The sequence below is a fragment of the Camellia sinensis genome, chromosome 8 (assembly GCF_055761805.1).
Source record: "Camellia sinensis isolate YWXY chromosome 8, ASM5576180v1, whole genome shotgun sequence".
Taxonomy (NCBI): domain Eukaryota; kingdom Viridiplantae; phylum Streptophyta; class Magnoliopsida; order Ericales; family Theaceae; genus Camellia; species Camellia sinensis.
The window spans coordinates 116,837,043-116,909,131 of NC_138968.1; the positions used below are offsets into that span (position 1 = coordinate 116,837,043).

At 37.2% G+C, this 72,089-nt stretch overlaps 1 long non-coding RNA gene across 1 annotated transcript; it reads right to left on the bottom strand.

Moving 5' to 3' along the window:
• Positions 1–9,858: 9,858 nt before the first annotated feature.
• LOC145797061 (uncharacterized) lies at positions 9,859–33,669 on the bottom strand. Its single transcript, XR_014338079.1, has 3 exons — positions 33,284–33,669; positions 10,636–10,951; positions 9,859–10,422 (listed from the first exon to the last, which is right to left on the bottom strand). It is a non-coding gene; the product is annotated as an uncharacterized LOC145797061 (long non-coding RNA).
• Between the last annotated feature and the right edge of the window lie 38,420 nt (positions 33,670–72,089).

Consider the following 72,089-nt stretch of genomic DNA (forward strand, 5'->3'; position numbering starts at 1 on the left):
GCAACCCGAGTATGCATCATTCATCATTTGGAACAAAGCTGAGGCGGTCCATGGATTTGCGTGCCCATTTACTACTTTCCTAGATTAAATTGTTAATTAATTAGGATTCTGTATTTATTCGGGACTGTATTATTTATTCATTTGGGACTGTATTATTTATTCGGACCCTCTGCGCGAGGGCAATGTTGTAAATAAGTGTGCGTGTGTGTGATGTATGTCTTCCAACCCCACGTCTTTCTCCCTTTTATTTGCCTGCTTATGATGGTTAGATTAGGGCATGTTTCAATTAGCATATAGTATGATAGCATGTTTGCATTCATTCATCTGTTTTGCATGCACCGGGCTCGGCGTATCATACTAACTGCATTTGTATCTCAATTCCAAGTTGAATACATGTTAGTTGTAGCATTTCACATGCCATCTTTAGAATAGCTGAGCCTATCTTAGTTGCATTTTGCATGTGTTGCATTAGGCATTTCTGTATAGTTAGGATCATGCATAGATTTCTAATCAGCTTCTGTTTTGGCTTGGAGTACTTGGTAAGTTTTATGCTTTAGCATCCTTGCATGAGTGTGAGTGACTGCCATGATAGCATACTTACCATGAGGCTATGTGCTTATGTGATATATCTGCCTGAATGCCTGTGGATGAAGGTTGGGTTATTTGAATTGGAACAATTCATCAATTGTGAGTTTTTAAGCCCACTAGATAGTGGCAAAATCATGTTTTCTAAGCCCACCCGAGGGTGGCAAATCCACGTCTTAGCCTACTTGCGGGTAGCACCATCAAACCACTTTCAAAAATAAACATGAAATGTTTCGTTCCAATTCAGACGATCCAGTCTATACTTGTATGTTGTGTGCATCACATAGTAAATCTAGGCGGCTAATAACTGGAATAAGAACGCATAAAGTTTTCAAAACTAGATATCATGGTTAGTAGAGGCCGATCTTTGATTGGGCGAGCGGGGGTGCTCATGAAGTGACCTTCCCCAATCGTACCCAAGTTCCCGAGCCGAGGCAACTTTGGTGATGACGGACACGTGGCCTTAGGCAACGAGTCAGGGTTTCCTAAATTTCCCAAAATAAAATATTTAGGTGGCGACTCTGTATCTGGCAAAGCAGTCCATATTTGGCACTTCTTTCAAAAAAATCAGTTTTCAAAAACGATTTGCCGGATTTGGACTCTTTGATGATTTCATCGGTCTTGCATTGCACTCTGCGAGATTAGATACAGGACCGTGACATTGAGTCCTAAGCTGTAGTGAGCCCAATGAACAAAACCGGGGGGGGGGGGATTTCCCTCATGGAACGTTCGGGGACGTCTACATCGGGATTTATTCTTCTTCTTCTCACAATTTCAGCATGGTTAGAGTGTTCTCTTCCTCACATAATTCTAGCGTGTTTGGGATATGTTCTTCCTTCTCTCACAATTCTAACGTGGTTGGAGTATGTCGGCGTATGTCACTCTATTCATCTACTACATTATCCATCGCATCTATTACATCATATCATTTTATCACCTGCATCCATTGCATTGTACTTTATTTTGTTGCATTCAGCATTATCTTTTCCCAGTGGATCATTCATCAATTATATCATACCACCCAATTACTTGTACTCTTTCTGCGAAAAACATAGTTTTGCATGTGCTTGCACCCCTTTCACACTGAAACATGGTTCTGTTATGTGTAAGAATCCATGTTGCACTGAGGCCAATATTGAAGATGTAGGCACTTAGCCTGTGTTAGGCGTTGTTTGGCTGTGCCCACTTCTTTTCTATATGAAACGTAGTTTGATTTTACATCTCCATCCCTTTATGGTATTTGTGTGGTTTTGCATTGCTTGTGGTTTGATTATTTTATTACATTGTATATTATTGCATTGTTGAGTTACATTGTGTGTCATTTTGCATTCTACCCCTGAACTACGCTAGTTTGATTCCTTGCAACGGGATACGTAGCCAACTCTCGGGTTCAACCAACTGCATCTGCATTTTGTTTGTTTGCCCAAGTCTTACGGCCTTGTCAAAATGGATTGTCTTTGGGCTTTGACATTCACGCACGTCATTTCATGACTTCGAGCTCTGTCAAAGAGGGGCAACTGTAGACACCCCATTTTTTTTACTGCCCTTAAGACTTGGGCGTCACCGCTTGCGCACCCAATGATGAATTTGTATATGCTTGTCAAGTGCTCGTAGTCCTCAGCAGAATGCCACAACTTTGAGCCTTCAAACCCTACACACCTTTTGCCTTGTTTTGGACCAAAGCCACAGTTTTTCAAGCCTAAAAACCCTGGGACCTGCAGGCCCACTAGTGTGGGCTGTCGGCCACTTGTGTGTTTTTGCAGAGATTTTGGCCAGTTGTGCCAACTGTTTTCACAAATGCATGCACCAGCCTACATATGTACGTATTGATATTTCTAAGGGAGTTTCATGTTTTTCTATATATAGGATACCTCTTTTTCCATTATTAAGGGTAGAACATTTTGGAGCAAAATTATCTCTCTCTTTCTACAATTCTCTCTCTCTCTTTCTCTTGCAAATTCTTAAGCTTTTGCAAGCTTTTGTCTATACACTCTAAACCAAACCTTGTGATATTTGAGTTGAGGTACTTTTGATCCTACTTTGAACTCTTGAGGGTGTGTAAGTGTTGGTTTAACACTTGGAAAATGTTCTCCTTTTTAAGAGGTATAAGTCTTGGCTTGTTGCTTTGATTTATTTGCTATTTTGCCTACTTTTTTTAGACTGTTTTTGGGCTATTTATACTTTGTATTTTTTGGCTGAAACTTGTAGTTTAAGGTCATTAATTGTGGAGGGGTGTATCACTCTTCTTTGCACGTCACTTCTCAAGCCTTTGCCCTTGTGTTTTCCACTTTTCTATTATCTTTTTTTTGAGCTTTTTACTACTAAATTTCAGAGCCTTTTCAGTAGCTAAAACCATGTTTTGAAGTCCCAAAAATAAAGGGGGCTAGCCTCCCCTCCTTGTGCTTGTTTACTAGCTTAACATGCACCATGTTTTAGCTTATTGTTCTAGCTATTTTTGTCTTTAATTCCAGCATGATTTAGGACTGTTTTAGGACTATTTTTGGTTGTTAATTGCATTTGAGCTTTGTATTGCATGCTCGTAGTGTAAATTATCCTCATAGGCTTGGTGGTTTAGGCCTTAGCCACCAACCTATTTTAGTTGATAGGATTTACTTCTTGCTTTCCATACTTGTTTGCACCTCTAATCACCTCTGCAATCTCTCTCATTTCTTGGCTTTTACTTTGCTTTGAAAGTTGCTTCAAACTAGTTGTTTGTTTAAAGCTTGAAATTGAGGTATTGTGTTTAATGGTTTAATCCCTTTGGGGATTCGCTCCCAACGGCATGACACTTCTTTCATGCCTAAAACAACACTTGGTTTGGTGCTCCTTTCCTTTGGAGGACTTAAAAGCTCACTTTTGGACTCAATTGGCTAAGAAATGGTTGGTAATTAAAATGAAGTAATAAAATGAGGATTAAAAATGATGCAAGATAATAATGAACTTTGGTTTAATTGGACGTTAATTGAACCCATTGAGTCTTGAGTCATTTCATACTTGTTAGTGATGTAAACGGTTCAAGAGTCAATGTCAGCCACTTCCTTTGATCAATCCATGATAGGGAGGAGGTTTGGGAGTCCTTTCTTGTGCATTTACTGAAATTGTATGCCTTGGTTTATAGGCCATCATGCAATGAAATTGCATCGATTGATAGTTTGTGAATTGAGTTTACCACTCTTTTGAGCTGTTTTGATGATAAGGAGGGGTAAGGTGTACAAATATACCTTGAGAATACCCTGTTTTGTGCTCTATATGCTCTCTGCTGCAGCAGGAGGAACCAGGATTCTATAACCGGCAGGCCACTATTTCTGGACGACAGACTACCATTTGTTGCCGGCCGACCACCACTTTTGGCTTGTCGGCCACTTTTGTAAAATTAAGCAGCAACCTTTTTGGAAGACAACAGAGCAGAGGATAAGGTAAAAGATGTTCTACTATGCAATAGAAGCATTCTGGCAGCAGAACAGTGAGCTTTTCGGGTAGAAATCCATGCATGCATGAACATTCCTCGCTTCCTGGGGCTGATTAGTCAGCTTAGTTACTTCTTTAATATTGTATTCATGTTGTAATTAATTAGTTAATTCTAATTTGTAATTAATTAATTAGTTAGTTCCGAAGAATAGTTACTTAGTTTATTTGAGTTGTAATAATTAGTTAATTCATTTTGTAATAGCTAGTTAGTTTATTCGGACCCTCTTGCGCGAGGGCACAATTGTAATAATGTGTATGTCTTCCAACCCCACGTCTTTCTCCCTTTTATTTAACTGCTTATGATGGTTAGTTTAGGGCATCATGCCTTGTTTAGCATCTCTCATGCCTTGCATCCATTGTCTTGCATGCATTGAGCTCAGCGCATCATTCTAACTTGCATTGTTAGTTAATACTTCTTTGAATACGTGCTTAGACAGCATACTATCAAATTGATTCATATGTCATATTAATAGTCGAGCCTAGTAATTGCATATTGTATGCGTTGCATTAGTCATATTGCATAGTTAGGATCATGCATTTTTCTAACTCTTTTATCTTTTTTAGCTTGCCTTGGAGTACTAGGTGAGCTTTTCTTTGTTTTAGCATATTGCATTGTATGTTAGTGTTGCCATATCAAAGCATGTTCATCATGAGGCTAAGTGTTTAAGTGATAAACTGTTTGAATGCCTGTGGATGAAGGCTAGTTGCTCGAATTGGGATATTTTGATTAATGTACATTTAAGCCCACTTTTTCAAATGGTGCATTCACAAACTCTTTTTAAAAAAAACAAACATGAAATCAAATGTTTCAATTCTTGCAAATTAGTCTATACCTTGTGTGCGCATCACATAGTAAGTTAGCCTAATAAATCGGAACAAGAGTATATAATGTAAATAAGAATTACATCATGATTAGTAGAGGTCGATCTTTGAACGGGCGAGCGGGGGTGCTCAATTTATGACCTTCCCCTCTCGTACCTACGTTCCCGAGCCGAAACAATCATGCTGATGATGGACACGTGGCCTTTGTCACGAGTCATGGGTTTCCTAGATTTTCCAAAAATATTTAGGTAGCGACTCTATATTTGGCAGAGTAGTCCATTTTGGCATTTTGATTCAAAATTGATTTTCCAAAAGATTTGCCAGATTTGGACTCTTTGGTGTTTATCTATTTAACATTGCACTTGTGAGATCAGATTCAAAACCGCGGGAGTCCGATATTATAGGGCTTATTCGTCTTCCGAAAGAAGCACCAAAAGTTAAGCTACAATATGCTACTAAATATGTATATCTCAAAGTATCAAGAAACCTTAAAATACACACTCCTTTTAGATTGATGGTTTAGAAGAGGAAGTGAAGAATTTGAATTTGAATGAATATCTCCCTCTCCTCAATCCAAGCACTTGAACCCCATCAATTTCAATTAATTCCAAAGCATATGAATCTTATCATAAAATATAAGAGAGTAATTGGAATGAAGAGAGAATTTATAATGAGAGGGCTATAAAAATTTAAGGGGTATTTATGTATCTTTAAAAGGGACAAAAATAAAAACTTAGTTAAAATTATAGACAAAATTTTAATTTTTCATAAACTTGATGAGGAGCAAGTGGTCCTTGGAATCGATGTGGCTCCACCACTAATGTCACTTTTTTATTGAAAAAGAAAAATGTTACGCAACAATTTTTTTGTGCAATTACGTACTAATATGTTATATAATAAAGGTGAGTAGCGGATATACCGATTCGTCCAAACCGACCGAACTGAACCAAACTAATCTGCTGCATTTTGGACGAATGTGTGATGACGAGCGAACAGTTACGGATTGATTTTTTCCAATACGCCTAGTTTTGCACGGATGGCGGATTTGATGTTCATTTGGCCGCAACCGAACTGCCAAACCGCGAGCACCTCTAGTAATTTGCAATACTTTGTGTCTTCAATTTGCTTAGCTATTCTGTTTGTGTTTTCAATCGAAAAAGAGTTAAAATATTCTATTGAAAATGAGTTTTCAACTTGAATATATTTTTTGAATTGAAAAAAATAAATGTATTATTTATCTACATTTTTTGGTTTTTAAATCTACTTCTAAAAATAATAAATAAATAAGATGCTATATGCTAATTGGTTTTTGTTTTAAAAAACAGATATAGATGTTACAATACAAAGGCATACAATCTCTACTACTACTCTGTTCATGGTTTTGGTGGTTTAAATTGTTTTCTATTTTAAGAACCACATATTGTAATACTTTACGTGGATAAGGTATACTGTGATTGTAATATGTGGATAAGGCATACAGTGATTGCAATATTTTAAAGTTTCAAACTTTCTTTTTTAGATGAGACATGTAGTGATTGTAATACTTTTTTAAGTCATTGACTGTAATGTTTTTTTTTTTTTTTTTTGAGAAAGTGCACAAGTTGAATTATGTTAAAAATTTATGAAATTTTAAACCACCAAACCGATTCACATCCATCCATCAATCTGTCAATCCGTTCAATCCACATCTGCCGGATTGACGAATGGATGCAGATTGATTTTCTCCAATCCACCAATCTGACAGACGGATGGCGAATTGGAAATTCCATGACCACAACCGACGCACGCCCACCCTTATATAATAACAAAGAATTAGAATTTAAAAGAAATACATTAAAATGCCCACCCTTATATAATAACAAAGAATTAGAATTTAAAAGAAATACATTAAAATTAAATGATAGAAACAATGCAAGCTCAATTTAGTTTTGGCTGAAATAAGCACTTCAACCAAAAAATTGCTCGTTTTGCAATAATTCATCTAGCTGACAAAGAAGAAAAAAAAATTCACTTATTTTATTTATTTATTTATTTTTAACCATTTAGAAAATACATCAACTTAAAAATAAAAAATAAAAAAAAAGAAAAAAAAAACTATTAAACAAGCATTTTTCAAATCCCATCTTAGAGCATCTCCAATGGTTGTTGCTATATTGGGGTTGCTATTGCTATAATTTGATAATGAATAGTGTTATTTTGTCAAATTATAGCAATGGTGCTCCAATGGTTGTTTGCTATTTTTGACAAATCCCAACCAACTTTCCCTCCAACTTTGTAGGTGTTGTTTGGATATAGGTTTTTTGTGATTTTATTTTTGTTTATTTTTTTGTCTTTTGTGACATTTTTTTATCTGTTTGTTAAAAAAATTATATATTTATATTATTCCCAACTAGACAAATATAAAAAATTAAAAAAAAAATAAAAATTGAAAAAAAAAATTTATTTGATTAATTCACCCCACCAAAAAACATATCACTACATATTTAATAATTTTTTTTAACTACACATAAAAATTAATTTTAAAACCAATTACCCACCAACAACCAACCACCAACCAACCATCAATTATTAACCCAGCATTCATTCACTCACATCCACCCACCCAACAACCACCCATTATTCATCCACTCACCCAACAACCATCCATCATTCATCTACCCACCCAACAACCATTCATTATTCATTCACCCACCCAACAACCACCCATCATTCATCCACTCACCCAACAACCATCCATCATTCATCTACCCACCCAACAACCATCCATCATTCATCTACCCACCCAACAACCACCCATTATTCATCCACTCACCCAACAACCATTCATTATTCATCCACCCACCCAACAACCATCCATCATTCACCCACCCACAATTTTCTCTATAAATATAACATAAGATTTTCTACAATTTTCATATTCACCTACCTATCATTTTCATATCTTCAAAACTCTTTGTATCCACCAAGAAAATTTTCTACAATTTTCATATTCACCTACTCACCCATCCATTTACAATGAACAATTTGAGTAAAGCCATATTAAATGGAGATTTTGATGAATCTTCATCATCTAATGATGATATCATCATGATGCAACTATTCACAGCGCAACAACAAAGATTACAGATGTTAAGCCTAAACCAACAAACTAGACGTGTTGGTTCCACAAGTGGTCGTCGATACATTAATCGTGAGAGGGTCAAAGGCGACGAACAAATTTATAGAGATTATTTTGCAGATAATCCTGTCTATCCAGAAGAATACTTCCGAAGACGTTTTCGAATGAGGCGGTCATTGTTTGTTAGTATCTTACACAATATTCAACAAGTGAATGAGTACTTCATCCAAACCCGTGATGCCACTGGTGCTCCTGGATTATCCGGTATACAGAAGATGACTGCAGCACTTCGGATCCTCCAATACGGCGTGCCTGCTGATGCTGTAGACGAGTACATTAGAATCGGCGAAAGTACTGCAATTGCCGCCTTAAATTTTTTTACCAGATCAATTGTTGCTACCTATGAAGCTGTTTACTTAAGATCTCCAAATGAAGCAGATGTCACCAGATTATTGCAAGAGGGAGAGCAACGCGGGTTTCCTGGAATGTTAGGGAGTTTGGATTGTATGCACTGGCGTTGGGATAAATGTCCAAGTGCCCAAGCCGGTGCTTACACTGGACACTATCACAAACCAACAGTTGTACTCGAGGCGGTTGCCTCCTATGACTTGTGGATTTGGCATGCTTTCTTTGGCATGCCTGGTTCTCTAAATGATATTACTGTTCTTGACAGGTCGCCTTTATTTGCTGAATTAACTAGAGGACGTGCCCCTGCTGCCAACTACACCATCAATAATCACGCATACACCATGGGGTATTATCTTGCTGATGGTATCTATCCTCGTTGGGCAACGATTGTGAAAACAATATCTCAACCTCAAGGCGCAAAGAGACAACTATTTGCGAGGATGCAGGAGGCATGTCGGAAAGATGTCGAAAGGGCATTTGGAGTGCTCCAAGCACGATTTAATATTGTCAGCGTGCCGGCTAGAGGTTGGAGTGATGAGGATCTGTATTACATCATGAAGACGTGTATTATTTTGCACAACATGATCATTGAAGACGAGCGTGATATTCCAGAAAATGAACGCAGTGCAGCACAACTTGAGACTGATACCAGTAATTTGGGCTGTCAAGTGTCACGCGATCCGAATGAGGAGTACGCTCAATTTATGTTGAATCGGCAAAGGATTAGATCTGTTGAAGCCCATAATGTAATTCGTAATGATCTAATTGAACACTTGTGGTCCCGAGCTGGAGAGTTAGATTAAGGCTAAGTTTGGGAAGTCCCAAATAAGCCAAAAAGCCAAAAAGTTACTCAAAAAGCTAAAAAGTTAACACTATTCACCAAAAGTCAACAATTACGGCTGCACAACTCCCAATTCAAATTTTTCTCTACAAATCAATTTTTACAATTTTTTATTACACATTTTTCAATAAAAAGTCAAAAACTTAACCCAAACATCCATATTTTCAACCTCAATTTTTTAGTCAAAAAAGACAAAAAGTGCACTTTTTTAGTCTTCCCAAACTTGGCCTAAGTTTGCATTTTATCTTTTTAATGACAGTTAATGTCATTTAATGTCAGTTAATGTCTTTTTATTCGAATAAAATGTTCTTCATTTAATGTCTTTTTATTTTACAATGTCTTTTAATGTCAGTTAATGTCTTTTCATAAAATGTCTTTTTTTACATTGTGAAGTACAAAATACTAAAAAATAAAATAAAAAAACAACAAGGAATTTCATTAGAAAATAAAAATTACATTGCAAATAAAGACTGACAATTACATCAAAATATCAAATAAAGACTGCAAATTTCAAAAATACATTATCCCGTAATTATTCATCAGGAGGTAGGGGGAAATAAAAATTTGGGCTGCTCACATTTGAGGACCACTTGGCGAAAATCTCATTTTTTCACATTGTGTAATACGCTTTCATTTGAGGGTCCAAATGAGAAATGTCCGTAGTCATTATTTGGTGTTCTTCCTTTCTCATCTCATGTTCTTGTCTTCTGATCTCGAAGTCATGTTTTTTCATCTCAAGTTCTTTCATCTCCTGCAGTGCTTGAATCCTTTTTTCTTCTCTTTCATCTTTTTTCTTTTCCTTCTCAGCAAGGTATTGGTTAAATGTGTCCAGTTGTGTGCTCATTTTTTGAACTTCAGCTTGAGCGACTTGATTTTTCCGAAATAATTCTTTTGCAGATTTCCTACCCATCGGCCTTTTACCCCTTGCAGAGACACTGCCTTCACCGACAGTTGGATTGTTACCAACACTTGGACTGGTGTCATCTTCAAGAGAAATGCAGTTTTCCATAGGGGAATCAGGGGCTGAATTAGGGGTAAACACTGTATGCATCCTTGACTTTACCGTATTCGTGGGAGCTACATCTTGCCACCTGATATTGTCTTGCAATATTGGCCAACAATGTTCAAAAGCGAAATGTTTGTTTTCATCTTGATGGTATAACAGTTTTGCTTGAAGCATCTGTTTAAAAAAAATTGAAGATAAAAATTAAATGTAATTGAAAATCAAAACATTATTTAAATAAAATAAATAATAATTGAATAATAAATAATAAACATTATTTAATATTCAAAAAAATTAAATGTTTTCATATTGAAACATTATTTAATTACGTAATTTTTATACGATACCAGAATAAGAAACTAAACATAATAATTGAAAATAAAAACTTACTATATCAACTTGAGAAATCCCACTTGGGTGAAGATTTTCGACTTGTGTTAAACATCCCCGAAATTTGTTAGAACATTTCATGATTATACCCCATCGAGATTGAATAGACACTTGTGTTCTGGACTGATCATTCTGAAGCAGGCAAAAATTTTCGTAAATTCTTCCCCAAAAATGAGCATACGGTTTGCGAATTGCCAACAATTGGGTCTTCCGAAATGTGACACTAAGATTTACAAATCGCCATATCTTCTTCAACGGTGAATGATTTTCCTCTCTTTGTTTTTGATGAACCTTCCATAGTGATTGGATGAAAAAACTAAAAAGAATATAATTTAAGAGGTTTGTTGTGAAATTAAATTCAAAGAAGAGAGGAGAAAAGAAAAATTAAATATAAATATTTGTGTGAAATAAAAGTGAAGGAAAGGTTTCAATTTATAGAAATGAAATTTATTACCGTTTGGCAAATAGCCATTTAAAGAGCCGTTGTAAAAAATAATTTCATTTTTTTTTTTGGTTGAACAAACAGAGCCCAACGGCTCTTTTATTTTGGTTGAACAAACCAAACAGAGCCCAACGGCTCTTTTATTTACACTGACCCATATTTTGCCATACATCTATCTCAATCTCTTCTCACTCTCATCTCCCTCTCATCATCTCCTCCACAGCTCTTCATCTCCCTCTCATTCTCACTGTGTCTTCTCCTCCATGGCCGAAATTAAACAGAGCACAAACCAAATAGAGCACAGGATCGGAACCCGATCTCCCCTTCTCCTCCAAGATCAAAACCCCCTCCTCCAAGATCGAAACCCCTTCTCCTCCATGATCGGAACCCGATCTCCCTCTTCTCCTCCAAGATCGGAACCCCCTCTCTCTAGTTTGACTCTGTCTCCCTCCGATCTGTGTACTCTCCATCTCTGGTACGATCTTCTTCTATATATATATGTTTTGATCTGTCTGTATATATATATATATATATATACGGTTTGCTGTCTGTTTGTTTTGATCTGTCTGTGTGTTTTGGGTTTGATTTTGATCATATATATATATATATATATACGGTTTGCTGTGTTTTGGTCTCCATAAAAAATATTCATATATACATATTACATATATATATATATATATATATACGGTTTGCTATGTGTGTTTTGGGGTTGATTTTGATCACATATTTATATATATATATATATATATATATACGGTCAGCAGAGGTTCATGGGTTTGATCATATATATATATATATATATATATATATTTTGGGTTTGATTTTGATCATATATATATACAAGCTGTCTTCATCTCCAATGATCATATATATATAAATACATGATCTGTCTTCATGTGAAATTTGCTTGATTGTAAAAATTGGGTCTGATTTTGGAAAATAGCTTCCCTACTGGATTAATTCTGTTGTTTTCTCAACTGAATTTGGTGCCAATTTCTGTTGGATTTTGCTGATCTGGCAATGTTGGCATCTGCTATTTCACTTGCCATATTTGAGAACACATATGGCATCTGCCATCTTTGGCAAGGGAAATAACAGACCATTGGAGACTGAATTTTGCCATTTCTGTCATTTTTTAGCTTTGACAACTGATATAGCAGCACCATTGGAGATGCTCTTAGTTGCCACATTAATTGGTAAATTAAATTTAGACTTGTTTGTATGGTACTCGGTTCATAAATTCACAACTCTGTTTGGTTCAAATTTACATGGTGATGCAAAATGTCTAAACTATCCCTACATATATATATATATATATATATATATTATAAACATAGTTAAAATTCCATAATTTTCCCACTCTCTCTCTCTTTATCTCTACAATTGCTATCAGAGGACGACGACCTACTGGACTTGGCCTCCACCGTCCGATGCTGCCCGATGCCGTTGTGATGGAAGACCTAAGGGTCTGCTTGGCCGATACGGAGGCTCCTAGACCGATCTCAGTCACCGTTTCAACGAGATGAACTGCTTGGTTTTCTAGGATTTTGATCACCGATGTATACAAAGAAAAAGGAATCCATTCGATCTATTTGCCGCATCTGTAACCTCTATCGAACTTCGCCCACTGCCGTGTCACCATCGTTGTCTCTTCCCTCTCTCTTTCTTTTCCCTATCTCCCAATCTCTCTCTCTATTCTCTATATCTCACTCTCTCTATTCCTTTCTATTTTTAAATATATATATTTTTTAAGATTTAAACTTAGATCTTAGATTTATTGTTGATGAAGATAAAGAAGATGATGATCTGGAAAGATTTATATATATATATAGATATATACATTTGAGCTCATATATGTTAGATCTGGTTTGTAGATGTGTTCGATTTGTGTTTTGTTTATGTTTTGAGAGTGATGATGGCCTACGGTTGATCTCTCTATGTGTATAGTGAAACATTTTATTTTTTCTTCTAAATAGATATGGAAAATATGTTTGTGTTTGTGAAATTAGAATAGTTTATAATGTTTTACTGAATAGATTTGAATAAATTTGTATGAATGTGTTTGTTTTTGGTCTCTGTAATAATATTTGTGTTTTGTTTGTGTTCGATCTGTTGAATCTTTCTCTTTCTCTCTTATAAGAATTTCACATAGACAATTATTTAACACGGATAGGGAATTAATTGTAATTTTGTTGTGTAGTGTGTTGCTTCATTGATCATATGCTAGATTTTCGACAGATAAAAAATTAACTAGGATTAGGTTATGCCAACGATTTGTTCATTGAAAAAATTGAATAGATACAAATAGATTTCAACATATAGGAAAAATTAAACAGAGAAACCCATAGAATTTGAACAGATAGAGAGAGAAATCCACAAAATGTAATGCCCCACTAAATAATATAAGAATACACCCCCAACAAGCATAACAGTACACTAAAAAGTCATTTTTCTCATTGAACTAAGATTCAAAGATTATAATTTCCAAATCTACATAACCACACGACTCCCAATTCAACGAATTAGATGACTTTACAAAAGAAAAGCCCCAAGGGCATACAACATTATAAGGCACTTGCCTGATACAACAAAGTATGTTTCTAAAGTCTTAATACAAAACTCTAAATCTTAATAACCAAAATGTTCTTGAGCTATCAGATCCAAACTGAACCACCGCTATCCAAGTCATTTCTATAGTAGTGCATCATCATTTCCTGTAAAGTAAATACGGGTGAGCTATATGCCCAGTAGGAATACATTTAAACAAGTATCTAATCATTTGAATAAGTCCACGACACCCTTGTAACTAAACACGTAATTTAATAAAAAGATAATCAATTAAATAAATAAATAAGGAAAATAAATCACATTGCCTTCTCATACCAAACCATTATCAACAGTGGAAAGTAAATTACACCATGAGCCTTTTAATAAGAGTCCCAAATCACAAATACAAATCATTTTCATTTAAAACCATTCTCACATTTACTGACTGTCATACGATAGGATGTAGGCTATCATCTATTTTTTCACTTTTACCAACTATAATGCGGCAGGACCAGTGGACACCCAAAAATATTTTCCCACATTCGTTCAGCGATAAGCTCAGACAGGGAAATTGGACACCTTGACTCCCCGCGCAGGTACCAACACAATTCAACAACATCCAAAACTGACTCTTAACCTAGACTCATGCTCAAAATACTAAACTTTCATTCAATCAACAAGTATTCAACATTTTTTAGATGAAGTCCAAACACAACATTCAATAAGAATCAATTCACAAGCCACAATTTCATTATGATAACAAGATCCACATCTTTTACCTTTTCATTGTTCAGAATATTCCTAGAATTTAAGGAAATTCCAATCTAAATACTATTTTCTACTAAATTTGAAATTAGGGTGTTGGTCAAATTTAGGACTTTCTCTCGATCTATACCTCAACATCAATGTTCCTCTTTTATGTAAAATTAGATGAAATTTTAATGAGAATTGAGTAAAATGTCCCATTTTGTTACATGCAAAGTTTAATCCAACTCAATCATTTAATCAAGCCTTAAAATCACAACAATACTATATAAACTTCTTCAAAACAAAGAAATACTAGGTTAAAAGTAACCTGACCTCAAGTTATGAACACAAGAACCAAGCTTCTAGATGAGCTCTTCACCAAACAAAAATCTAATCGGTAGGAAAGATGTTCTTCACATGTACTTCACCCCTTGTGAATGATTTAGGCTAGATCTTAGAGGAATGAGAGGTATTTTAGAGTGAGAAACCTAGGGTATTCGAACTTAGGGTGAGAGGGAGGAATAGAGAAAAGAAAAGTGAAAAGAATGATCTAGAAATTTACTTTTTAAAATGCTGAAATCGCGTAGACCACTCGAACACAACTTCCTTCGCTCAAGCGAACAACACAATTACGAAAGGATTGCTTGAGCGAATTCCACCACTTGAGCTAAAAATGAGAAGTCCCAGAAGTTTTATAGAGCTATAGTGAAACTACTGGGAGCTCACATTCTATGTTCGAGTGACGATTCCTTCGCTCGAGCAGTCTCTCTTGTAAACTTGCGAGATACTGGGAGCAGCAATTCTCTGCTCAAGCGACACTTTCTTCACTCGAGCAGTCACCTAGAACAAGATGTCACAATCTCTCCTCCTTAGGAAATTTCGCCCCCAAAATAACATTCACTCCCAATCCGACAATAAAGTATGGCAACAACAATATACTTTTTAATCCTTAACAACACCTAAATAAACAATATATCAATTTAAAACCAAAACCAAAGACAATGGAGAATTAGAACATTATGGTTCATTTCCAATTTATCATATACAAGGAAAGAGCAAGGAGACAATTGCATCATAAATTTGAAAATAAGTCCGGGTACTTCTCGCGGACCTCAGCTTCACGTTCCTATGTTGCTTTTTCAACACCGTGATGGAGGCACAATACTTTAACTAACGGAATTATCTTACCCCTTAACACTTGCTCCCGTGTATCTAAAATTTGGATTGGTCTTTCTTCATAAGACACATCTTCATCCACTTCAATCTCCATCCAATCTAATACGTGAGAGGGATCAGGTTCATACTTGCAAAGCATAGACACATGAAACACATTATGGACTCTAGAGAGTTGTGGCGGTAAGGCAAGATGATATGCAATTTCTCCAATTCATTCAATAATGTCAAAGGGGCCAATAAATCGAGGAGATAATTTTCCATTCTTGCCAAATCTCATTATCCCTTCTTCGGAGAGATCTTCAAGAACAATGATCTCCAACTTGGAAAGACAAAGGCCTTCGACGACAATCGGCATAGCTTTTTTGTCGGCTTTGAGCCGTGACTAATCTTCGTCGAATAACGGCTACATTTTCAGTTGTCACACGGACTAACTCGAGCCCAAGCATAGGCAAGTCTCTAACTTCTATCCAACACACCGGTGATCTACAGGGACATCCATAAAGAGCTTCAAAAGGTGTCATTTTGGTAGCTATTGTTATAAGAAAACTCAACTAAGGGTAGGTGTTTCTCTCAAGACCCTTTAAAATCTAGCACACATGCCCTCAACATATCTTCTAAAATTTGAATGGTACGTTCGGATTGTCTGTCGGTCTGTGGGTGATAAGCAGTACTAAAATTCAATTGGGTAGCCAAAGCACTTTGGAGACTCTGCCATAGTCTTGCTGTAAAGTAAGGGTCTCTATGGGACACTACACTCACTGGAACCCCATGGAGGCGAACAATCTCACGGATGTAAAGTTCAGTTAGGAATTCTATAGAATCCCCATGCTCATGGCGAGGAAGTGAGCTGATTTAGTGAGCCTGTCGACAATCACCCATATTGCTTCATTACTTCTTTGCGTTCTAGGAAGGCCCGTGACAAAGTCATGTTAGCATGCTCCCATTTCCATTCAGCAATTGGAAGAGGTTATAGCAATCATGTCAGTCATTGGTGTTCAACCTTAACTTGTTGACAGGTTAAACATTTGGACACAAATTAAGCTATATCCTTTTTCATACTCCTCCACAAAAATTGTCAGCTTAGGTCATGATACATTTTGGTGCTTCTCGGATGCACTGCAAGACGTATATGATGAAATTCCCATAAAACTTCATCTCTCATTGATTTAGGCACAAGCAACCGGCCAAGGTAACAAATACTAGAATCAATATAAATGGTCAGGCCCCTCTCTTCTTTCCCTTGGGAGATTCTCTCTTGAATTGCATCCACCACCGTATCACCCAATTGTGCTTCTGCTACTCGTATAACAAGGGTGGGTTGTGCAATAGTGGTGAATATGATGGCTTGTTCAAAAGACTCTTGGAGTTGCAAATCAAATTTATTGACATCCCTCATCATTTTCCATTCCCTCATTGCTAGACTGGCTATAGTACTTATAGACTTTCTACTTAAAGCATCCACTACAACATTGGCTTTACCGGAGTGGTAGTGTATTTCAAAGTCAGAATCTTCCAAAAACTCCATGCACCTCCGTTGGCGTCGATTAAAATCTTTCTGGGAGAATAGGTATTTAAGGCTTTTGTGGTTGGAGAAGATTTCAAATTTCTCACCATAGAAATAATGTCTCCAAAGTTTCAAGGCAAAGACAAGTTCTAAATCATGCGTTGGGTGGTATCTCTCATGAGTCTTCAATTGGCGCGATCCATACGCCACCACATTGTTCTTTTACATCAAAACACACCCTAACCCCTCTCTAAAGGCATCACAGTACACGGTATATCCCAGGTCGCTTTTTGGAATGATAATAATAGGAGTGGTAGTCAATCTAAGCTTTAGTTCTCGAAAAGAATTCTCACAAGCTTCATTCTAAACAAATTTCACTCCCTTGCGGGTTAATCTAGTCAATGATGATGCTATGGAAGAGAAGTTCTTTACAAACCAGTGGTAGTAACTGCTTAAACCCAAGAAACTATGAATTTTAGATGCATTTTTAGGCTGCTCCCAATTCTGCACGGGTTCTATCTTTGAAGAATTCACCATAACCCCCTCTTCCGAGACTATGTGACCCAAAAACTTCACTTTTGAAAGCCAAAACTCACATTTTTCGTATTTCACATACATAAAATGTTCTCTAAGAAGTTGTAAGATGGTACGAAGATGCCCTTCATACTCCCCTTCAGAAGACGAATAGATGAGGATGTCGTCTACAAAGACGACTACAAATTTGTCAAGAAACTCCTGGAAAATTCGGTTCACTAGATCCATAAATGTAGCAGGTGCGTTAGTTAAACCAAAGGGCATGACCAGAAACTCATAGTGACCATATCAGGAACGAAAAGTAGTCTTGGGAATATCCTCTTCCCTAACTCGAATTTGATAATAACCCGACCTTAATCTATCTTCGAAAAACAACGTGAACCTTTGAGTTGATCGAAAAGGTCATTTATTCTGGGCAAAGCATATTTGTTCTTAACCGTAACTTGATTCAATTTACGGTAATCTATACACAATTTTAATGACCCATCTTTCTTTTTTGCAAACAAGGCTGAAGCTCTCTAAGGTGAGGTGCTAGGGTGTATGAAGCCCTTACTTAGCAACTTCTGCAATTGTTCTTTTAGGACAACCAATTCAGCCGGAGTGAACCTATACAAGGACAAGGAGATAGGTGTTGTACCAGGTATTAAGTCTATAGAAAACTCAACTTCCCAGTATGGAGTTAATTCAATGAGATCTTCGGGAAAGACATCAAGATACTCACATAATACCCTTGGAAACCCATCCTAGACTATACCACCTCCGTTATCTATAATAGCTGCAAAAAGAGAAACAAATTCACCTTGGCCGCATGGATAGTATGATGAGAGTAAGGATTTATCGTTCTTATCTTCCAGAAATGTGAAACAATCACCGCCTGACGTACATACTGTAACTCTCCCACAATAACAATCTATAATAGCCCGGTAAGTAGACTACCAGTCCATGCCGAGAATAGCATCAAAACCCGACATTTCCAACAACACAAAATTAAACTGAAGCTGTCAACTCGCTACCTCAATTACACACCCCTGACATCCCTAGGTTAGAGTGACTTTACACCTGACGATGACTCTACAATGAGTGAAGATTTTAATTCTTTACTTTCTAAGCCCAATAACAATGTAAATGAAGTTGCTATAAAGGAATGAGATGTCCTAGTGTCAATCTACACACTAGCCTAGATATTGAAAATGAGAAATGTACCTCTCACAACTGACGATCCTGAAGTCTACTCTAAAGCAGTGACGGCATATACCCTTTCATGTGATCTCTGCTCTCCCACATCACTTCTGTGAGCATAAGTCTGTTGTGCAGTTTGTGCAGATATGGTCCCCTGAGATTTTTCTAGATGTTTGGCCTGACTGAGCTGGCTGGGAAGACTATCTCAGTCCCTGGCCCATCTGAAAACCTCTAGACTGTCGAAATCTTGCCACACTAGTAGTCCCTGCTCTCTGTGGACAAAACTTCTTCAAATGCCCTGATTGACGACACTAATAACAAGAAGGTGACTGACCCCTACTCTAAGATTGGCCCTGTGGACACGCAGGTTGGGATTGTGCTCAGCCCTTCTATCCATACTCTGAAGCTTTGTGACCCACTTGGCCACATCTATAGCAAGCACCACGGATTCGACCCACACTCCCTGAACTTCCACCTGTCACAGAATCAAAAGATTTAGCCTATTGTGGGGGTGATTGAAGTGATGATGATGATGAACCCCTAGACCTTTTTTAAGAGCCTGTGTCGCCCTTAGAGTCAGAATGTCCCATCCTCTTCAAGTTTTGCCTTGCCTCATCTGCCTTCACCATGATCTCTACATGGGCTGCAACCTCTACTAGGTGATCGTAATCACAAATCATATTTCCTATCACCTTTATTAAAATTTTTGGCCTTAACCTCTTTTCAAATTCTAAACATTGGCGTTCTTCGGTTGCTACTAGCTCCGATGCAAAACGAGATAAACTAGTGAATGTGGCTTCAAACTCAGCCACAGGTGTATCGAGTTATAATAGCTCTTCAAACTGTTTCCTTAACCGCTCCCTAGCTGTGGGAGAAAGGAACTTCTCTTGGAAGGCGTATGTAAATGCCTCCCATGTGTGCTCAACTCTATTCTTAACGTACTTCCACCATTGCCCAGCCTCTCCCTTCAACTGGTAAGCCGTTAATGCTACTCGTAATTTATTTTCTCGGATGTCCAAAATCACAAAAGAGTTGACAATTTGTTCCAACCATTCGTCTGCCTTTATCGGGTCGAGCCCACCACTAAACTCGGTGGGGTTTGAACGGAAGAACTCTTTTTTCAAAACGAAAGCTCTAGTTTCCCCTTCAACTATCCTAGCTGCTTGCTTGGCTCTAAGTATCTCCATGGACTCTCGAAGAGGCCCTGCCATCTCTCTGGACAGGACCCCCATTGCATCTTGGACCGGTGGGGCAGGTATATTATTTTGACCCACTCTTTTTTTGTAGAGGGATCTCGGGTTGGGCTGGAACATTCTGGCCTCCTCGACGAGGTCTGTCGCGACCTCTAAAACGCTCGGACATCCTATAAGAAAGAACGATGATATTAAGTTCAAGACCAACTTTCCGCACCTAAGTGCCCCACTCAAAATTTTCATACTTTACTCACAGTCTAAACAAGTGCTTACAAAAGTACCTACTTTCTTGTAGAACAATCCACATAGTCAAGCAATCACATGAAGCATATATAAGTCACCCTCCAAGGATACTAGCTACCTCCATGGCAATCAAGGACCTCCAAATGGAAAGAGCATTGATCAGGTGCCTTTCCAAAAGGATCTCGATGAATGCAATGAATAAAAGCCATATCATAGAAGTTTAACCTCGTACTCATATAACCACATAAACACACAAGGCACCCAAGCGTCCCATCCTAGCCTAGGAACCTACTGTGACAGTTGTCACTTCCTACGAGCCCAAGGTACTTAAACCTAGTGTTCTGATACCAATTTGTAACGCTCTGCTAAATGATGCAAGAATGCACCCCCAACATGCATAACAGTACACCAAAAAGTCATCTTTCTCATTGAACTAAGATTCAAAGATTACAATTTCCAAGTCTACATAACCATGACACCGCATACATGACTCCCAATTCAACAAATTAGATAACTTTACAAAAGAAAAGCCCTAAGGGCATATAACATTATAAGGCACTTGCCTGATACAACAAAGTAAGTTTTTAAAGTCTTAATACAAAACTCTAAGTCTTAGCAACCAATATGTTCTTGAGCTATCAGATCCAAACTAAACCACCGCTAAATCTAAGTCATTTCTGTAGCAGTGCGTCACCATTTCTTGTAAAGTAAATACGGGTGAGCTATATGCCCAGTAGAAATACATTTAAACTAGTATCGAATCGTTTGAATAAGTCCATGACACCCTTGTAACTAAACAACGTAATTTAATAAAAAGATAATCAGTTAAATAAATAAATAAGGAAAATAAATCACATTGCCTTCTCATACCAAACCATTATCAACAATGGAAAGTAAATTACACCATGAGCCCTTTAATAAGAGTCCAAAATCACAGATACAAATCATTTTCATTTAAAACCATCCCCACATTTATCGACTATCATATGGCAGGATGTGAGCATCCAAAATCATCTATTTTTCCACTTTTACTGACTACAATACGGCAGGACCAGTGGACACCCAAAAACATTTTTCGATATTCGTTCGACAATAAGCTCAGATAGGGAAATCGGGCACCTTGACTCCCAGCACGAGTACCAACACAATTCAACAACCTCCAAAACCAACTCTTAACCCAGACTCAAACTTTCATTCAATCAACAAGTATTCAACATTTTATGAGATGAAGTTCAAACACAACATTCAAGAAGAATCAATTCCCAAGCCACAATTTCATTATCATAACAAGATCCACATCTTTTACCTTTTTATTGTCCAGAATATTCCTAGAATTTAAGGAAATTCTAATATAAATACTATTTTCTACTGAATTTGAAATTAGGGTGTTGGTCAAATTTAGGGCTTTCTCCCGATCTATATATATATATAGATATATAGATCCTCAACATCAATGTTCCTCTTTTATGTAAAATTAGATGAAATTTTAATGAGAATTGAGTAAAATGTCCCATTTTGTTACATGCAAAGTTTAATCCAACTTAATCATTTAATCAAGCCTTAAAATCACAACAATACTATATAAACTTCTTCAAAACAAAGAAATACTAGGTTAAAAGTAACCTTACCTCAAGTTGTGAACACAAGAACCAAGCTTCTAGATGAGCTCTTTACCAAACAAAATCCAATCGGTAGGAAAGATGTTCTTCACATGTACTTCACCCCTTGCGAATGATTTAGGCTAGATCTTAAAGGAATTAGAGGTATTTTAAAGTGAGAAATCTAGGGTTTTCCAACATAGGGTAAGAGAGAGGAATGAGAAAAGAAAAGTGAAAAAAATGATCTAGAAATGTACTTTTTAAAGCGCTGAAAATCGCGTAGACCGCTCGAGTGAACAGCATAATTATGAAAGGATCACTTGAGCAATCATTCCACCGCTTGAGCTAAAAATAAAAAGTCGTAGAAGTTTTGCAGAGCTACAATGAAACTATTGGAAGCTTACATTCTGCTCTCGAGTGAAGATTCCTTCGCTTGAGTGGTTTGTAAGCTTGCGGGATACTAAGACTAGTAATTCTCTGTTCGAGCGACACTTTCTTCACTCGAGCAGTCACCTGAAACAAGATGTCATACAAAAATTGAATAGATAAGGAAAGAAATTGAATATAAAGATATAAATTTGAACATATATGTAAAAAAAAAAAAAATTGAACATATAAGCAAAATCTTGAACAAATAGGAAAAAATTTGAACAGATAGTCAACAAAAGTCAATAGATAAATTAAGGGATAAAATAGAAAATAAAATATCTTTCAAAACAAACAAAAAGACTTCTCACCAAATTATTTGACAAAAGGGTGGACTCATCACTAATAAAAACATCTACTAGACCTAATGCCTTACAATCTTCTTAGATTTGGTTTATGACCAATTTACTCTTGTTTGTATGATATTACTCATTTAAAAACTTAATGACTAATCATTTAATTAGTTTCACAATGTAGATGAACCTCGGATAAATGTGAGGCATCACTTTAATTAACTTGTGCATGACATATTTCGGTAGTATTACACGCACTAATTGATATACTAATTAGTATACCAATATATGGCATAACATTGCAACTTTAAAACTATGCCCTCACCCATTATATAAATTAAAAAGACCCAAAATCTCTAAAATTATGTCACATCATCTGTTAATACTAATTGGTATACCAATCGGTGCATATAGCATTATTCCACATATTTACCTTAAATTTAATGTTATTATATGATTTCTTGTAATCACTGGGTAATTTTTTGGAAAGCTTTTGTTAACATGTGTGGCCTACGAGCATATTTTAATAAATCATTTTTGGGGTGTAATGGATGGGAGGGATTAGGATGGAGGTGGGGTTAGTTAGTGTTGTGTTTGTTTGTAAAGTTGGGGAATGGATTAGGATGGAGGAGGGGATTGAGATGGAGGTTGAAAGGGGGATTGAGATGGAAGAGGTGGAGGTGGTATTAGAAAAATAGTGAGGAGATTAGAAATTTTTTATTATTTTATTATTTTTTACATATTGGGAATTTTTTTTAAACATTTATGTTTAATTTTTTATATTTTTTTATTTGTTTTATTATTTTATATAAAAATAATTTAACAATTCCTACGCTAACAACTATCATCAAAACAAACACAATTTTACTTAATTCCCTCACTATCAATTCCCTCACTAACAATCCCTTCACTATTAATCCCCTCACTATGAATCTCCTTCATTCTATATCTTAAAACAAACGGGGCCTAAATGAAATACAATTAATACTATTTGTATAGAAACAGTAAAAGTTTTTAAAATTATTATGATTAAAGTTTTTTTTTTTTTTTACATAGGGACTAAAATACCCCTTTTGTATTTTCTTCATTTTCATTCCTTAATTTCATTTATATTATTTTATGTTATTTTATTTATAATTTTTTTTTTCCAATTTGCAATACATACAATGATTTTATTTATTTATTTATTTTTTAACATTATAGCATCAATGGTTTGACTTTTTATTTTTATTTTTTTGGTGTTGTTTATGACATCTTAGTATTAATAAAAGAAACATAAGTGTAAGTGAGATTCATCAATGTATTTTAAGAAATTGTTTCGACTTAAATGAGCTTTCAAATAAAAAAAAATATATGTATATATATATATATTATTATATGTGATTTATAAATTTTTTTATTATGAAATATTAATATTTTTTGTTTTTATTTAGGAGGGTACTATTATTTCATTTTAGAAGAATTTTTTTAAAGATCTCTTATATTAAGATTTTAAAAGATAAATGGCATACAATATTTTATAATTGTTGGGGTCCCTCAACATTTTCACAAAGAAAATTCGACATAGAAAAATTTCGTCCTAACTCAAAGAAATTTTTTCTTTGACACAGAAAAATTTCAATTTTTACAGAGAAATTTCTCTGATATGATCACAGAGAAATATAATTGAGTAGCTAATATAAAAAACATATTGGACCTCTCCTACTACCCAAAACTGGAGAGGGATATTTTACTAATTTTTTCTTTATTTTATTATATTTTTATTATTTTTAATTTATAATGCAATAGGTGCATCTACATATTTTTTTAATTTTTATTAAATACATGGTAGTTTTATTTATTTGAACCGACATTGCACACAAATATTTGAATCTCCTAAATAGGTCAATTTCATTATTCTAAAAATGAGGGCAGTTTTGTCCATATAGAAAAGTGTCTAGTTTTTTAAAATCACAATATGTATCTCTACTTGTGTTTTATATTTTCCCCATACAAATGGAAGTTGTTACAATTACTAATTACGTTCTCAACATGTGTCCTTAGAGCACATGTTAATAAGACTCTTTTTGGAATAATAGTTGTTTGGTTTCAGTTTTCTAAATTTAGTTTTTTAAAAATTGAGTTTTTTATTTTTCGTATTTTTTTTTTATTTTTAATAAATATTTTTTAAATTTTAAGCATTTTTTTTATATAGATATACCTTACTTAGATGTATCTAAATAGTGAATTATTTGTGAAAAAATATTTTTAAAAATTAATAAATACATAAAAATACAAAAAAATGTACTGAATTTTCATATATATATATATATATATATTTTGTATTTTTGATATTTAGAGAAATTTGTAAAGATTTTTTTCACAAATATTATACTTTCTAAGTGTATTTATGTTAGGTATATCTAAAAATTTTAAAAATTACTTAAAATATTTTAAAAATTAAGTAAAAACAAAAAAAAATACATAAAATGAAAAAGTAAAATTTTTTAAAAAGTGAATTCTGAAAACTAGAAACAAACAGAGTGATATTTTGTATGAACAAAATTTTTTGAATGAATGCTTTTTTCCTTTTAAAGTCTTGAGATGTATTCATAATTCTCTTTCTCACACATTGTGTGAATGCAACCCTCTAAATTATTTGCTTAACTCCTTCCATCTAAAATTGATTATTTTTAAAAAGGAACTTATTTATTAATAAAAGGGTTCACTAAATATCTTTCAAATACTAGTGATTAACAGTGTATTAACTGATTTTATACTCTAATGATCCTATTTTCAATATCTCTTGTTGCTATTTATGGTTAATAACATTTTTAAAAAAAATAAATAAGTCACATGTTATAAATCTTTTGTTAATCTTTAATCATGAATAACGTGTATTTATGGAAATATATAGGTCACACATTATAAGAATTCTCTCTGATTAGTGATCCAACTGGAGAGACATTGTTTGTGCTTAGTAAGCTCACTCCAGGGCTCTTCTTGAGATTTAAACTGTTCATTTTGTAAGGTTAATTAAGAAAATAATTCATGTAAATCATATATGGGTTGCTAAGTGTTTGGATTACATTTGTCTAGTAAAATTGAAAGTCAAATATAGTTTGGAATACAAACCATCTGTTTTTTTAAAGATATATGTAATTCAAATTTTGGTTACTAATATCCTATTAATATTGTAACGTCCAAAAATAATTACCATAATCCCTCTACAACATTTATAGACGACAAGAATAAAAAAGCAATTATCTTCCATTAAATCTAATTTGGACTACAAAGAGGGAAACATATGCAGCATACATTCATAATGTCTAGCCCTGAATATATAGCATATGTTACAATTAACAGAAAACAATGGAAGTTAAATAGATAAAAAATGTCCCAAAAGCTTACAACTTTCTAAGATAGTTTTTGGTTACAACAAAATAAGACTTTAGGTCCAATACATTTAAAGCTCTTGACTGTACAAAAGTTAAATACAAAAAAATAAAAACAAAAAAACAAAAAAAACAGAACTCCTCCCAAGCTAAGTTCTTGTTGGAGGCATATCACCAGTACCTAAAAATGACTTTCCCAAATAAGGTGAGTTAAAGCCTAGTAGAAATAATCTAACACCATATATGAATCTCAACAAAGATATAAGCGTAATATGCACATACAATGCCCGTGATAAAATCATTTATAACTCTCTTGCAAAATCATACTAGATTCAGATAATCTGAGATGGCTTCAGGTTGGCCCTTTTCAGTTGCAGCTTGCTCCAAGATTAAGGAGCCTTTTGGATTGAAACTTCTAGCCTGTGATGTGGTCGATGATGGAGCCAAAATTCCAACGGCTAAGTTTGCCACAGTTCTCTGAAGATCTTCGATCATTCTCATCAACTCAGAAGTGGTGGGCTCACAGGTTTGAGATGATTGGGGTTCAGATGCACCCATCATGCATAAGTCCATGCTTTCTGGGATAAACACCTCAGGCTTGGGTAGATGGACTGGGGTGATGTATATGCTGGGGTCGTAAGGGACAGCCAGTGTATGGATTAGATTGAGATGTGGATGAGGTACTTGGTCATTGGGGTCTAAAGGTGGAGCTATTGTCCGGTTGTCGATGAGATTTTGGACCTCGTGACGAAGGCGGTAGCAACGGTCGGTGCCATGACCGCGCTGTTGATGGTACACACAGTACTTGGAGGGGTTATGTCTGGCTGGGAGTGGGTCAGGCAGAGGTTGAGGATCGAGGGATTTGAGATACCCTCTTTCTATCAAGACTTTTAGTGCGCTAGTCAGGCTCATATAGAGAGGGGTGAGAGTTCTGCCTTGAGCTCGGGCTGGGTCGGCGATTTGTAGGCTTGGATTGGCAAAAGGGCTGGCTGTGGCGACTGTATTAATTTCTGCGGGTTTGGGAATAGCGCTACTACCAGCATTGGCACTCCCTGAAATCACCCTCCTTGTCGCTTCACTTGTTCTGGGAATGATCCCACTGTTGAACGCATTCTCGATCTGAACCCCCAGTTCATGCAAACTTTTGAAAGCGAATAGCGGAGCGACTATCAACTTTTGCAACATATCATGCTCGAGGTTTCGCACCATCATCTGCACTTGATCCCTCTCAGAAGGGCGACGATCTGTCATTTGTGCTGCCTTTCCTCTCCACCTCGCAACGAATTCCACAAAAGGCTTTGTTGGGTTCTGGCGAGTTGCTTCAAGCTCTTGGATGGTCATTTCAACTTGGGTATTGTAGGAATACTGATCGACAAAGGCCTCAGCCAGTTCTTCCCAATTTTGCTTTACTGTATCCTCCAATTTGTCATACCAAGTGGCTGCTACACCCAACAGGGTTCTTTCATACAGAAAGAGTTTCTGTGGCTTAGTCAGACCCATCGGCTTTAGGATATCCAAGAAAAGCCGGATATGTACCATAGGATCTCCAGACCCGTCGAAACGGTCAATATGTGGCATTTTGAATCTGTCTGGGAACCGTACGGCAACCTCGGTGTACCCATCCTTAATGTCGGGAATGGAGTTAAGGCCATGTACCTTTTTGAATTGCTTCTCAAGGTTTGCAAATTTCACAGCGGTTAGATCGAGCTCATTAACATCAAGGGGATAAAGCCTCTCATTAGGCTGCACCAGGGGTCTGAAAACTCAGGCTTAAGCCAACCCTTCTCGATGGATCTGGACCCTGCAAATCTTCAGCTGGCGGAAGTGGGTCAAAGTTCGGCTGGGGTCCCAAAGCTGGATGTGAGGCAGATGCCCCAGATGGGCGCTGTGTTTCAATACTAGTCTCGGCCTGCATGGCAGTTCCTTGATTTAACATTGCTATCACAGCCACAAATTCTTCCAAACCCTGTGCCATCACGGTCTGCTGAGTTCGAACAAAGGTGATGTGACTGGCGACTGACGGATCAGATGAACCGGTGAGCCCCGACTGGCCTTTCTTTGCCTTGCCTCAGCGAAAGAACACTGGTTGCCCTTAAATTGAATTTCTGACTTAACAAAGTCTATCAGCACTAGTCCAATGTACCCAGGGGATATCGGAGCCTTCTGAAGCTATGGTTCCCAGACTACCCCCTAGCAAAAGAGAAAACAGACAACATCTCAGCTCGATTTCACCAAAACAGATATGAGCATACTAGGATGATTATGCCTCCTACTGAATTCTGCCCCAAAATTCTGCCTGTAAACTGATACCCTCAGGCAAAACTGATTCCCCAAATACTGATCCTGATGCCCACAGGCCTGATACTCAAACTTGCAAACTGATACATGCATTCCCTGTAGAGACGCACTCTAAAAGCATATAGCAAACAAAGAGAGCCAAAACACCCCTATATTGGGGGTAGGGTTTCCCTGTCCTATTTCGTCAGGAGCTAGGGTTTCACTACGCACGCAGCGGTTTCAAACAACCTATCATCGGGTAAGCAACCTGCCTTAGTTTGGAATGGTCACTATGGATTCCAAATATGCACTAGGTCGAATGGTCAAAAGGGTGCCCTGGTAAAAACCGAGGTTTGTGTTCCCATACTAGCAAAGCCCACAACCGGTCAGTCTTATGGTCATGCCTTGACAAGACAAGCCTCCGGCAAACCGTTCAGGAATAGCAGATGGTAAACACGGTGTCCTAGGCGCACCAATGCACATGCAATGCAAAGAAACACATAAGTGTAGTCAAAAAATAGATATCATGAGTTCGAGTCAAGTTCTCTAACTCCCCAGCAGAGTCGCCAGAAACTGTAGATGTCCCCGAACGCCCCGGGAGGATGAGTCCCGTTCTGTTCATTTGGGCTCACTACAAGTTCGAACTCTCAAATTGTCACGGTTCTTAATCTGAACCAAAGAGTCCAAATCCGGCAAATCGTTTTTGAAAACAGATTTTTTTGTAAAGAAATGCCAAACATGGACTGCTTTGCCAGATACAGAGTCTCCACCTAAATATTTTATTTTGAGAAAATTTAGGAAACCCTGACTCGTTGCCTAAGGCCACGTGTCCGTCATCACCAAAGTTGCCTCGGCTCGGGAACTTGGATACGATTGGGGAAGGTCACTTCGTGAGCACCCCCGGTCGCCCGATCAAAGATCGGCCTTTACTAACCATGATATCTAGTTTTGAAAACATTATGCGTTCTTATTCCGGTTATTAGCCTAGATTTACTATGTGATGCGCACAGCATACAAGTATAGACTGGGTCGCCTGAATTGGAACAAAACATTTCATGTTTGTTTATTTGAAAATGGTTTGATGGTGCTACCCGCAAGTAGGCTAAGACGTGGATTTGCCACCCTCGGATGGGCTTAGAAAACATGATTTTGCCACTATCTAGTGGGCTTAAAACTCACAGTCAACGAATTGTTCCAATTCAAATAACCCAGCCTTCACCCACAGGCATTCAGACAGTTATATCATATAAGCACTTAGCCTCATGGTAAGCATGCTATCATGGCAGTCACTCATACACATGCAAGGATGCTAAAGCATAAACACTTACCGAGTACTCCAAGCCAAAACAAAAGCTATGTTAGAAATCTATGCATGATCCTAACTATACAGAAATGCCTAATGTAACACATGCAAAATACAACTAAGATAGGCTCGGCTATTCTAAAAATGGCATATGAAATGCTACAGCTAACATGTATTCAACTTGGAATTGAAAATACAATGCAGTTAGTATGATGTGCCGAGCCCGGTGCATGCAATACAGATGAATGAATGCAAACATGCTATCATACTGTATGTTAATTGAAACATGCCCTAATCTAACCATCATAAGCTGGTAAATAAAAAGGAAAAAGACGTGGGGTTGGAAGACATACATCACACACACGCACACTTATTACAATATTGCCCTCTCGCAGAGGGTCCGAATAAATAATACAGTCCCAAATGAATAAATAATACAGTCCTGAATAAATACAGAATCCTAATTAATTAACAAATTAATCTAGGAAAGCAGTAAATTGGCACGCAAATCTATGGACTGCCTCAGCTCTGTCCCAAATGATGAATGATGCATGCTCTGGTTGCCTTGTGCGGAGAATCCCTTGCGATGCCCAGGTTTGCCTCTATTTGTAATTATTCTTGGGATGCGTGCCAGGCTCCGGAAGGTTGCTGATTTCTGATTTGCTGCAACAGAGAGCAACAAAGGGGCATGGCAAAGTATTTTCACATATGTATACATGACTACTCTTCAGGGAGTGTAGTCCTCGATCCTCGTGCCACCAATCACGCATCTCGATGCATGATGGCCGAGAAGTCGAATTGCATGACTCAATATGAAATGAATGCACATATGGACACAACAAGGCCTAGACTCCATCATGGATAATCCGGAGTGTCGGCAACCGAGAATTAAGACACGTTCCGTCACTCGGAGTACGAAACGTCCCTCGTTTCCCATGCTTGGGCTAACTCCTATCCCAAGCACAATGCAATATGCATGACATGCATGAATGCAATCCTAACATGCAACCTAGCATACACAATGCTATGAAATGGCACACATAATGCACGATGTAACGAGGCATACACAATGCTCTAACATACAACCTTGCATACACAATGCTATGAAATAAAATGGCATACACAATGTATAATGGACTTACACTAACATGAGTGGACCTCATCCACACTCACATCAGTAACCATTAGGTGAAAATGAGACTCTCGAAATGCGTGCACGCATGCACGCAAACCGAGGACCGAACCTAAGGCATAACATGTAACTCTAACAAGGCATGGCAAGGGATGCAAGATGGCATGCAAACTCACAAATTCCAGCACTGAAATATGATGCTAAACAGCCCCGAAACATGGAAAAATGGCACCCGATGCATGAGATGAAACCCGAAACTCGAAACTAGGCACATGGAATGACTTATAGCTATACAAAGCATGCATTATTTGATCATGAAGCGTGAAGACAGAGCCAAGGTAGTCCCAAAATATGAACATTTCCAGTTCAAAGCATGGCCAAAAGATGCTAGCATAGTGAAAAAAATAGCATGCAATCTTGACTAGCAATCATGGTTTATATGGAAAGTATATGAAGAAAATGTAATCTCATCAAACCAGCAAAAATCAGTGAATAAATCATGTGAAAATAGGCCCAAATAACCACTGATATGCAACCATGGTATGCAAAAATAATGAGTTACTTTGGAGGGCCATGTAAGGAGTTATTAAGCACATGCAAGGTAGACATTTAGCATGGCATAAAAAACTATGAAAATCAAATATGGTAGTCCTAAAACTCACCAAATTGACCCTGGAAAGTGACTTCGAAGCATGCAAGGTAGGGTCTCTTTGGAAGGCCAAAAAGGCCACCAAACAAGTCAAGGTGAGAGGGGGTCACCCCCTCTCTGATTTGGAGGCTCAAAATAGTGTTCTAGCCACTGAAAATCTACTGGATTTCAGTGGCTAGAAGGCCAAACCAAGCATGCAACAAGAGCTTAGGTGTAAGGCTCAAAATAAGGGACAATCAAGCATACAAGGAAGCATATGACCTCAAAAAAGAAAATACCCTTAATAAAACATGAATATGATTCCAAAAGGAGACTCTTTTTAGTTTATAACTGTAACATGCCCGGGGGGTACCCGCGCGCGTTAAACAGTTCGGACCCCTGAGATCTCTTTGATCTATTCTCACGAGTGCAATGTGAAACATAGATGAGAGTCCAGATTTGGCAACTTTTATTGAAAATCCATTTTATTGCAATTTTGTCAAAAATGGACTGCGTCATCAGATCTCAGAGTCGCCACCTAATATTTATTTTGGGAAAATTAGGAAACCCATAACTCGTGCCAAGGCCACTGTTCGTCGTAACCAAGGATGCTTGGCTCGGAACCTTAGGTATGAGAGGGGAAGGTCAATAATGAGCACCCCCGCCCACCCGATCAAAGATCGGCCTTTACTAACCATGATATGAATTTTATTTTATTTATATGTTCATGTTCTGATTAGTTAATAAATCCTAAAATTTACTATGTGAAGCATACAAGTATAGACTATGCCATTCATTTTGGAGTAATTTGATATCATGCATTTTGAAAGAGTTTTGACGATGTACAACCCAAATAAATTGAGTTTACAAGCATGAAAAATCAACATCATTCCAAATTAAGCGACACAACCTCCATCCACTGGCATTCATAGAGTTATATCACATAAGCAACTAGCCTCATGGTAGAATGCTAGACATAGTAAGAAAAATACACACACACGGGATGCTAAAGCATAAAAACTCACATGTTTGACGTCCCACGAACAAGCTGCAAAACAAAGTTAGTAAAATATGCATGATCTTATATACAAAATCCTAATGCAATTCACTCATGAGATGCAACTAAAGATTCGGCTTCTAAAATATGATATGTGAATCATCTCAAGAACATGAGGTAGCGCACATAATCACATAGGAATTGATTAAATCCACAAATGCAAACTTAGCCGAATCAAGATGCATGAAACATGGATGCAAAGCATAACTATGATGAAAAATAAATATGATGTTTATGTACAAATAAAGAAAGCGAGTAAAAGAACGGGATAGAAAGAAGAGGGGCGGGGAATTATTACAACATTTAAAGAATAATTACAAACCAAATTAGAGAGGGATGAGGAGAATATTACAACAAAATAAAAACCTCACAATACACTCAAAATAAAATAAATAAATAAAATAAAAGCTTCATGTTCTTTAGAACCGCCGGCGGAAATTGGTCAATATTGGGAGATTACGCCATCTTGTTCGGAAGAAGCTAACCGACCGGCCAAATAGGCCGGCCGGCGAACTAGGCCAAGCAAAACCTGTCTTGTTGCAAAACCAAGAAAAGGAACAAACAAAAAAATATGTAGGTGGCTCAACTAACCACTACCGGTTAGATTAAAAAAGAAAAGATAAATAAAATAAAAAAAAAAGTGCAAACTCACAATATAAGCCTAAAGCAATAAAACAAATATAAGATAGAACATGCAAGATTATAACGGAACTAATATGAGACTAATACACGAAAAAAAAAAAAATAAATATGAGGTAAAACATGCAAGATTACAACAAAACTAATATGAAATTAAAGTATGCGAATAAAAATAAATAAATAAATAATTATGAGCGAAACAAACCACTAGGATTATAACAACACACTATGAAATATAAAGTAAGAAAATAAATATGAGATAAACAAACTACTTGGATTATAACAAAACACAATGAAATAAGAAGCAAGAATATAAATATAAAATATAAGAAAATGAAAGATTAAAAATTCACCTTCCAAAGAAAGATTGAACTTCTTGATTTCCAAACTTCCTCTTGATCACCCTCAAGTGTAGGAAGTGTGTTCTCAAATTCTCAATTCGAAATTATGGAGTTTATGGAGTTTGTGGTATGGAAAGTGGCTAACTCTCAAGTTTTTCTCACTTTCAATCACTAAACATTCTTCCTTATGATCGAGGCGATTGATCTTTGGCTATATCAGAATTTTTGGAGTGATTTTGGTGTATGGAAATGAGGAATTTCAGTAGCTATGGAAGGTATGGGGTGTATATGGAAGATAGAAATATTTTTGGCTAAACAACTCAAATTTTCTCTCTTTTTTCACTCTTTTCTCACTCCTTTCTCTTCAATTTCGTGGTTCTCTCCCTCTCTTACAATATGATCATTCTATATAGGCAATGAGGGAGAGTAAAGGTCAAAAAGAAGGTGGGAGACAAGGTGGGAGACAAGAATGTGATAGGAGGGCAAATTTTCAAGGTGGTTGCATGGGATACTCCTTTATGGATGCAAACAAAATATCTTTTTGACTATGGAGGATGATTAGGTATAATGGAGGATGCGTGGATGCACTTGAATGGCTCAAAAAATGGGTAAATGGGTTGTCCCAACCGAACCAAAACCAAGAAAAATGGGCTATTGTTGTTTTGGGTCGAATCAACAAAATCTGCTTTTAAGCCCAACTTCAAATGGGCATATCTCCCCCATATGGACTTGGTTTTAGGCAGTTCTTTGGTCCAAATTGAAGCCCCAGAAGTCTACTTTCCAATGGTGGAGGCCTCACATTTAAATTCCAAGTGTACAAAGAGATATGCCTAATTTAGTGAAGGCTGTCTCGGGCTGGATCAACAAAATCTGCTCTTAAGCTCAACTTCAAATGGGCATATCTCCCTTATTTGGACTTGGTCTAAGGTGGTTCTTGGGTCTAAATTGAAGCCCCAGAAGTCTACTTTCTAATGGTGGTAGCCTCACATTTAAATTCTAAGTGTACAAACAGAAATGCCTAATTTAGTGAAGACTGCTCATTTCCTTCTTAATGATTTGATACTCATCCTTTTCCTAAACCAGCTTTCTTTCATCCCCTCCTATTTCCTTCAACTCCAAACCTATAAAGAAGATATTTTTAAATATTTTTCAAAAATTTCACCTCCCTTCCATTTATTTCCACTTTGTCCTTACTCGGTTTACTGAAAAGTGCAATATTTTAATCGAAATAAAAGCCTCGGGACATCGTAGAAACATTTAAAAAAACATATTTTGAAAAGAGGGTTTTAAGGTATAAAATAGTTTGGCCAAAAAAATGGGTGAAGGTTGGGATTAAAACTTAAATTCCATCTTTCTTACTGAGAATTTTGTGAGAAACACATTCTAATTGTCATCATCGGGTAATCAAAAGAAAGCGCCCGAGTCTTAGGGCCGGTCAAAATGGGGTGTCTACAGTTGCCCCTCTTTGACAGAGCTCAAAGTCATTTCATGATGTGAGTGAATGTCAAAGCCCAAAGACGACCCTTTTGACAAGGCCGTAAGACTTGGGCAAACAAACAAGATGCAATGCAAGTGGTTGAACCCGAAGGTTACCTACGTATCCTGTTACAAGGAATCAAACCAGCGTAGTTCAGGGGCAGAATGGAAGTGACATGCTCAAAAATGCAGTTTGAAGGTTGGACTTACACGCTTTGCGAAGCCAGTTGTTTGAAAATTCATGATTATGCAATGCAATACCATGCCATGGAGTGATGATAAAGATATGAAGATGACAACAATGAAGAGGCAAGCTTCGTGCAAATGATATGAAATATAACAGGGGATGCATTGCATTAAATGTGCCACAAGATCACATGCAAATGTGTCACGGAGAAAGGGAAGGTTTTAACCAAGGAGAACAACAATGGTGTAACCAACAGGCGTATCTCAACGTATTTTATACGGAGAGAGGGAAGGTTTTAACCAGAGAAAATGACAATGGTGTAACCAACAGGCATATCTCAGCGTATTCTATACGGAGAGAGGGAAGGTTTTAACCAAGGAGAACAACAATGGTGTAACCAACAGGCGTATCTCAGCGTATTTTATACGGAGAGAAGGAAGGTTTTAACCAGAGAAAATGACAATGGTGTAACCAACAGGCGTATCTCAACGTATTTTATACGAAGAGAGGGAAGGTTTTAACCAACGAGAAAATGACAATGGTGTAACCAACAGGCGTATCTCAACGTATTTTATACGGAGAGAGGGAAGGTTTTAACCAAAGAGAATGACAATGGTGTAACCAACAGGCGTATCTCAACGTATTCTATACGGAGAGAGGGAAGGTTTTAACCAGAGAAAATGACAATGGTGTAACCAACAGGCGTATCTCAACGTATTTTATACGAAGAGAGGGAAGGTTACGAGAATGATAATGGTGTAACCAACAGGCGTACCTAACCGTATTTTATACGGAGAGGGGGAAGGTTTTAACCAAGTGAAAAATGACAATGGTGTAACCAACAGGCGTATCTCAACGTATTTTATACGGAGAGAGGGAAGGTTTTAACCATGTAAACATCACGTTTCACGTGAAAGGAGTAAAGGTGGATTCGAAATCCAAACGCGTCTCACGCAAGTGGAAGAAGGTATGGTAGAATGACAAGGGGTAACCTCTACATGTAGAAGCCACCGATGTCGCTTTTCTTCCTGATCATATTCACAACTTTCCCTATTCTCCAACGGGGTGACAGACTAGGTTGGTTCAGTATCCAGAATTGAGGCGCATACACGCTATCTCAACCTATGGGGCTGCCATACAGATTTCAAGCCGGGGATACACCCCTGGGTATTTAAACCAGACTTTAGTCTCGGAAATTCCAAACCTTTTGCGTTCTAGGCATCGCCATTCGAACTCTAGTTTCCACCGTCGCAGTTGGTCTCCTAGGAACTCATTGCAATCACAGGCAGGTGGCTATACCAGACCATCTGATGTCGTTCGGGCATGACAAACACCAAAGGAATTGCACCTTTAGAGGATTTAAGGTCTCCTAGACCATTCTTAGACCATTGAAGTCGTTCGGGCACGACAAACACCAAAGGAATTGCACCTTCAGAGGATTTAAGGTCTCCTAGACCTAGGGAGTGCACAAGATGGTGTGATGCGCAAGATAGCGCGATTAAATTGAAATTGCACAAGACAGTGCGATGGAATCGAAATTGTGCGATAGGTGCTTTATTATGCGTTAGATGCACAGAATGTAAGGAGGAATTGTATGCTCGAACCAAATACCGTATACATATACTATGTACAGACAAAATACATACAAATACGACAATATACACAGACATGCCTGTACGGTATACATACATAGATTCGGGGAATATTCTGTTTGCAGCCATCAACGGAAAGATACCGTTACTGAGAAGGCATATTCCGTTTGCTGACGTCAACGCACGTACGCAAAACACGCAAAAAAGAAAGGAAAAATGGAAAATGCATAGACACGGGGGTTCGACCCTCTGATCTCAAGTTTGGCCTTCGAGTCCTCGACCACTGAGCCATGCCACTCTTGTGACAAAATATTCAAACAAACATATATATATAGGTATATGAGACATATATATACATAAGACCAAAACAAAACAAAAGAAACATTTGTTTGTGGGGTTCGAACCCCTGACCTTGGGCTCAACCTTCCAGCCTTCAACCACTGAGCCAAACCACTGAACCCAAGCCACTCTTGTAACCAAAACGTTCAAACAAATATATATAATACATAGATATACAATATATATATATACATATATGTATAAATATACAATTCTCCCGCCTCTCTCTCTGTTTTTGTCTCACTCTCTCTTCCGTCATCTTCTTCGAGCGTTGTGTCTGGCGCACGATTTCAACAATCGCGGCGCCTGACCGACAGGCTATCCAATCGTGCCCCGATTGTCAATGATCATCTCAGCCTTCTTCCCTCATTGTCTTCTCCTTCGCTCTCTTCTTAAGTTGAGGCCTGCGAGAGAGAAGCAGAGCCAAAGCCTGCAAACTTTCTCTGCCACCACTCTGCAACCTCTTTTTTTTTTTTTGCATTACTCTCCTTTGCCATGGCTTCTTCACATGGTTCTCTCACTCTTTTTCCAGACCTGAACGAGTCCACGATAGAGATGACCAATTCTGACTCCCCTGAACCTCAACCACGGGCTCCTCCTCCTTCCCCTGTTTTCAACTTTCCAGCGATGTCAGTTGAACAAATCATGGCGGCACAGTCTGACATTGAAGCAAACTCGTATACGCTGAGGTCATGTGTGGAGACCGTGACAGCGGTCTCCAACTTGTCGCGTCGACTGCAGAACAGGATGTGTGAGGTACATCGGTTAAATGCACAACTCTCCCTCCTCCAACGTATGTACAAAGACGCTCGGGTAGAAATTGGTGTGCTGAAAAAGCAGAACAAAGAATTGAAACGACTGACGACCTCCGTGACTCGATTCGGAGTTTCTTCGCACAACCAATTTGATGGCCGGCGAGGAATAATCTCCTTTGGAAGTTCTGCCAAGGCTGAGGCAGAGTCTTCAAAAGCTTCGAAGGAGTAAAGATGAAACGAGGCAGCTGATGGTAAAGTTAGGCAATGAAACTCTGTGCAAATGAAGCCGGTTGTAATCTTCTCCGCCGAGTTGCTGCCGAAAAACTGAGAAGATGCTATTCTCCCTCTTTTTGGTTTTCTTATTTTTGTTTGTTTTTTTTTTTTTTTTGTGTTTTTTTTTTTTTTTTTTTTGTGTTTTGTTTTTGTTTTTGTTTTTTGTTTTGTTTTGTGTCTCTGTAATCGGGGATGTCCTCCCTGACTTCAATAAAATCAATTTCTTTTTTTTTTTTTTGCTCATCACTGGCATGACTGGCATATCATTTTGAACTTGAAAACATTTTTGTTTGATTGAATTTGAGAGTGATTGAATTTTGAACTCTGAATTGAACATTGATTCTATACTGACCTGAATCAAAGAATGACTTAATGAAAGAAAAACGAAGCAAAAAAAAAAAAAAATCCAAACACACTTATATACACTGACTGGTATGAACACACCGACTGGTATAAATATACTGACTGGTATGAAAGGAACACACTTATATACACTGACTGGTATGAATACCCTGATTGGTATGAATACACTGACTGGTATGAATACCCTGATTGGTATGAATACACTAACTGGTATGAATACACACTTATATACACTGACTGGTATGAATACCTTGACTGGTATGAATACACACTCATATACACCGACGAGTTGACTTGAGTGGTGGAGAAGACAGAATCTCTAACTCGACTATGCCCCTAATTCATTACCTTGAATTTTTTTATTTTTTGATTTTTTTTCATAAAAATGTTTTGATCAACATGACAGTTAGATTAGCATACTTATTCCATTTTCTGTTTCAAATCATGTAAGCTAAACTGTGAGCACTGAAAATTTTCCCTTTTCAAATCCAAAGAATGGTCCAAGTTTTGCAAAAATGGAACAATTTTTGAGAAAAACTAGTCAGCTTTATTCAAATTAATCAAAACCTATTTTTGCAAATGGCCACTACTCAAACAACATGGGATCAACCATTGGGGTGCATAGTCCCAAGCCAGATAATCAATGGTGATATCCGAACCACGCAAACCGAACCAAGCCAAACCGAACCGAATGAAGTCGAGCAAAACTGGACCAGACTGAACCGAACCGCCAAATCGAATCGAACCGAACTGAACCAAGTTAAATCAAACCAATTGATCTGAGCAGAACGAAGATACACCAATCAAACACGAATAGGACAACCAAGTCGACTAAAGACACACCAAGCAAACATGGACGAGATGAATGAGTTGAAAAATTATTGGGGCCGAACTTCAAGATGAAGCTACCTACGTATCCCAAAGATAGGAATCAGGCCATCGTAGTTCCGGTTGGGGGTCACTCTGGTATTGACACTCTCCTTTTGTGCTCTAACTTTTGCCAAAGCCGCCCTTTCGGGTTTTCAACCTTGCGAGCTTTTCATTTTTTCATTTTTCTATTTTTTTTCATTTTGTTCATTTCTTTTTTTTGTTTTTCATTATTTTTTGTTTTTTTGATTTTTTTTTTCTGCTCTAAATTCTGCTTGGGTCGCCCTTCCAGGTTTTCAACCCAACGAGCCTCTCAAGGATGGTACTTTTATTTTAGCTTGTCCATGTTGATTGGGTGTGAAATCTCTAGGCCAATGACTGCTACACTTGACCAGTAGATATGATGATGTAGGGACTAGGCTAATTGGGTCTGAATTTGCCCCTAGTGTAATGGATAGGAACTCGACTGTCCTTCAATAATAAAATTCATTCTCTCAAATTCTGGGTTTTGCCTTTATGGGTGATCTTCATTGGGAAACGATTCAGTTTTAACTCTTTGATCACATCCAACCTTTTGCCCCTAGTTCAAGGACTGCTTCAAATCTTAAATCACATCCGACCTTCTTGCCCCTGGTTCAAGGGCTGTTTCCAATCTGAATCACAAGCCCTACATAGTTTTGGCTAAGGTTCACTCGGGTATTGACATTCTCATTTTACGCTCTAACTTTTGCCAAAGCCGCCCTTTCGGGTTTTCAACCTTGCGAGCTTTTCATTTTTTTTTTTTTTCCTTCTTTTTATTTATTTATTTATTATTATTATTATTTTTTTTGTGCTCTAACTTTTGCCTAGGTCGCCCTTTCGGGTTTTCGGCCCAGCGAGCCTCTCAAGGGTGGTACCTTATTGCCCCTAGTTCAAGGGCTACCTCCATTTCAGCTATGCAAGCCTCATACTTTTGCCCCTAGTTCAAGGGCTGTTTCAAATTGATATCACATTCTCTACCCTGAGTTCAAGGTCTGTTTCCAATCTGGATCACATCATTGCCCCTAGTTCAAGGGCTATTTCCAATCTAAATCATATTCGACCTTATTGCCCCCAGTTGAAGGGCTGCCCCCATTTGAATCACATCATGGCCCCTAGTTCAAGGGCTATTTCCAATTCGGCTATGCAAGCCTTACACTTTGAATGATCATTGAATACTTCGAATCAAGGTTTGAAAGCTAAGGAGCTAAGGAGGTCGGACCATGAGTCAAGAGGGATCTTATGCTGTATAATCAATTCCAAGCATGTCTTCGTAGGACCACACAAAAACAGTTTTTGAAATCTTTTAACAAAGTGACTAATCACCCGTACTCTTACGAAGATAAGATAGAACCAATTTGGACCAAGCTAGGATCATTCTCAGTACCCACATTAACAAAAATGATTTTATTCATCAAAGGCTTAGCACACCTCTCTTCTTCTCAGTTGATCAAAATTTGCAAATCCCGAGGAAATTCTTCCTCTTTGTTTTTATCAGAGTTTTGGAAAATATTTTGAAAAACTTTGGTCAATGCAATGAATTAAGGCACAGAGAAGTAGGCAGACTCTATGGCATTTTATTTTTTTGTTTTTCTGTTTATTGAAAAGAGACTATGACTCAGCAATGGCAACAGACTTTTGACAACATACTCAAAAGAAAATGACAAAGAGGACCTAGACAGGACAGAAATGTCTAGGTTAGCACTATCGAAATCAACAAACTCTGACTCATTAGGCTGACTTGAGCCTGACTCTAACTCTACAAGCTTGGTGGAGTCAAACTTAGACTCAATACTCAATTCAGAACTCAGAATAAAACCATTCTCAATTTTGCTAGTCAAAGTGTGGGCCAGCCACAACATTCAAAATAAATTGCTAGTCAAAGTGTGGGCCAGCCACAACATTCAAAATAAAGCTCATGCAATCAACAGGTGGTCACTCCCCAATCACAGAGATGGTCGACTTTGTAGGATATCGACATTTTTTTTTTTAACAAATTTTTTTTTTTTTTTTGATTTTATGTTTTTGTTATTTTTTTGTTTTTGAAGTAATGGTGCTAAACTGAATAGCCTGAGCCACTCATTCGAATTTGAGAACTCCTGTACAGATCCAATAAATTACACATAAAGCAGGAAAGAGAACAAACACCCCTACAGAGGGTAGGGTTATCCTGTCCTAGCTTGGAATGATCTAGGGTTTTACTATTCACACAAGCGGTATCATACATCCTAGAAATGGGAAAGCATCCTGTCCTAATTTGAAAGGTACTATAGCTCACTATATGTACAAGGTTGGCTCTATTTTACGGGTTGAAGCCAAGGTGACGTTACCAAAGAGTCCTTTGGGTCATAACCAATAAAGATCCCAGGAAATCAGAAGAGTCAAATAGCCTCTCTTCGGAGTCTGAGATCCTTAGATAGCAAAGCTAGATAGCAGGGCTACATAGCAAAGCTACCCTTTTGACAAATCTCAAAAGGTTACAACACAAGGCCTCTAAAGTATCGTAAAAATAGGTGTAGTGTCACAAAAAGCTTACCTGTGCTCCCACCAGTATCTGGGCAACACAAGGACTTGAAGTGCACCAATGAATGCAATGCAATGAACATATAATTGAAAATAAAGGTCATATCATGGAGTTCGAGTCAAGGTTTCATAAAATCCCCAGCAGAGTTGCCAGAAACTGTAACATGCCCGGGGGGTACCCGCGCGCGTTAAACAGTTCGGACCCCCGAGATCTCTTTGATCTATTCTCACGAGTGCAATGTGAAACATAGATGAGAGTCCAGATTTGGCAACTTTTATTGAAAATCCATTTTATTGCAATTTTGTCAAAAATGGACTGCGTCATCAGATCTCAGAGTCGCCACCTAATATTTATTTTGGGAAAATTAGGAAACCCATAACTCGTGCCAAGGCCACTGTTCGTCGTAACCAAGGATGCTTGGCTCGGAACCTTAGGTATGAGAGGGGAAGGTCAATAATGAGCACCCCCGCCCACCCGATCAAAGATCGGCCTTTACTAACCATGATATGAATTTTATTTTATTTATATGTTCATGTTCTGATTAGTTAATAAATCCTAAAATTTACTATGTGAAGCATACAAGTATAGACTATGCCATTCATTTTGGAGTAATTTGATATCATGCATTTTGAAAGAGTTTTGACGATGTACAACCCAAATAAATTGAGTTTACAAGCATGAAAAATCAACATCATTCCAAATTAAGCGACACAACCTCCATCCACTGGCACTCATAGAGTTATATCACATAAGCAACTAGCCTCATGGTAGAATGCTAGACATAGTAAGAAAAATACACACACACGGGATGCTAAAGCATAAAAACTCACATGTTTGACGTCCCACGAACAAGCTGCAAAACAAAGTTAGTAAAATATGCATGATCTTATATACAAAATCCTAATGCAATTCACTCATGAGATGCAACTAAAGATTCGGCTTCTAAAATATGATATGTGAATCATCTCAAGAACATGAGGTAGCGCACATAATCACATAGGAATTGATTAAATCCACAAATGCAAACTTAGCCGAATCAAGATGCATGAAACATGGATGCAAAGCATAACTATGATGAAAAATAAATATGATGTTTATGTACAAATAAAGAAAGCGAGTAAAAGAACGGGATAGAAAGAAGAGGGGCGGGGAATTATTACAACATTTAAAGAATAATTACAAACCAAATTAGAGAGGGATGAGGAGAATATTACAACAAAATAAAAACCTCACAATACACTCAAAATAAAATAAATAAATAAAATAAAAGCTTCATGTTCTTTAGAACCGCCGGCGGAAATTGGTCAATATTGGGAGATTACGCCATCTTGTTCGGAAGAAGCTAACCGACCGGCCAAATAGGCCGGCCGGCGAACTAGGCCAAGCAAAACCTGTCTTGTTGCAAAACCAAGAAAAGGAACAAACAAAAAAATATGTAGGTGGCTCAACTAACCACTACCGGTTAGATTAAAAAAGAAAAGATAAATAAAATAAAAAAAAAAGTGCAAACTCACAATATAAGCCTAAAGCAATAAAACAAATATAAGATAGAACATGCAAGATTATAACGGAACTAATATGAGACTAATACACGAAAAAAAAAAAATAAATATGAGGTAAAACATGCAAGATTACAACAAAACTAATATGAAATTAAAGTATGCGAATAAAAATAAATAAATAAATAATTATGAGCGAAACAAACCACTAGGATTATAACAACACACTATGAAATATAAAGTAAGAAAATAAATATGAGATAAACAAACTACTTGGATTATAACAAAACACAATGAAATAAGAAGCAAGAATATAAATATAAAATATAAGAAAATGAAAGATTAAAAATTCACCTTCCAAAGAAAGATTGAACTTCTTGATTTCCAAACTTCCTCTTGATCACCCTCAAGTGTAGGAAGTGTGTTCTCAAATTCTCAATTCGAAATTATGGAGTTTATGGAGTTTGTGGTATGGAAAGTGGCTAACTCTCAAGTTTTTCTCACTTTCAATCACTAAACATTCTTCCTTATGATCGAGGCGATTGATCTTTGGCTATATCAGAATTTTTGGAGTGATTTTGGTGTATGGAAATGAGGAATTTCAGTAGCTATGGAAGGTATGGGGTGTATATGGAAGATAGAAATATTTTTGGCTAAACAACTCAAATTTTCTCTCTTTTTTCACTCTTTTCTCACTCCTTTCTCTTCAATTTCGTGGTTCTCTCCCTCTCTTACAATATGATCATTCTATATAGGCAATGAGGGAGAGTAAAGGTCAAAAAGAAGGTGGGAGACAAGGTGGGAGACAAGAATGTGATAGGAGGGCAAATTTTCAAGGTGGTTGCATGGGATACTCCTTTATGGATGCAAACAAAATATCTTTTTGACTATGGAGGATGATTAGGTATAATGGAGGATGAGTGGATGCACTTGAATGGCTCAAAAAATGGGTAAATGGGTTGTCCCAACCGAACCAAAACCAAGAAAAATGGGCTATTGTTGTTTTGGGTCGAATCAACAAAATCTGCTTTTAAGCCCAACTTCAAATGGGCATATCTCCCCCATATGGACTTGGTTTTAGGCAGTTCTTTGGTCCAAATTGAAGCCCCAGAAGTCTACTTTCCAATGGTGGAGGCCTCACATTTAAATTCCAAGTGTACAAAGAGATATGCCTAATTTAGTGAAGGCTGTCTCGGGCTGGATCAACAAAATCTGCTCTTAAGCTCAACTTCAAATGGGCATATCTCCCTTATTTGGACTTGGTCTAAGGTGGTTCTTGGGTCTAAATTGAAGCCCCAGAAGTCTACTTTCTAATGGTGGTAGCCTCACATTTAAATTCTAAGTGTACAAACAGAAATGCCTAATTTAGTGAAGACTGCTCATTTCCTTCTTAATGATTTGATACTCATCCTTTTCCTAAACCAGCTTTCTTTCATCCCCTCCTATTTCCTTCAACTCCAAACCTATAAAGAAGATATTTTTAAATATTTTTCAAAAATTTCACCTCCCTTCCATTTATTTCCACTTTGTCCTTACTCGGTTTACTGAAAAGTGCAATATTTTAATCGAAATAAAAGCCTCGGGACATCGTAGAAACATTTAAAAAAACATATTTTGAAAAGAGGGTTTTAAGGTATAAAATAGTTTGGCCAAAAAAATGGGTGAAGGTTGGGATTAAAACTTAAATTCCATCTTTCTTACTGAGAATTTTGTGAGAAACACATTCTAATTGTCATCATCGGGTAATCAAAAGAAAGCGCCCGAGTCTTAGGGCCGGTCAAAATGGGGTGTCTACAATAACAAATCTCAAAAGTGAACACAAATAGGGCTAATCTATTATGCAAAAATGGCCCTAAAAGAGAGATTAGAGACAAGGGACAGTAGCTGGCCCCAAACAGAGGATAGCCCTTCAACAAAGTTTAAGAGGGGCTCAAAACAAGGCACTTTACAGTTTATATCAAGTCTCAAAAATAAACACAAGTGAGGCTAAAACAACATGCAAGAAAAAGGCCTAAGAGAGGGATAAAGAGACAAGTGGTAGAAGCTGGCCTCAAACAGAGGAGAGCCCTTCAACAAAGTTGAAGAGGGGTCAAAATAAGATATTTTACAGTTTATGAATAAATCCAAAACAGCTCACAAATAAGACTAAAATACCATGCAAAAAAAGGCCTAAAAGAGAGATAAAGAGGCAAGTGGCAGTAGGAGACCTCAAACAGCAAGAGGTCCTTCATAAAACATGAAAAGGAGCTCAAAATATGATTATTTGCAGTTTAGGTCAGAGACCAAAATGTAAGCAACAAAAGTTAAGATAGCATGCAAAATAGGGCAAGAAAAGAGGAAATAGGGACTCACCCTTGTAGCACAGGTTTCCAGCAGCTTTTGGACCAAGGAAAGGTGCTCCTAACCTCTGAAAAATAGCCTTAAGTTGCTGGAATAGAGTGTGGAGGTTGTAGGCTTGGAGGTGGTATGTAAAGGTCAAGAACAATGGGTGTTTGGAGCTTGAAAATGGAGAGCAATGGAGGAGGGAAGGGTGTATGCTCCAGCTAGTTTTTCTAACCCTTCAAAATGGTGGTAGAGTGCTGGTTTTAAAGAGGGAGAGAGGCCAAGGAAAGGGGGGAAAAACAAATTCAAATTTCCCCCCCCCCCAAAAGGCAGCCCCTTGGATACAGGATCTGGGGGAAAACAGCTGGCACAGCTGGAATACACTTGGAGAGAGGATCATGGCCGGCCAGGTTCAAAAGGTTCAGGGGGCCGGCCGGCCACCCCCCCTGGCCGGCCGGCCAGGGGTAAAAAGGGTCAATCAAAATTGTTGGCCGGCCACCTCTAAAAGGTGGCCTCCCATGTGTGCACAACACAAATATGTGGTCAAAACCCAAAAAATGTGAACCATGAGAGAGAAAAGCCAACTTTTTAGAGGGGTTCAAAAGGGTCAGAGACAATTACTGGCCGGCCTATTCATATTGGTGGCCTCCCAGATGTGTACAACACAAATATGGGGTTTAAGGCTAAAGAAAGTGGCCCGGGAGTGGTCAACATTAGCTTTCTAGTGAGGAAAACGGACGACGGAGAGCGATGAAGAAATAAAACTGGCTTTTCAGAAAAATTACTGGCCTCCCACCCTCCTACAAGGTTTCTAACAATGAAAATAAGGTCTCCACCAAAAATGAACCAAAATAGATGCAAAACGGAGGTTCGAGGACCGAAACGCGTGGCCCGGTGCCCCGAAAATGGGCTGTTAAGCACCGGAGGTGGAATTCGACCACGAAGTTGGTCTCTCGGGCCACAATGTTCTCAAAAGGGAGGAAATAAGGTGTATACCAAAAATCGGAGCAAACGGAGGTGGTTAGGTGGTCTCGAACCGAGGCACACAGCCGACGGCTCCGAAAACCGGAAACCGGGCTCCAAACGGGAAAAATGGCCTACGACCACGAAACGTAGCCTACGGCCACTGAGAGATGATCTACGAGACCTCTCCCTCCCTTCGGGAAGAGAAAACAGAGAAAACATGACCTGGTTCGCAAACCGAGGCAAGGCACAAAAAAAAAGAGGCCCGAAATCCGGAGGCAAGGCTCGCAGCCGAGACTCTGAAACCTCAGAATGAGCACAACATGCAACATCACCGAGCGCTCAATCAGTGACGTCTAAGTCTTAAGGTCGGTAAAAAATAGAGTGTCTACACATACAAATATAAAACACATCATGGACCTCGGAAAGGCGTGGCAGTAAAGCTAGGCGATAAGCTACCTCTCCAATCCGCTCAAGGATTTCAAAAGGCCCAATAAATCTACAAGATAACTTCCCACTCTTTCCAAATCTCATCAAACTCTGCCTAGGTGATATCTTTAAGAAGACATGATTTCCTACCTCAAAAGATAAAGGTCTCCTCCTTGGTTGACATAACTTTTCTAGCAATTCTGGGCAGTAACCAACCTCTTACGGATAAATGCAATTTCTTCCGTTGTTTTCCAAACTAACTCTGGACCCAACAAAGGTGCATCACCCATCTCGGCCCAACACACAGGAGATCTACATGGTCGGCCATACAAGGCCTCAAATGATACCATACCAATACTCGACTGGAAACTATTATTATAAGCAAACTCCACTAAGGGCAAATGCCTCTCCTACAACCCCTTAAAGTCGAGAACACAACCTCGAAGCATATCCTCAAGGATCTAAATAGTACGCTGGGACTGCTCGTCAGTCTAGGAATGGTACGCAATGCTAAAAGTCAATCTCATACCCAAGGCATTCTGTAGGCTCTGCCACAATCCAGCTGTGAAACGCGGATCTCTATCCGAAACAATCATTACAAGGACCCCGCACAACCTCACTATGTCCCTAATATAAAGGAAGGCAATATAATCTACCGAGTCACTCATGCGCATAGGTATAAAGTGCGCTGACTTTGTTAACCGGTCAACTACAACCCAAATCGTATCACTACCCCGTTGAGTCCTAGGAAGGCTCACAACAAAATCTATCGTGACATAATCCCATTTCCACTAGGCTATAGGCAAGGGTTACAACAAACCCATTGGCCTCTGATGTTCGGCCTTCACTTGTTGACAAGTAAGGCACCTCGGTTCATTCCCTTCCACCAAGACTGGCGACTAAGGTCGTGATACATCTTTGTACCTCCCGGATACACCGTATGGCGTGAATGGTGAAACTCTCTAAGTACTTTCTCTCGACAAGACTCCGGCATGAAAAGACAGTCACGGTATCTAACACTCAAATTGGGATACACATTCAAGCCTTTCTCTACCTTCCCACTAGAAATCTTCTCTCGGAGGGATTCTACTTCAAGGTCACCCTTTTGTGCTTTTATCACTTGGTTCACAAGTGTAGTTGTGCAACAGTCGAAAACAAGGTTGTTGACTCCACGGACTCAGCAAGATGCAAGTCAAACTCACCAATAGCTCCTAATATCTCCCATTCTCGAATGTCAATACTAGCCACACTACCAATGGATTTTCTACTTAAAGCATCAGTCATAGCGTTGGCTTTCCCCGGATGATAATGCAACTTAAAGTTGTAATCTTCTACAAACTCCATCTACCTCATCTGCCTCAGATTTAAATCTTTCTGTGTAAACAGATATTTCAGACTCTTGTGATCAAAAAACACTTCAAACTTCTCGCCATACAGACAATGCTTCCAAATCTTTAAGGTAAAGATCACCGCCGCTAACTCTAGGTCATGAGTAGGGTAGTTCCTTTCATGTGTTTTCAACTACCGTGAGCCACAAGCCACCACATTTTCCTCTTGCATCAATACACAACCCAAGCCTTCCCGTGAAGTATCGCAATACACCGAATAGCCCAAACCCCTCTCCGGAATAATCAATACTAGAGCCGTGGTAAATCTAACTTTGAACTCTTGAAAAGACTTCTCACAAGTCTCGCTCCATACGTGTCACGACCCAAACCCGGCCTTATGGGTTTAGTACCGTAACCGGCCAGTAATCCGAGATTACCGAAGGCCTGCAGAACAGTAATACAGTAAAACAGAGTACATGGCCTAGCAGAAGCCAATACAGTAATTAAACAATGTCCAATGAGCTGTGACAGTCTGTATGCCAAAAAGATTTTTCATGCATTCATACATAAACAGTACAGAACAGTATGCACAATATTTACATTCATTCAAGCTAGGGACTCAACCCTACATAACAGTACAGAAAACATTTCGTCTGTACAAAACAGTACGGTCTATACAAAATTTACAGTCACACAGTACAGGGACCTAATCCCTTTATAACAGTACAGTAGTCCAAACAGTATGGAGACAGACGGGGGAAAACAAACAAAGCACCCCAAAGCCATAGCATGGCAACTCGGAACCTCGCAGTGAGGCACATAGGCTGGCTTGACAAAACTGGAGTCTAACTTGCGCTCCTAGCTCCAGTCTGGTGCCTGTACACCTACATATATATATGAGCAGTGAGCTAAAGCCCAGTGAATAACATAATGCGTAAAGGGGTTTAGAATGAATGTCCTTACAGTAATGAAAACAGTTCAATTCAATCAGTATTTCAGTTGTTCAGTACAGCAAACAGTCATATGTGGTACATCCATTAGCATAACAGTAACAGTAGGTCTTAAAAGACCGAACAGTAATGATGGCCATCAGTCAGTAAACAGTAGTGGTTCCACGAGGGAACCGACAGAGATCTCTGTAACAGTAACAGTAACAGTAAACAGTAGGTACTAAGGATGCCACAGTACAGTTCAGAAATAAAGGACATACATTCATTCAGTAATACCAGTTCAGTAAACAGTTCAGTTCAGTATTCAAAAGATATCAGTTGAACATATCTTTACACAATTGTTACTCACAGAGTTTTGGGCTACAGTATGCTAGAGCGTGACTCCCCAGTTGCCAACCCTACACAGTTCACAGGTTGAACACACACTAAGCTACACAGTTGGGAAATATCATAACTTAATCCCTAATTTGCCTTGGTGTGTTCTACATCTATATCCTCATTAAGATGCCTTAAACTAGGCCTAAGAATGCCTAGGATGGGATGAGGATGCAAAAATACACTTAGAAAACATTTTGCAAAATTTGCTGAAATAGGAGCCTCGCTCGAGCGAGACTTTCTCCGCTCGAGCGTAGGTCCAAAATCAAAGGCTTTGCTCGAGCGAGGAATCCTTCGCTCGAGCGGTCTGCAAAACAGTAAAAATACTGGATGCTGAGATTTTACGCGCGATGGTCGCTCGATGGTCGCTCGAGCGGATCCCTGGACAAAGGTGCTCGCTCGAGCGGGGAACCCTTCGCTCGAGCGAGGAAGCCAAATCTGGAATTTCCAGATTTGCCTCCCAAGCTCAAACCAAGCATTCTACCACTCCAAACTCGACCTCTTGGGCCCAAATTCTGGAAAACATAACTAAAGTCAATGTATAACAAGTTTCAAAGCTCAATTTATGAATTCAAGCCCCAAAGGTGAGTCAATTAAAACCATAATCAAACCCATTTTCAAGAATATGAAGAACATGCGAACATGCATGGATTCAAACCAAATTCAACCTTCAAAGCTTGTTCAAATGGACACATTTCTTCAAGAACATGATGAATTCATGGAGTATGACCAAAAGATGGACATGCATGTAACCTTTTGCCATGAAAACAACTCAAACATCTACATTACAAACATGCATGCATGAAATGAGTTCCAAATCAACAACAATGAACCAATTCTAGACTTGAATCACTAGAGGCTCAAGAATCTTACATGAATGAGCTTAAACACAACAAAGAGGGGTTGAATTCCTTACCTAGAGCTTTAGTTACAAGGTGAGGAAGCTAAATTTGCAACCTATGTTCCAATTCCTTCAATTACCAAGCAATTTACAAGCAAAATTGAGATGAACTCCACTCCTCTAGTTTTTCTCTCTCTATGGTCGGCAATGAGAGGGGAAATGGCTGAGGAAATGTTGTCTTTGGCTCAAGTGTATGAGTGTATACAAGGCTTAAAGATGTGTGAGATAGTGGCCCACTCAAGGGCAAAACGGTAATTAAGTCAAACTCTTTAATTAGCTTAATTTAATCATACCTAATCAGTTTTCAGATAATTATACTATAAAATCACATAAATTATGAGGGACATTAAACATTAATCAGTTTCTCATTCGGCCGCCGATAAGGCCTTCAATTAGCAGTTTAAACATATAAGTATGAACAGATAATCATACAATCAAACAGATAGAATGCAATTTAACTAACATATACTCAATCAATTCGGTTTCAATTTTGGTCAGTCAGTTCAGTACTTTAGTCAGTTCAATTATCAGTCATTATCAGTTCCATTTCGCAGTAATCAATGATTAACGGTAATCATTCAGTCATTAATCAGTAAACAGTATGAGGGTTGTTACAGTCTCCCCTCCTTATAAAGAGTTTAGTCCTCTAAACTCGAGTTACCTTCATTCTGGAAGAAAACAGGATTCAGTGGAAACAGTTCAGGATATCTTTTGGCCATGTCATCTTCCCTTTCCCAAGTGGCATACGCGCCACCATGGTTCTGCCAGTCGACTTTCACTAGCGGGATCTCTTTGTTCCTCAGTTTCTTGATCCGTCTGTTAACAATCTGTATATGCCGTTCCTCGTAAGTGTAGTCATCACTCAGCACTACACGAGTAGGTTCTATTACATGGAAAGGATCCCGAAGGTAGTCTCTCAACATAGAGATGTGGAAGACGTTATGCATATGCTCCATTTCAGGAGGAAGCGCAACTTGATACGCCACCGGATTGATTTTCTCAATGATCTCATATGGTCCGACGTATCTCGGTGCTAACTTGCCTTTGACTCCAAAACGAGTCTGGCCTTTCATTGGTGTCACTTTCACAAAAACGTGATCACCCACTTCATACTCTCTGTCCCGTCTTCTGACATCTGCATAACTTTTCTGTCTACTCTGTGCAGTTTTCAGTCTTTGTTGTATCAGTTTCACTTTTTCAGTTGTTTCATACACAATCTCGGGCCCAAGCAAAGGCCCATCTCCAACTTCTGCCCAGCAAATTGGAGATCTACATTTTCTGCCATACAATGCCTCAAAAGGCGCCATACCAATACTCGAATGGTAGCTGTTGTTGTAGGCGAATTCAGCTAAGGGCAAATGGCTTTCCCAGTTTCCCTGAAAATCAAGGACACACGTTCTCAATAAATCCTCCAGAGTTTGGATGGTCCTTTTTGATTGGCCATCTGTCTGAGGATGATAGGCACTACTCAGCCTCAATTCAGTACCCAATGCCGTCTGTAGGCTTTGCCAAAATCTCGATGTAAACTTCGAATCCCTGTCAGAAACAATAGACACAGGCACTCCATGCAGTCTAACAATTTCATCAATATAGATGACAGCCAATTTGTCCGCATTATAAATCGTCTTGACAGGTAAAAAGTGAGCAGATTTGGTTAGTCTATCAACAATAACCCAAATTGAATCCATACCTTTTCTGGAGCGGGGTAATCCCACAATAAAATCCATGGTGATATGCTCTCATTTCCACTCTGGTATGGGTAGGGGTTGCAATAGTCCGGCAGGTCGTTGATGTTCAGATCTTGGTACATTTTCGTATTCCCCGGATGGATAGACAATTTCGAATTGTGGCCTTCTTGCAGAACTCTTCTTTTCAGTTCAGTATCATTTGGTACACACAGTCTTTCTTGAAATTTCAGTACATTATTCTCAAATTTGAATCCCGGTCTTGGTTTAGATTCTCTTTCTTCGATGATCTTTTTCAAGAAGTCATCCAGTTACTGTTTCTCTTTAATCTCCTCAATCAACGCCGGTTGAGCAGAAATAGCAGCTAAGATTCCACCTTGTTCTCGTAAAACAATTTCGATTTCAGATTTTTCAAGGTCACAAAGCAACTCTTTCTGTCCTGTAAGCAAACAGGCTAAGTTTCCAATCGATTTCCGGCTTAATGCATTGGCAACGGTATTGGCTTTTCCCGGATGGTACAATATCTGTAGGTCATAGTCTTTAATCAGTTCCAGCCATCTCCGCTGTCTCATGTTCAGTTCTTTCTGTGTGAAGAAATATTTTAAGCTCTTGTGGTCGGTGTATACTTCACATGTCACCCCATACAGATAGTGGCGCCAAATTTTCAGTGCAAACACCACTGCAGCAAGTTCTAGGTCATGGGTCGGGTAGTTCTTTTCATGTGGTCTCAACTGTCGGGAAGCATAAGCAATAACTCTCCCATTCTGCATTAAAACACATCCCAAACCCTTATGAGAAGCATCACTAAATACAGTATAACCATCCGTACCTGATGGTAAGGTAAGAACCGGTGCAGTCACTAATCGAGTTTTCAACTCCTGAAAAGCAGATTCTCTTTGGTCAGTCCAGTCAAATGATGTCCCCTTCTGAGTTAACTGAGTCAATGGTAGGGCAATTTTGGAGAAATCCTTGACAAATCTTCTGTAATATCCAGCCAGTCCCAAAAAGCTTCGGACTTCAGTCACATTGGTCGGTCTAGGCCAGTTCACTACAGCTTCAATTTTCTGCGGATCAACAGAAATTCCATTTTTGCTAACAACATGCCCCAGAAACATAACATGGTCAAGCCAAAATTCACATTTAGACAGTTTAGCATACAGTTTCTGTTCTCTTAAGGTTCGTAGGGCAAGTCTCAGATGATGTTCATGCTGTCCTATACTTTTGGATTAAATCAATATGTCATCGATAAATACAACAATAAAGTCATCAAGGTATGGTTTAAAAATTCTGTTCATGAGGTCCATAAAAGCAGCAGAGGCATTCGTGACTCCGAATGGCATAACTAAAAATTCATAATGGCCATACCTTGTTCTAAAGGCAGTTTTATCAATGTCTTCTGGTTTAACCTTCAGTTGATGATACCCTGATCGGAGATCGATTTTGGAAAACACTTGTGCACCCTGTAACTGATCAAATAAATCATCAATACGCGGTAATGGGTATTTATTCTTTACAGTTACCTTATTCAGTTCACGGTAGTCTATACACAATCTCAACGAGCCATCTTTCTTCTTGACAAACAAAACAGGCGCACCCCATGGTGAGGTACTGGGTCTGATGAACTTTTTGTCTAACAGCTCTTGCAGTTGCACTTTCAGTTCTTTCAATTCAGTTGGAGCCATTCGGTACGGAGCTTTAGAAACTGGTTGTGTTCCGGGAATCACATCAACGGTAAATTCAATTTCCCTGTCAGTCAAATCTCCTGGAAGATTATCTGGAAAAACATCTAGAAATTCTCTGACTATAGGAATACAATTCACATCAGTTTTAATACTATCATCAGTCGACACAGTCAGTACAGAACACAGATATCCTTTACACCCCTTTCTAATTAATTTAATAGCTTCCACTGACGAAATCAAATACGGAGGAGGTACTACTCCACTCCCATTAAACACGAATTCAGGCAAACCAGGTGGACGGAAAACAACTTGCTTGGTCACACAATCAATAGTGGCATGATATTTTTGTAACCAATCCATCCCCAGTATTACATCAAAATGATCAATGTTCAATGGTAGTAAATCAATAAATAGATGCATATCCCCAACAGTGATTTCACATGCGGGGTACATATAAGCACATGTCATGGATCCCCCTACGGGTGATGATACGGCTAGCAGATAGTTCATAGGTTCTAAGGGTCTATTCAATTTCCGTGAAAAAGCATGTGATACATAAGAATGTGTAGACCCCGAATCAATCAATACATATGCATTTTGCGTACAGATAGAAAGGATACCTGACACAACGGTCTCGGTATTCTGCACATCTCCCGGTACTAGTGCGAACACTCGGCCTTGCCTCACAGGCTCTTTCCCGGTAGCTTTAGGGTTAGGCTTTGGTGGAGCATTTGATGCTGCGCCGCTGGCTGCAGCTTTGCTATTGCCTTGAGGAGTAGAAGGGCAATCTTTAACCATGTGGCCCACCTTGCCACACCTGTAACAGGCTCCAGATAATTTGTGACAAACCCCTTTGTGCCTGTTGCCACATACAGAGCAGGGTGGAGTGAACCCACTCCCTTGGCTAGGGCTAGTTGTCGACCCCGTATTCTGTTTCTTGTTGGCTGGGTTGTGCTTGCCTTTCTTGAATTTGAAACCCTGCCTTTTACCATGCCATTCAGTTGTTGGTGTTTCAGATTGTTTCACTGCTGCAATGTTCGACTCGGCCATCAATGCCCGGTCGAGAACACCCACAAAAGTCGGTAGTTTCAAAACATTTATCCGGTCAAGTATTGCCACATTAAGGCCACCTTCAAATTTTCTGGCCTTCTTATATTCGGTATCCACCATGTGTGGTGCATATCTGGCAAGTTTAGTAAATTTTGTTTCATATTCCGCAACGGACATTGTGCCCTGCTTCAGTTGTTCAAATTCAGTCACTTTTCTATCCCTGACACACTGAGGGAAATACTTTTCAAAGAAGGACTCCTTGAACTGAGCCCAAGTTATAACAGTGCTTGTATCGCGGATCAACATCCACCACCTTCTAGCTTCTTCTTGTAGGGTGAAGGTAGCTAGCAATACTTTGTTCGCTTCTGAGCACGGAAACACTTCAAATAATTTTTCTGTTTCCAGAACCCAAGCTTCAGCTTTTAACGGTTCGAGGCCTCCCTGAAAGGATGGCGGTTTCATCTTGCTGAATTTATGGGTGAGAGCAATAATATCCCCATCATCCACATTCGCATTAGGTTCCGGCTGTACCGGAGGAGGAGGAGGAGGAGGAGGTGGGGGTTGTTGGTTCTGTTGTTGTTCCAGTCTAGCAGTTATCAGTTCTATCATTCTTTCCATTCTTTCCATTCTTGCCTCGATAGACGAGGATTCAGGTTCATTTGCATTGTCCATTTCACTATAAGCAGTTATAACAGTTTTAAACATAAGCAGCCATTTGTTTAACAGTTTAACACATTAGCATGTATTCAGTCATAACATAACCACACACTTATCATGCTCATGAGATGCCCTAATAACTTTTCTAGGACACCCTATAGCTCATTTGGACACGTGTGTGCGGTATAACTCGTGGTAAGTATCGCTCTGATACCACTATGTCACGACCCAAACCCGGCCCTATGGGTTTAGTATCGTAACCGGCCAGTAATCCGAGATTACCGAAGGCCTGCAGAACAGTAATACAGTAAAACAGAGTACAGGGCCTGGCAGAAGCCAATACAGTAATTAAACAATGTCCAATGAGCTGTGACAGTCTGTATGCCAAAAAGATTTTTCATGCATTCATACATAAACAGTACAGAACAGTATGCACAATATTTACATTCATTCAAGCTAGGGACTCAACCCTACATAACAGTACAGAAAACATTCCGTCTGTACAAAACAGTACGGTCTATACAAAATTTACAGTCACACAGTACAGGGACCTAATCCCTTTATAACAGTACAGTAGTCCAAACAGTATGGAGACAGATGGGGGAAAACAAACAAAGCACCCCAAAGCCATAGCATGGCAACTCGGAACCTCGCAGTGAGGCACATAGGCTGGCTTGACAAAACTGGAGTCTAACTTGTGCTCCTAGCTCCGGTCTGGTGCCTGTACACCTACATATATATATGAGCAGTGAGCTAAAGCCCAGTGAATAACATAATGCGTAAAGGGGTTTAGAATGAATGTCCTTACAGTAATGAAAACAGTTCAATTCAATCAGTATTTCAGTTGTTCAGTACAGCAAACAGTCATATGTGGTACATCCATTAGTATAATAGTAACAGTAGGTCTTAAAAGACCGAACAGTAATGATGGCCATCAGTCAGTAAACAGTAGTGGTTCCACGAGGGAACCGACAGAGATCTCTGTAACAGTAACAGTAACAGTAAACAGTAGGTACTAAGGATGCCACAGTACAGTTCAGAAATAAAGGACATACATTCATTCAGTAATACCAGTTCAGTAAACAGTTCAGTTCAGTATTCAAAAGATATTAGTTGAACATATCTTTACACAATTGTTACTCACAGAGTTTTGGGCTACAGTATGCTAGAGCGTGACTCCCCAGTTGCCAACCCTACACAGTTCACAGGTTGAACACACACTAAGCTACACAGTTGGGAAATATCATAACTTAATCCCTAATTTGCCTTGGTGTGTTCTACATCTATATCCTCATTAAGATGCCTTAAACTAGGCCTAAGAATGCCTAGGATGGGATGAGGATGCAAAAATACACTTAGAAAACATTTTGCAAAATTTGCTGAAATAGGAGCCTCGCTCGAGCGAGACTTTCTCCGCTCGAGCGTAGGTCCAAAATCAAAGGCTTTGCTCGAGCGAGGAATCCTTCGCTCGAGCGGTCTGCAAAACAGTAAAAATACTGGATGCTGAGATTTTACGCGCGATGGTCGCTCGATGGTCGCTCGAGCGGATCCCTGGACAAAGGTGCTCGCTCGAGCGGGGAACCCTTCGCTCGAGCGAGGAAGCCAAATCTGGAATTTCCAGATTTGCCTCCCAAGCTCAAACCAAGCATTCTACCACTCCAAACTCGACCTCTTGGGCCCAAATTCTGGAAAACATAACTAAAGTCAATGTATAACAAGTTTCAAAGCTCAATTTATGAATTCAAGCCCCAAAGGTGAGTCAATTAAAACCATAATCAAACCCATTTTCAAGAATATGAAGAACATGCGAACATGCATGGATTCAAACCAAATTCAACCTTCAAAGCTTGTTCAAATGGACTCATTTCTTCAAGAACATGATGAATTCATGGAGTATGACCAAAAGATGGACATGCATGTAACCTTTTGCCATGAAAACAACTCAAACATCTACATTACAAACATGCATGCATGAAATGAGTTCCAAATCAACAACAATGAACCAATTCTAGACTTGAATCACTAGAAGCTCAAGAATCTTACATGAATGAGCTTAAACACAACAAAGAGGGGTTGAATTCCTTACCTAGAGCTTTAGTTACAAGGTGAGGAAGCTAAATTTGCAACCTATGTTCCAATTCCTTCAATTACCAAGCAATTTACAAGCAAAATTGAGATGAACTCCACTCCTCTAGTTTTTCTCTCTCTATGGTCGGCAATGAGAGGGGAAATGGCTGAGGAAATGTTGTCTTTGGCTCAAGTGTATGAGTGTATACAAGGCTTAAAGATGTGCGAGATAGTGGCCCACTCAAGGGCAAAACGGTAATTAAGTCCAACTCTTTAATTAGCTTAATTTAATCATACCTAATCAGTTTTCAGATAATTATACTATAAAATCACATAAATTATGAGGGTCATTAAACATCAATCAGTTTCTCATTCGGCCGCTGATAAGGCCTTCAATTAGCAGTTTAAACATATAAGTATGAACAGATAATCATACAATCAAACAGATAAAATGCAATTTAACTAACATATACTCAATCAATTCGGTTTCAATTTCGGTCAGTCAGTTCAGTACTTTAGTCAGTTCAATTATCAGTCATTATCAGTTCCATTTCGCAGTAATCAATGATTAACGGTAATCATTCAGTCATTAATCAGTAAACAGTATGAGGGTTGTTATAATACGAACTTAATGTCTTTCCTTGTCAGTATAGTTAACGGTGAAGCTAATCTAGAGAAATCTTTCACAAACCGATGGTAATACCCGGCCAATCCCAAGAAACTACAGATCTCAAAGGCATTCTTGGGTTGTTCCCAATATTGCACGACCTCTATCTTAAATGAATCGAGAGTCACTTCTTTCCCGGATACCACGTGACCTAAGAACTTTACTTATTTTAACCAGAATTCACATTTTCTGAACTTAGCATAAAGTTTGTGGGCTCTAAGCAACTCAAGTACTACTCGCAGGTGTGTTCTTCCTTAGAGGATGAGTAAATCAAGATGTCATCCACAAAGACGACCACAAAACGATCTAGAAACTCACGAAAGATCTAGCTCATCAAATCTATAAACACGGCTGGTGCATTGGTTAGTCTAAAGGGCATCACTAGAAACTCATAATGGCCATACCGCGTACGAAATGCCGTCTTCGGTATGTCATCCTCCCTTGCTCTCAACTAGTGATAACCCAATCTCAGGTCTATCTTAGAAAAGCAACAAGGCCCCTTCAATTGATCAAACAAATGGTCTATACAAGGCATTAGGTACTTATTCTTAATAGTTACCCGATTCAACTTCCAATAATCGATACAAAGTCGCAACGCACCATCTTTCTTTATGGCAAAGAGAGTCGGTGCTCCCCAAGGTGAAGTACTAGGGCGGATAAAACCCTTATCTAGCAGCTCTTGGAGTTGAATCTTTAAGTCTCTCAACTCAGTAGGTGCAAACCTATACGGTGTCATAGAAATCGGTGTCGTGCCGGGCACTAAGTTGATAAACTCGATCTCTCGGTGATGTGGTAAACTGGTGAGATCCTTAGGAAAAACGTCTGGGTATTCACAAACTACCCTTGGCAACTCGACTCGGACTTCATCACATTCACTACCCAAGAAGTTGGCAAGAAGGCAACTAAGCTCACTCCGCCCATGCGGATTATATACCGGTGATAAGACTCTATCAACCTGGTCCCCTAAAAAATTAAAGCAATCACCGCTCAAGGTACATACAGTAACCCTCTGACAGTAGCAATCTATGACAGCCCGATACAATAACAACCAGTCTATAACCAATATAGCATCAAAACTCGACATGTCAATCAACACAAATGCAAAAGGAAGTCGGCGACCGGCAACCTCTATGTCACAACCCCGACACTCCTGTTCCAAGATAATCTCACCACCAATAGATGACTCTACACTGAGAGGAGATGCTAACCGAGCTAATTCAAACCCCAAAGTCGATGCAAATGCAGACAAGATGATAAAAAAAAAAGAAAAAAAGAGGAAAAAAAAAAAGGGATACACCCGTATCAATCAACACATTAGCAATGGAATTGCATAATAAGAAAGTACCTCTCACTACCGAAGGCGTTAGTACTAAGTTTGGCGCGGTAACAGTATACACAAGCCCTGCAGGCTTTTGCTCAACTTGCTCACCCCTCGAAGCATAAGCCTGATGCACTGATTGAGCCAAAAAAACTCCCTAACTGGCCCTTGAGGCCTGTGCTGACTGTGTAAGTTAGTGACTCTGTGTTTGCCTCGAACCAGACACGCCAGGTGTGCTACCCAACTGAGGGCAAAACCTCTTCATGTGCCCCACCTGCCCACATTGATAAAAAGTGAGCAGCTACCCCCTCCCCTTGACTCTGGCTCTGAGAACGAGCCAAAGACGGTGCAGACTGTTTCTCTCTTTCCCTCTGCAAGCATGCTAGAGACTTGTGGCCTAACTGGCCACACTTGAAATAGGTAAAATCTCCCTGACCACCTCTCCCAAAACTTGAACCCGGTGAAAAGTGGACCTCAATTGTACTTCCTGGGATTGCTGTGGGGTAAGACCTCTCTACCTCTTACTGTTTCCCTAAATATCCTAACTCCTCCTAAGCCCCTCATCCGTTCCTCCTCCATCTGCATTGCGGTCTCAAGATGAGCTGCCGCCTCCACATGGCATCCATAATCTCTAATCACTAACCCAGCCACTTTGAATATAAGACCGGTCCTCAACTTCTTCTCGAACTCTAAACAACGGCGCTCCTTAGTCGCCACGAGTTCTGGTGCAAACCTCGACAGACTATTAAATACGACCTCAAACTCGGCCTCAAACTCGGCCACTAGTGTGCTCAATTGCTTAAGCTAATAAAACTGATCCCTCAACTTCTCCCTAATAGTAGGAGGCAAAAACTTGTCTTGGGAGGCGTCGATGAAAGCCTCCCAAGTCACCCCAATGCGCCCTCGCGCATACTTCCACCATTAACGTGCATCGCCCTTCAGCTGGAAGGATGCCAAGGTTACCCTCAAACCTCCATCTTCGATGCCGAGCATCTCAAACATCTTCACTATTTGCTCTAGCCACTCATCCGCCTTCAGTGGCTCCTTGAGATCACCCAAAAACTCATCCGGATTCGACCAAAAAAACTCTTGCTTCAAGAATGACGGCCTTGCCTCAGCTACTTGGGCCTGGACTTGATTCTCAACCTTGAGAATGTCTATAGACTCCCGCAACGCTCCAACTATTTCGCGGGCTAAGGCGTCCATGGCTTGCTAACCAACTAGTTCAGCCACATTAGCTTGACCAACTCCCTCCTCTTGTGCTAGAATATTATCCGATATTGGCACCTCCTGCTGTCTAGGTCTACTACGCCTACCACTACGACCACATCCTAACATCCTAATAAAGGTAATAAAGAGATTACCACATTTGCAAATGTGCTGAACCCCACTCACTCACGTCCTAATACAGTAGACAACAGTAATTCACTCCACATAAGTACATAGTCACATAAGCACATACGAATTTCCTTCTTGGATAATGACTGTCCCGCGGCGTTGCTAGAGTTCCAATTAGAAACAGCAGTGACCAAGTGCTCTTCTAATAGGACTTCTAGAAACCTGTAGACTTAGTCAATATCCTAGAAATTTAATCTCATACCTATATAATCACATAGACATATTATCACATAGCATTACAAACATACAAACATCTATGTCAAGTGAGATAAACCCATTGTGGTAAGAACCACTTCCCACGTACCCAAAGTATTCAAACCCGATACGCTCTGATACCAAGTTGTAACACCTCGAAATAATTACCATAATCCCTCCACAACATTCATAGATGACAATAATAATAAAGAAATTATCTTCCATTAAATCTAATTGGGATTACAAAAAAGGGAAACATATGCAATATGCATTCATAATGTCTAGCCCTGAATATATAGCATATGTTATCATTAACAAAAAAGAATGAAAGTTAAACAAATAATAAATGCCCTAAAGGCTTACAACTTTCCAAGATAGTTATTGGTTACAACAAAAGTAGACTTTAGGTCCAATGCATTTAAAGCCCTTGGCTGTACAAAAGTTAAATACAAAAAAAAAAAAAAAACAAAAACAAAACAAAAAAACAAAATTGAGCCTTTAGCTCCACACTCCTCCCAAGCTAAATCCTTGGTGGATGCATATCACCAGCACCTGAAAATGATTTTCCCAAATAGGGTGAGCCAAAACCTAGTAGAGATAATTTAACACTATATATGAATCTTAACAAATATATAAGTGTAATATGCAAATACAATGCCCGTGATAAAATCATTTATAACTCTTTTGCATAATCATACTATGTCGAACTCATATCTCAATCCATTTTATCTCTATTTTTTAGTCATTCCATTTTATTCGGATAACCAAACTGAGGATGCAACTAAGTGGGTCTCTAACCACTACAAGCACTTCTATTTGTCATTTTACAGATATTTCATCCGCAAGAATCGACACCTATGTATACTCGTGGTTTTTCAGGACTTTCACCATGGACACTCTGGCCAACTTAATTTTATAGAGTACATCCCCTTTCTTCTCCCAAACATGGAGTATATCCTCTTTCTTCTCCCAAACATCATACATTTACAATGTATTAAAGATGTGACAACACTCAATGCAAATAAATGAAAAGTTAGTTTCAATTCATCTAATTCTCATGCAATTTCTACAACAATCATAGCTATCCTCCACTGATAGCCCAAAACTGATATTCTTAAACAGATATACAATCTCCAAGATAGATAAATTATCCAAATTCTGTAGGTGAGTGATAATACATATCCAACTCCACCATTTATACAAGCATCCACCCAATTTCACATTTTCAATACCAATTCCATTTATTTATACAAAATAAATATTTGAGACATTATAGGGCAAACTCCATTTCCTTCCAAAATCCAATCCAAGTATCAGAGTCAACAATTTTACTACAACACCACCTCATATTCACTCCCATAACCTTTTCAAGAACATAGTAAAGAAACCCCTCTTTTGATTTTAAACCAAAAACCTAGGTTTGTTCAAAATCTCCCAAAATCACCATATTGTTTATACAAAACAAATAACTAAGTTAAAAACCATAGAAGAGTGTAAGGGTGAGCGCAGGTCGATTGCGGCCACAAAACCTCCAATCTGCCATCCGTCCCCCAGATTGGCGGATTGAAAAAAATCAATCCGCATCCGTCTGTTAATTTGGCGGATGTGGATTGAGCGGATTGACGGATTGGCGGATGGATGCGAATCAATTTGGCGATTTAAAATTTTATAAATTTTCAACATAATTCAACTTATGCACTTCCTCAAAAAAAAAAAAAATATATATATATATATATATATATTACAATCAATGACTTAAAAAAGTATTATAATCACTGCATGTCTCATTCAAAGAAAGAAAGTTTGAAACTTTAGAATATTACAATCACTGCATGCCTCATTCATATATTACAATTATAGCATGCCTCATCCACATAAAGTATTACAACCTGTGATTTTCAAGATATAAAAATAATTTAAACCACCAAAACCATGAATAGAGCAGTAATAGAAATTGTATGCCTCTATATTGTTACATCTATATCTGTTTTTGAAAACAAAAATCAATCAGCATTTATCATATTTTCAATTTATTATTTTTAGAGTCAGATTTAAAAACAAAAAATATATATAAATAACTAATACATTTATTTTTTCAATTCAAAAAATATATTCAAGTTGAAAACTCATTTTCAACAAAATATATTCAACAAAATATTTAAACTATTTTTCAATTGAAAACACAAAAATTTATAAATTACTAGGGGTGCTCGCGGTTTGGTAGTTCGGTTATGGCCAAACGAACCTCAAATCCATCATTCATCTAAAACTAGGCGAATTGGGAAAAATCAATTCGCAACCGTCCGCTCGTCATCATGCATCCGTCCAAAATGCAGCGGATCAGTTCGGTTCGATCGGTTGGGCAGATCGATATATCCGCTGCTCACCCCTAGAAGAGTATAGAAAATCCCTACCTCAAGCTTAGAAAACCAAATGAAGAAATTGAGAGACTTTAAAGGTGCCAAAACTCAACTCTATTCAGATCAAATGAGAGCTCCCGAAGTGCTCTATCTTTTTATCAAAAAGAATAGGGTGGAGAAATCCTTAGATCCAAGTGTATTTGTAGAGAGAAGTTGGGTTTTAGAGAGAAAGAGTCAATCTAGGGTTTTGAGAGAAAAAGATATGAAAAAGTAATGTAAAAAGGTGTTTCCGTGAACTAAAATACGCGTAGCTCGATCGAGCGCAAGAGCTGTTGCTTGACCGACCAGACACAATAAGTTGTTCCGTTCGAGCGCAAGAAGATTAGCTCGAGTGCAGAATGCACACTCCCAGAATTTTTGCAGACAGAAGACCATCGATCGAGTGCAAGAAGTCTCGCTCAAGTGAAGAACACTACCTCCCCAGTATCTCTACAGGCTTGCAAAAGTACCAAGAGCTTATAAAGCTCGCACAAGCACAAGAAACTTCGCTCGAGCGAGGAGGTTAAATTCTGGATAACAACAATTTGAACCAACTAGCAACCAACATGTTCCAAACACAACCAAGACGCTCCAATACACAAACTTAATGAGAAAAAAGGGGAAACACGATATGAATATCTAAACAAGACAAATGAAACCCGCATTCAAAACATCAACGGGTCGGGTCTAAACCAGGAACACATGATTTCTTTTAGAGAAAATATCATTTTACTTGCCAAATTAGTACAGGAAAATCAATTTGGAAACCTGACCTCATCTTATTTTAATTTGACACCTAAACTTTTTAAAATTTTGATCAATTTACCTCCCACCGTCTAATATGGCATCAAATTTCATTTGTAACTCATTTTATCTCCCAAACTATACATTAAAAATCAATTAGCTCCCGAAATATTAAAAAAATAAATAAATTTAAATATTTAAGTTGTAATTTTTTTATCTCAAAAATAAAAAAAAATAAATTTTAAATAAAGAAAAATTGAGTTTTAGTCCGATTATGTATTCTTTAGACAATAATTGCTAACTTTGCATTAAATTGTCATTCAATCGATGATACGATGGAGTAGGTAATCTCGATTTTGTAGGTAAATCTCAGACGTATTCATTTTTATCATTTAATATAAATTTTCAAAGTTCAAAAGAAGATATACGTGCGGTCTAAACTTTTACCCATTTAATTTTGAAATTACTATTAGTCGATTAATTCTATTAAAATTAATTTAGGAAATAAGCTAGTTACAATTGCACGCGCACACACATATAGAGTAGCCAAGAAATTTTCGTCTCAATTAGTTTCTCCAAAATTGACTCGAGATAATTTGAAACTTAAAGCGACCATTCTAAATGAAGATTTTTATATTTTATATTTTTAATTTTTTTTGCAAAGTATATTATTTAAAATTTAATTTTTTTATTATTGAGATAAAAAATTATTTACTAAATATTTACTTGGTAATTAGCACATTTCGTTTTATTGTAGGTGGAATCAGACGACATGAGGTAAATTGATCAAATTTCAAAAAATTTAGGTGCCAAATTAAAATAAGACAAAATTGGAGTGCCAAATTAATTTTCGCATAATAATTTGGAAGACAAGATAATATTTCTTATTTTTTTCATAAATACTCTTCTTGGCTGATCTTAAAAAATGAAAGATTAAAATTATTTGAAGTAAACCCAAAATGATCCCACTAAAACGTCTCCCTCGTTTGGCATCTGGTTTTTTTGAGGTTAGCAATTTTTTTAGTCACAAAAAAATAAAATAAATTAAAAATTAATAAGACAAAATATCACATTTAAATTATAATCATTTTATTTTTTTTCACAAAAATTTAAAAAGTTAAAAAAAATCAACCCAAATAAATTTTTAGTCTAAACAATTAAAATGTAAAAAAAAAAATAAAAAAATCAACACTTCATCAATAATATAAGCAAATCCATCAAAACATCTCTTTCAATACCCTAACTTCACTCCCAAAAATATGGGCATTTGCTTGGCTTGTTTTCCCAACTGTCACGTGTTTAGGTAATCTAACACAAGTGCATAGTGAGGGCCCACACAATTACTATTCTCAAATTACTCATTGACCCTTTTACCATTCATAATAGGAAAAATTATATTACAGTGAAAAAATATTTTATTTCTATTGTAGTGTAAATATCTTATATGTATGGTTTATTTATGTGTTTAGTGTAATTCTTTCTTATATATCGGAGTTGTACAAAAAAAAAATTATTTGTAGTGTAATTATTTTATAATTGTCCACTTATTTGCAATTTTCTTTTCATAATATGTGGTTAATTGCCTAAAAAATGTACTAATATATTTTAAGTTTATTTTTTGAGGGTTTTATGCACATTTACTATTTTGTTTATAGGAAAAATTACAATTCAGATGTAATTTTCAAAATAAATTTCCTACAAAAAATATTTGAGACTCAAAAAACTCTCACAATTCTATCTACAATAATATATCAAGATATGTATCAATTTTTGATTTGTTACACACTAATGATTGAGGGCTCAATTCCTTTAAATTTGTGAATTAAATATGTTACCTACCTATGAAAAATGTTATAATTTTATTTTGATTTTTTTTCTCCCCAATTATTGCAATGAATTGTTATTTTCCCTTCATATTGCTTGTACAATCTTTGTAAGGAACAAAGACAAGATATGTTACTTGTCAGCGTACCAATTTGACATTTATTTATTCTTGGCAAGTGATTTAAGCACTCCAAATTTATTTTAAGGGATGGGTACAGATTGGAGGGTATTATTAAATTTGTGAAAGTTCATTACGGATCTTATTTTGATAATTTAATTTGTTCAATATGTAAAACTTGTCGAGTATTATATGCCTGTAAAAAATCATGATGATCGAATATCGATAACTATTTCATCAGATTAGATTTTTGTCAACTGTTTATTTTTTCACTATTCATTTTTTTTATATACTAAACTCATTTGATCACATAACAATTGATATCCGATCAACATGATATTTTATAAGCATATAGTACTCGATGAGTTCTACAAATTCAATGGTTCAAATTATCAAAACAGGACTTATGATGAGCCTTCACGGATCCAACAATAAGCCAAATCCTATTTTAATGACACAACCCTCAATTGCAATGGCCAGATCACGAGCAAGAAAGGGTAATTGTGCCTCTTAACTTTAAAAAAATTAGATCTCATTGGGAATATATTTTTTTAGTAATTTTTTATTTAAAATATTGTGTAAAAAAAATGGTATGTTTGAGATAATTTTTTAATTTTTTACGAAAAGAAAAAAAAGATTTTTTTTTATTTTTAGGTATAAATTGTTAACTCTCTGATTTTTTTAATAATTTTTTAACTTTTAAACTAAAAAATAATATTGTCAGACCAGACCTTGCTATTTGAGTCCAGACAATGCGTGTGCCATTATGTTTCAAATCAAAAAGAGATCGATATTAATGGTTGAGCTTATAAGAAATTTTCTTCAAATGTAGATATTGACTTGATATTGATCTTTTCAATGGTGAACAGAAACAAATGAAAAAATATACACGAGAGTTATCCCATAGCGTGAATTTTTTGGGAAAAAAAAAGCTGCTTCACATATAGTAATAGTATAGATAAAAATAATAATTAGTGTGTTTGGTTTAAGTTTTCTGAATTACGTTTTTAGAAAATTGAGTTTTTTATTTTTTATTTTTTATTTTTTTAGTGAATATTTTTAAAATTTTAAGCATTTTTTTTACTTTTTTAGATGCATCTTACTTAAATGTCTAAAAAATAAAATATTTTAAAAAATTAATAGATACACAAAAATACGAAAAATGTACTGAATTTTTGTATTTTTGATATTTAGTGAATTTTTTAAAGATTTTTTTCACAAAAATTATACTTTTTAAGTGTATTTATGTTAGGTGTATCTAAAAATTAAAAAATTACTTAAAATATTAAAAAAAATTAGTAAAAAAAACAGAAAATAAGAAAGAAGAATTTTTTGAAAAATGTTTTTAGAAAACTCAAACCAAACAAATTCAATAGTATTTTTTATACTTTTATATTTTAAAATATCTATTATTTTGTATAATTTATTTTCACTAAGTTAATTTGTTTCTAACCTCATTTCACCACAAACATCTAGATATTCTCTATTGTTTTTTTATAACTTTTTACTGTCTCTTGATTTCTCTGTTATATAACAAATAGTGTTAATAATAGAAAATTTTATAATTTGTTCTAGTTTTCCTAATAAACTTATTAGATGACCAAACAAAAATAAGTTTAAGGATTAATTCGTTGTAGAGATTGTGTTGTCAAATTAATTTTTTTTTTTTGGCTGTTGTTGAGAAAGTTAATTAATTGGAGTTGAGTTGTACTTCTAACATATTGGGTAACTATAAATTATATTTAAATATTAAGTTTATAGCGATTCCGGTTTTGACCAATTACTTGTTGTGTTCCAGACTTGGGTTGGTATGGTTTAAAATGGTTATTCATGTCTTACTTCCCTTGTTTCCCCTCTATTTTGGTTATCGGATTGTGATTGTGCGTTTGGAGCATGTTGGTTGCTTATTTTTTCAAACCTGTGATGTCCAGATTTTGGCTCTTCCGCTCGAACGAGCATTCTTGCGCTCAAGCGGGCTTCACAAATTTTGCTCCTCCGCTCAAGCGACTATTCTTGCGCTCGAGCGGGATTTGTCAACTTTCAGTATTTTTTTGTAGTTCTGCAACTACTGGGAGATTGCATTGGATGCTCTAGGGTCCAGCCTCACGATCGAGTGGAGTCCCTCGTCTGCAAAATTTCTAGAAATGTGTATTCCGCGCTCAAGCTTCTCTTCTTATGCTCGAGCAAAACTTTGTGTCTGACGCTCGAGCGTCACTTTCCACGCTCGAGCAGACTGCATATATAACAGTCTGTGAAGATGATGTTTTGTATCACTTTTTCACTTCTCTCTCTCTCTCTAAAACTTTCCAAAAACCTAGATCAACACTTTCTCTCTCTGAAACTCACATTCTCTCTTAGATTTCATCTAGATCCGGTGATCTTTTCACCCTAGTGCCTTTGAGAAAAAGGTAGAGTGTATCAAGATCTACATTTTGATCCAAATAGAAGTGTGTTTCGATGTCCTTGGAGTTTCTCTCTTGCGTGGCTCATTTTCTTCCTTTGAGGTAGGGATCTTTTTCTATATCTTCATATGATATTTAGCTTAGTTATTCGTCTCTTGTGTAACAATGATGCGATTTGAGGGTGTTTTAAGCGAACCTAGGATTTGGGGTATAATATGGAAAGAGGGATTATTGTTGAATATGAAACAAATGATTGTGGAGTTTGAAAATGATGTTGTATTGAGTCTAATTTGATGATTTTGGCACTTGGTTAATATTTGGGAAAATATGAAAATTTGCCCTAATTGGATCAAATTATTATTTTGTATAAATAATTGAAATTGACATTGGAAATGTGAGATTGGAAGGGTATCAATATGAATGGTGGGGTTGATTATGTATTATTTCATTTCTTGAAAATTTTGAATAAACTATCTGTCATGAGATTGTATACCCGTCTAGAAATATCTATATTAGGCTATTGGTAGAGAATAGCTATGATTGTCGTAGAAATTACATTCATATTAGGTAAATAGAAACTAATCTCTTGTGCTTGTCATTGAATATGACTGTGTTTATATACATTGTATATGTATGGTTATTTAGGAGTGAAAAAGAGATGTGCTCCATGTATGATTATGTGTTTAAATACATTGCATATGTATGAATGATTGTTTAGGAGAAGAAAGGGGATAAACTCCACTATAATTAAGTTGGCCGGAGTGTCCTGGGTGAAAGTCCTAAAATTATACATGGGTGCTGTTTCCGCAGACAAAATATTCGTAAAATGACAATTGTAGTGCTTGTATAGCCAACGTTTACATAGGTCCCGCTTGACGGTTTTCCGCGGACGAAATATCTGTGAAAGGAAAGTTTGAAGTGTTTATATGTGGATGATGTGATTATAGAACTAATGAGTTGTAGTCTCATTTGGGTTATTGAGAAATGATGAAGTTGGCTCATGTAATGAAATGAATTGAATGAAAGTGGATTAAGAATTGAATTTGTTATCTTATGACTATATAAAGTGTGGATGTTCTATCACTGACGTTGTGTATGCATAATGCACTTATATCTTTGTTAAGTTTCATATACTGTGTTAGATGATTCTTACGGGGCTGTGACTCACTTTATTTCGGGATAACATTTTCAGGTATTGAGGGCATGCCTCCATTAAGGCAATAGCTGGGAGAGACTTTTAGAAGCACGAGCTTCTTGTTTTGATTATATATTCTTTTTGTATAGCCAAGGGCTTATTTGTAAAAGCTGGTCTCTCTTTTGTTGTAACCAAGTCGAGACTTGGAAAGATGTAAGCCGAGAAGGCATATAATTAAACTCTTTTGTATCATTAATTTCATGTAATGAAAAGACTATTTACTCTGATATATGTTATCAATTATACATGCTTTGGGTTATAATTATTATACTATTTTGAGGACGTTACAAAGTTGTTGGTGTTATTTTATTTTAAAAAGATTGGTTATATAATGAAAATGAGGCTGAAAGTGATAAATGAGAGAAATATCCCTTGGGTAGTGACTTAATGTGCACGAATTTTTTTTAATATTCAATAAAAATTTTATACGTCAGTCATTTCAGATCGAAGGTTAGCATATAAATCACTACTATTTTATTTATATTAAGACTTTAACATTGAAAAAAAAATACTAATTGTCGAGTGAATACATTTTTGTGTACGGTTGTATGTAAAAATTTGCCACCACTAAATAAAATTAACTCATTCCCTAATCACAAAATTACACATGGTAAATTAAAATTTCATATTTCTTTCATTTATGCATAAACAACAAAATGATATGCACACTTATTTTAATGCCTCACACTCTTTTAATGAAAAGTAAGATGAAAAAAAAGAGAAATTTGAAGTTAAAATAGAAGTTTAAATATTAATTTTCTAATAAATATTTTATTCATACATTTGCAAAGCACGCAAAGGTAGTCTGGAAGTACGGTCACGTAATATTTTATAATATTATGATTGATAGAAAATATGAAATATTAATAATTTATATTGGATAATTGAGGAATGTGAAAATATAATAAATAGTGATAGATAAGAAAATTTGACAACATGTTATTCAAAGACTATTATATAATTTTCCGCAAAGCACACGTAAGTAAATCCTCAATATTTATTTGTAAATTACTACATGACAATAATCATACAACAAAAATGAATTTTGTCTCGTGGTTTTAGCACTTACAGACACAATAGATACTAAAAACTAAGCCAGCTAGCAACTATTTTTTGCTCATAAAGGATTCGTTTGGGGTGTAAATTAGGTTTTTTATTTTTTAGTCTTTTAGTTATTTTAGATTGAGACTAAAAAGTTTCGTTCGGGATATATTTTTTGATTTATTAACTTTTGTAAGAGAAAAAAATAAAATAATTATAATTTAAATATAATATTTTATCTTATAGATTTTTTAGACTACGTTGCCTTTTTTTTTTGTGACAAAAATAGCCTTTTAGCCCCAAAACCATCTATGCCAAACAAGTGCAAAAAAACTTTAACTCATATTCGTTTGGGTTGGGTTGTGACTTAATTAGTCATTAAAAGACAAAATAAGCTTAAAAAGTTAATCATACAAAATGTCATATCTAAACCATAATCATATCATTTTTTCTTTTATAAAAATCAAGAAAGTTAAAAAAAAACTAATTCAAACAATCTTTTTAATCTCAAACTAAAAAAATCCCAATTCTAAAAAAGCCAACTAATTTTTTTTTTACTAAACCACAAGATAATCTCAATGTTGTATTAATTTGACAACAAATAGTGATTTTGCACTTTAAATGTTATTATATTTAGGAGAAGGTGTGTGACCCAAAAATAAAATATGTTTGAAAGTTACAAACTGAGGCCTCGTTTGGGAATGAATCTTTTTAGATTAAAAGTTAAAAAGTCACCTAAAAAAATTAAAAAATCAACAATTTATACAAAAAGTCAAACATTCTCTTTTCTCTTTACTTTTGCACATCTTTTCGTAAAAAATTTCAAAGTGATCCCAAACATACTATTTTTTATATCATATTTTAACTAAAAAGCTAAAAAATTATTTAAAAAGTCTGGTCCCAAACGAGACCTGATTCGTGTAGTAAGTTTCACTTTTTGTGAGTACTACACTTACATGTGATACTTGTATATAATTTTGTGATTAATTTCTCTATAAATAGAATAATTTCATCTTTTTGTAAAAAGCATGACTCATTTTCATATCATATTCTTTCATACTTCATTTTATGAGCTTTACTCTGGTCTTATAATTATAATTTGAATCATTTATCTCATAAATCTCGCAGTGAGAATTGTCTATATAGAAAGATAATTTTGTCAGATATCAATAAATGAAGAACAAATTATATTTTGTTTTGTACAATAAAATAGAT